This window comes from Netta rufina, assembly GCF_964035555.1.
Source record: "Netta rufina genome assembly, chromosome: 2".
Taxonomy (NCBI): Eukaryota; Metazoa; Chordata; class Aves; order Anseriformes; family Anatidae; genus Netta; species Netta rufina.
The window spans coordinates 140,470,146-140,542,234 of NC_140124.1; the positions used below are offsets into that span (position 1 = coordinate 140,470,146).

The 72,089-nt window shown below is 37.3% G+C and overlaps 1 protein-coding gene across 1 annotated transcript; it reads right to left on the bottom strand.

Moving 5' to 3' along the window:
- Positions 1-661: 661 nt before the first annotated feature.
- Positions 662-22,816, bottom strand: EIF3E (eukaryotic translation initiation factor 3 subunit E). The gene is made up of 13 exons (XM_084282225.1): positions 22,690-22,816; positions 21,017-21,131; positions 18,004-18,121; positions 14,994-15,036; positions 14,431-14,535; positions 12,657-12,782; positions 11,043-11,167; positions 10,277-10,403; positions 8,350-8,451; positions 7,270-7,379; positions 2,294-2,396; positions 1,939-2,073; positions 662-837 (listed from the first exon to the last, which is right to left on the bottom strand). The coding sequence occupies exons 1-13, from the start codon at positions 22,777-22,779 to the stop codon at positions 799-801; spliced, it is 1,338 nt and encodes a 445-aa protein (XP_084138351.1). The 5' UTR covers positions 22,780-22,816; the 3' UTR covers positions 662-798.
- Positions 22,817-72,089: the final 49,273 nt, after the last annotated feature.

The window sequence follows — 72,089 nt, forward strand, 5'->3', positions numbered from 1 at the left end:
TTACATCCCAGATGTAGGACTTCACGCTTTGCCTTGCTGAACTTCAGTGTGGCCACAAAGTTCTGGCATATGCAAGATGAGCATGTTATGATAGAGGAGCAGGAAGAGTAGAAACACCTCAAGTTGGAACTGCTACCAAACATCCTCTAAAAATTATGATCAGGCCATAAATGTAGAAAGGTCTTCCTTCTCTTTACAAAAGAAATTCTAAAAATCAGCTTTTGCCAGCTCTGGCATCACACTAGCTGTCAAGTAAGTCTTAAATGTAGCCAAAAATGCAAAATATTCTAGCCTGGAAAGTATTATAGGAGGAAGGTTGGGAAGTTGGAATAGCTTGCTACATGTAAATAGGTTCCAGAACTTTAAGAGGGAAGCAAGTATAGGATTAGCAGTAAGGTGAAAGAGTCAGTTTTTCCTTCAATCCTAAAAGCTGAACTGTGTGCACAGCCAGTATCTCTTCCTTTTGATATTTGCATTGACTTCACAGATCACTAAAAAGGGAGCTGGACTTTCTAGCTTGGAGGTACTATGCAGTACTCCACAGAACAAAGGTGCCAAGGAAATCTACTTCAGTGTAATCCAAAATGCTCCAGAATAAATGCTCCATACTGAAAAGCCCCTTTATAACAAGTACAAAACTTATCAAATTACAGATGACACAGACTGTTAAAAGTAGCCAATTTTATTCAAATAATTTTTAAGAACACACAATTAGCTTTTCTCAAAAAGGTTACATTTCATATTTATCATATGCTTTTTAGTCAAATGACAACTGATTTCTCCCCCTCTGCAGAATTCTCAGTAGAAGCCAGAGTCTTGAGTAGCCCAGTTAGGTGCCTAGAATAAAATAAGGATCAGAAGTTACTATCCTATCAGTAAGTTACTGAAATTTATGAGAAACGATTTAAGAAATTTCTAAGACTGTGAAATAAGCATTGTTATTTAGTAAAGGAACTCTAAGTTTCAAACAAGTGTTGATATATGCAACAAGAAGTATGCAACATAAGTCATACAGCCAGAGTCTCCCAACCTAGTAGCTTCAGAAAATGAAGTTCTAGAGCATTCCAAAATAAAAATGTAAAAATTTGGTAGCTATATTCACTAATAGTGAATTCACTAAATTATACAAAATTTCTAATTAACTAGTTCACAATTGTTTGTTCAACCTAACATTTTAGTCAAGTAGTGAGTAATCTCAATAAAATTTAAGTTATTAGCTTTTTTGAAAAATGTATCTTACTAGGTCCTTAGTGGACCTCAGTCATCCATGCTACATTTTTCTTTTTCCTTGCAAAATTTCCTATATTGTAAGTAAGACAGACAAAAAACAGATTTTGCCAACATTATTTTCACTAGTGGCCAACCCCGTTATATTCTCCAGCCCTTAATGAGATAGGTCAAAACATCAGGGTTTTGTGCAACTCCATGTCCCAGTCTCAAACATTGTTTATTCTTCCCCCAGTTGTACTTACCTACAAATACTTCAGTTACAAGTGGCACTGCAAAAGGAACACTTGCACAAAACTCAGTATTGTCAAGGAACACCAAAGTGAGGGAAAGGGCCATTTATCTCAATGTTCAACATTCAGAATGGTTTAAGTACAACACACTTGGGAAAAAAATAATGCAACTACTTTCATACATGTTCCCCTTTAATGAGTCTTTTAAGGTAGCAAGGAAAACTATTGCAAGGAAGTACAGAATCAATTTATGACAAAACTACTCCGGCATTCCTTTTTTTCTTTATTATCTCTTCACATTACAAAACAAGAATCACTATCTAATGCTCACTATAAGAAATGTCCTGTTTAGCTTCTAGAGCCAGAACTAGTTCGGTACTTCTGATAAACTTGAACTAAAGAACATTTTAGAATTATACTTTAGTATTACTCACAAAAAAAGATAGCAGGAAATCAGAAAAATACAACTTATACCAACCTCAGATCTACCACTCTGATTCAGTTTCTTCTCAATGTTCATAGCCAACATTTGACTACGAAAAGACAGGCTTTTGGTTTTTTCAATCACTTGTTGATAAGGTGACACTGCGTTGTTGCCCATAACTACATGGCCCTAGAACACAATAAAGATACAGGAAATTTAACAGCCACTCAGAACACACAAGCTTTTAATGCTCTGCTTTCAAAGCTTTCACAAGTCATCTCACACAAAATCAAAACACAGTAAGTGAAGTCCACTGCATTTTACAGACAAAGAAAAGTTAGAACTTGTTGCTTCTAAATAAAGAGAAATAAAACTTGATGAAAATTCAGAGTCACTTTGATTCACATACCAGCTTTGAATCCAACTTGGCATCTAATCGTGCATTTCGGATTAGATTGACAATCCATCTTTCTGCTTCCTCAGGAGTCATGTTTAGTTTATCTGCTAACATACTAAGAGATAATAGACTTATCAGAAACTGAAACACAATCCCTCTCACATTGGTAAATATATTCCAGGCCTACAGAACATGCACCAAAGCAACACACCAAATTTAGCACAGCACAAAGCTTGTCTTCAAGAGACATCATATACTTGGGAAGCATACTTTCTTTTGATTTAAATAACCCCAAAGCTTACATACATACACCCTTTCACATCTTCCCCTTCCCCTTTTATTTTTCTCCTTCATAAAAAGGAATTTAAAAAATTCCTATCACTGCTTGAGACCTGCTGAATAAGGAATTAACTTCTTGAAGTATACACCTACTTGTTGTGAACCTGTTATTTCACACTCACATCTTGGCCTGTACAGTTTTATATAATATCTGTTTCTATTAAACCTTGCCCACATGAAACAGCAACCATCACTGTAAAGCAGAACATTGAATTACTTAGTCTTATTTAAAATAACAGTAGTCAAGAAAGTTTAGAGAAATTACTCCAGGAAAGCATTTGACAATAACTCCATTAGCAACTCTGAAGTTCCAGGAACAAGTGCCATGAGACTACACAGCTTGGTATGGAAATGTGACAAATGCATTACGCATCTGAAGATGATACGCAACACTTAAACTTCTTGCAAATTCAAAGAGGAATGGGGAAGGACGGCAAAACTGAAAGGAAAATGCTTTCTGAAGCAGGCACTCTTGTCCAGAAATAAATCCCTCTGATGGTGTTTCCTGTGGCTTTCCAGCCAACTCCTCTAGCTCCCTACTGGCATTTGGCTACTGCAGGATATTCGTAATGCTCATTCTTCCATCAGCTTTCAGACTGACATGAGAAACAAGAGGTAAGGGCTGCAAACATCACCAAAAACCCAGCTGGCTATACTGGAGTTGCACAAGAGGTCAATTCCTCACCAGTTTACAGGATCTTGCTTACATATTTTCTGCACCTCAAAGTCATTTTTATTTTGATACTAATTACTGACAAGCTAATACTTGATAGCCTATCAATTATTAGCTAGTCTACCTAGCCAGGCTACGTACAGTCTTCTCTATACAATCTCTCCCACACACTTGTCTCATCCTTCTTCCAACTATAAATATAAACTCAATTCTCCTTCCCACACTCCCAACTGATGACTCTGAAGTGGCATAAACATGGAAAAAAAATCAAGTAACTTATATACTGAACTCACTTCAGAGAAATGACAGCAAACAGACAAGGTATGTGGAGCTTGACAAAGCAAGGGGAAGTTAAGACCCAACCACAGTTGCTCCTATTCCACCAGAACTTCAATCAGTGGTTCACTTTAAGGTTGTAGAGACATAATGCAGACAAAGCAAGAGAATAGAAAATATCAGGTGTAAAAATCATTGTGGAATTATCAGTATCTTGACAGTATGAGATAGATATTTCAATAGGAAGAAGCTGCAAGTTGCTTTAGCATCACTGATTTGAACACAGTAAACACTATGAAAAATTCCAGACTGAATGAACATGGGGCAGGAAGGTTAGGGTAGTTCTCATTTCTCTTTTGGAGGTAGCAGTTGGATTCTGATAAAGTAACAACTCTTCCAGATGACCCCAAAGGTGGCTTTTGCCACAACTTTGTACATTAAAGTTACCTATCTTGTGATTTAAATATTGACCCTCTGCTCTTGGAAACAATCAAGAATCAGCTTGCTCAGAGTTGTAATTGGGTGCACAGGATTGAACCAGATGGCTTCCAGAGGTTCTTTCCAACCCTCAGCACCTAGATTTTGCTTTTTCCTTATCTTACAGTCCCTCTGTACACGAGGAACTGAGGGGAGCACACAGGCTTTGACGGAACTTATTCCAAACTAGAAAATATGAAGTGCCTTACATCATTTAGTAGATAATAGCACCTTTTCCTATTATCAAGAGCCAATGAAGATGCACTTCATCAACTGGATAAGCTACAAACCTCTACATTAACATTTAAGTTTGGACAACAAATTCAAATCTGTCATCTTGATTTATTATACACTGAACTTGTATTCCAGTGCAATGAGAGCTATGATCAAAAACAGCCTGAAAACTAGATTCTTATGATTTCCAATAAACTAGAAAATACACTTCAGTATGGAGTACTCTGACAACTAAGAAGGGGTCAAACCTATGTTTAGTTAAATGAGAACATGGAAGAGCATGGATGCCAGGATCCTCAGCAACAACTGTTTCTCTGTAGATTCACTCCTCTCACAACCCACCACTTGTTAATGTAAACACAGTCCTAGAAAGTTTTCCCACCCTGAAGATGGCTTTTGAGAAGGAATACATTCTCTACACCTACATACTATCAGTCTTGAACAGGGGATAAGCACTATAAATTGCTTTATTCATGTCTATATTTTAGTAGCTCAGCTTCTTCAGAGGTAGGCTCCCCCGTTAGCTAGAAAGTTATACAGCACGCATGACAGAAGTCACACCTCTGTACAGCTTCTGGACAGTTTTCTTGCATATGCATTTAGCAAGTTTCCAGATTACAGAATGAAAGTGACAGATGGTAATGAGGGATATAAAAAAGTTTTCAGTTTTTAAACTTTGAAATGTACATGAATTTTAATATAAAATAGCTGAAGTTACCAAGTAACAAAACTTTTAGTGAAATATATACACACCAGTATTAAGAAACTTCTACAATTCTATCAAACCTTTAAAGCAAAAGATGATCTAATGTCACCATTTGCAGTTACCAGCTTCCACCTTAAAGTCCCCTTGCAGACATTAAGACAAGTACTTTCCTGGTAAAGCAACAGCCAAAAAGCACTCGATCTTTCAAAACTGATTACACTGAATACTCATCCTGATTATGATTATATTTCAACAGTATTCTCCTATTGCACTATTGATATATGTATCTAATACTCCTATCTCCCATTTCAGGCTACAGGTGGTTTGAAAAATAGTTTCAAAAGTAGTTCTCTTGATTATTTCCATCTGTTTGCATAGAATTACCAAATTCCACACATCTTCATATATAAACAAATCTATTGTGTACTGTGCACAGAAGGAAAAGAGAAGAGCTCTTCAACTGAATACAGACATATCTAACCACACTAACCAAATTACATCCTTAACTCATTTAATCTATTATTCCCTATTAAACAACACATTTCAAATAGTGAACTAATTGTAGGATGATACAGCACATAGGCCACTTATCAGTTGTGATCTTAAATTTGCGTCCTTCAGAAGAACACTACCTGCCTAACAGATGTAAGTAGTTAAAAAATTAAACTATTCCTCTAGTTTCTATTTAACATAAGGAATAAAAGATTTCTCCTAATCATTTTCAAATTTGTTCTGAACACTTAAACAGTACTTATCTATCAACAAGAACTGTGGTACAGCCAACTAGTTATCAACTCCAGGAACAGCAGTGGAAGTCACTTGTGGACTGAGAAATATAAGAACTATGCCTTAAACTTAACATTTTGACTGGCCAATTCCTTCAAAACAAGTCCAGAATGCACTAAGAAACTTACATACCCCACTTAAGCCCAAATATAATGGTTTCTACAACTTGTGCATGAATGTGTCTATCATTTAAAACACTGACCTAGTGAAAAATCTTTTTACTGATTGATTCCACATACAATTACCTGAAGTGGTATATGCGAGGAATATCTATGTCCAACTCAACTCAGTTTACCCTCTGCCTCAGAACATACCATAATGCTTATAAAAACACCACTACATGCATGCACTTATGATCACACAGAAGTACAGCAAGCCACAATATTTTCAGTCATACTGGAAACAAAAATACCATATATGGCACAAAGCAGTATGAACCACAAAACAAGTAACATACTAAAACAGCAACCATCTACCACAGACCTTGATTTGTTAAATAACGCTTTCTAATTTTGCCTAATGAATCATTTGTTATCCACAGTCTATCAGTATCTTCCAACAGACAGTTAAAGCACACTTAAGATGCATATACTATGTTCTCTACATATTGCTTCTATGATAAACACTATTTCTCATAGATATTTAGTCTTTAGTTAAATAAAACTTATACATCTATCTTTATAAAAACTTGTGCTTTCACAGAACAAAGATTTACAGCAAAACAGCGAGAAACTACGTAGTTTTATATTACATAGAACTCATCCTTAAGAGAGATTCATTTTATATTTTCTAAATACTTATCCAAAATCCTTTTATCCTCCTTTTATCCCCAAATGTGCAGTACTTTGCCTAAGGTAATTTAAGATAAAAATATTAGCCCATAAGTGAAAGGATACTCATAGAAGTATAGAAAAATTTGTTCAGAGCATTTAGTTCATATTACAAGTGTATATGCTTAAAACATACTTCTGTTAATTAAAATCCCCCCTAAATTGTTTTCTACCAACTGGAGTATTGAAGTCATTAATAACTTTTACTGTGATGCAAATAAAAAACCCTATCATTTTGCAGATGCATTTGAAGACAACTGTCACACGTGAACAGGAAGTAATAGATTCTTCTGCCTTTCTCCTATTATAAATATTCATGAAAAAATCATCCTTTCAGTAAGCTTCCAAAACTCTTGACAATTTTATGTCAAGTCTTTTTGTTTTGAAATCAAGTAGCATTAAAATGCTTTTTCTGAGGGCCACTCACATACATGTATTTGCTCTGGACACAAGCTAGTAACAAGATGCCATTGAATTTCATTGATTTACCAGCTTTGGTACCTGCTGTCTCAGATCTCTGCACTGTTCTCTAGAGATTTAAGTGATGTAGGACTATGGGGAACAGAAGTATAGTATAATTAAAATACATCACTTAGAAGTTTATGCTGTTTGTCAAACTCATCTGCAACTGATTTTTCTGAACCGCAGATCTAAAAAGTTACCTTACCCAATGCTGATACATTGATGGATGCGACAGAAAGTCTCAAATATAAAGAGACGGGCATTCTCAATGAAGTCTTCAAGGCATGCCACTAAGAAAAAATCATTCACAAGCACCTGCAAGTGTAAGAAGAAAAGCAACACTTAGAACAAACATGGAAAGAGAAGGTATGTACATGTACATAGCTTCAATACACATGATCGGGAAACAGTCCATCTAAGAACACTTCTTGGCATATTCCAAGATGTGGACAGAAACCTACAGATTTAACAGAAAATTTTATAGTTCTGTAGTCTGCTAAATTGAAGTCACACAATGTAACTGGGGTTGGACTCAAAAAAGAGAAAAGTCTACAGTTCTCGTAAGTCTACTGAAGACCTCCCTTAATAATGCATAAAATTTAAGTACTGCCCTCATAATCTAAGCATATTCTCATACTCTCATTGGGCACTTTTATCAGCATTCTCAGCATACAAACCAGCTTACTTAGTACTGCAAATGCACCTATTAAGTTTAGACTACAGGGCTTTTGGCCCTTCGCAGTGAACAGAACAAACCTGATTTACCCCATTAGGTGACCAATACCAATGAAAAGAGTCAAAACAAAAGCTGTAAGAATTGGTACCAGCTTTCAGCTATAAGTATTAACCTTTACACTAGTCAACCCAAGCATAACCCAACCCAAGATAACTATGTTAATTTGTTCCAAGAATATGCACTCAAATATCCTTGGTTATTTCATGTTGTTTTTCAACATCACAATTCAAAGGTGCAACATCTTTCAGAACAAGAGGTAAATGCAAGCTTTTCTTCAAACACTTCTCAAACAAATAGAAAAGCTGAAGCTCAGAGAGATAAACAATCACTTATTCCCTTTTTGTTCTAAAAACTGATTAAATACAACTTTTAAGTTATACCCTTAACAGTAAGTCTTGTTTAAGTGTTACAAAATGAGTTGTTAAAAATGCATGATTTAATGCTTATCAGGAGACACCTGCAATGAAATCAAGTACCACTTCAAACAAATTAGCTGACCACTGATTTTAGAGATCCATGCTTAAATGAGGAAAGTGTTGTAAAGCTTACTGTTTCACACTCTCTCAGCTTCTTCTGTGCACCATCAAAATCAAAATTAACATACAGGCATTCCACAAATTCTGTGATGGGGTCCCTGTACGTGTAGGACTCCTGTCAAAAATAAGTAAAAAATCAGGCAATATAGGAAACCAAGGCCACAAGATCACTTGATCACTGTATCACATGTAACAAAATTTAATACTTGAAAAAAGTCTATACAGTCTCATAAGAGCCATAAACACCTATTTTTAATACTCATTAAATAATCAGGAGTGCAGTTTCACTTTCAGCATTTAGCAAGTTAGAAGTACTGTTACTGAACAGAACTGATTTTGTGTCAAACATGCTATTTTCTTAAAGCATTAGAAGATTCTTCCTCAATTTGGATTAGTTTTTGCAATTGGAATAGTCACTTTCAATTGTATCAGCATTCAATAAGTCATGGTTAATACAAAATGCTACCACTTATACAAAATACTTAACTTTATTTTGACATTACAGAATAAACTCTTAACTAAGAGGCAAGAATAGATTTATACACGTGTAAATTAATAAATTTGGTATATTCCTAATGTACATTTTAAGGCAGCTTAATTCAATAGCTGTCATTATCAGCTTCAGTATCCAAAGAGGATGAGCAGATAAAGTCAGCAGATAAAGTCAGAGACTAAGGCAGCTCTTTTTGTCAAAGAAATTTGAGTCTGATTTCCTTGGAATCTCATTTATGTTTAATGTTCAGTTTTATGGGTCATTTTACAGACCAAAATTGCACTTATTAACCAAGAAATTAACACTCATTATGTGAAACAGTCTTGGATAACATTTTTAGTGTAATAGAGATGAACATACAACTGCTTACCTATTAGTTCAATACTTGCACAGGACATTAATGTCTTAGTGTTTAGAGAATGGACTGACTTGCCTCTTACCAAGAGTCTACCATGCAACACTGCAGAATTGCCATTTATCGTGTCTGAAACACTTTCAAATATATAAATACATATCCTCTACCATTCAACAATGATACAATGAACCATACAGAGAAGAGTACAAAAAATCTTTTAATGGGCATTTCAAAACCAACAGAATTGTTACTTTCAAAAGGAATATGCTACTGATCCTTTCTTCCCATATTGAATGGGAAAGAAAATTAAAACAAGAAACACTGTAGAAATGTTAATTGTATTACAATTCAATCCTAAAGTAAAGATTTTCCTCAAGACAGGTTTTGACGCTTGAACTTCTTTACAGTTGCTTATGCTACTACTGCTGTGAAGATTAACACTTAGAAAGATTAAGATGCTTAAAATTTGAATTTTGAACTGATTGGACTTAACACAGTGAGTTGTATCATTGCTTAAAGTGGACACAAATGCTAGCCTCTAATAAATGCACCATCACATATATACCAGTTTTATTCACCATGTATGGTATTATTACAAGTTGCATACCAATTTCAGATCACAATCTTTGTGATCAACTGCTTAACTGCTATTATCAAGCACCTTGATTCTTTTGTAACTCCTGTCAATGGCTACATCCTCTCATAACTGTGATAAAACATTTAAGAAACGCATATGAATTTGAACATAAAACAGGGTACACTGTTCAGTTGTCCTGAAATGCAAGCAAGATTTTACTTGTACAACAATTCCTTGTAGGGATGGCTGAAAAAGAATCAGATCAAGAACAATTCCAAGGATCTTGCTGAAGTTTTCTGCCTTGATGATACAGGGGGGAAAAAACAAAACTGACAGCAGTACTTCATTCATTATTTTGCCCTTCCAGCAAACAATATACATTTTACTTCACAATGAACAAAAACTTCAGTGACAGAGTTAGGACTGAAATATGTAAGAAGTCCCAGCACAGGCACATTAAAGTTACAGTCCCAATAAAAAAATTGGAACAGGAAACAGCAGATTTCAGTCCTTACCTGTTGAATAACCTTGACTAGATCTTTCAGCACTTGTCTACGTTTTCGAACATCCTTATTTGTTATGACTGCAGTAGTGAGGTATCGGAGGATATGTGGGCACATTGTCTGAATTGCATTGAGATACCTGAAAAGTCCAGACAGCTCAGGAAATCCATTTTTGCATCAAAACAATACTTATAATAGCTCATGTCTTCTATGCAATACTATAGCACATTTATTTAAATACAGAAGGATTTGTATTTGTTAATTTATATTTGCTAACAATGATGACCTCTGGTGAGGAAGGAGAAGAGGCAGCAGTGCACTAGTAGAGAAGGGAGTTTGCACTACAAGAAGAACAGTCCATGTAATACTGATAATTAATTTCTGGTGTTAAGCTGTTCCAGATATCATATAGCTCTACATCTCAATTCACATTTTTATTCTTCTCAGATTTTCCTCAAATTCTTCTCAAACAGATCTTGTAAAGTCAAACCAGATTTTACAAGAACCTTCCCCACCACCCTGAAAGATGTTGTAGGAATCAATACATGAAGTTATTCCATACCCTTCAACATGGGGGAAAAAAGGGCCAGTTCTTCCTGTTTTATCATCTGCCTCCTTGAAGGGGAATTATAGCCACAAAGAAAAACAGAATATAAACAAAAACCCAGAAAATGAAGTGCTAGTATCATTGGAACTCCTGAAACAGATCAAAAACACTGAACGAGCTTACGTATTTATTTTTCATTAACCCCCAAAAATACAGCACAAAACAACTTACTGTGGTTGATAGAGAAAGAGATCGATGATATTGTCTCTCCCTTTAGGATGATTAAAAAACACAAACAGAGACCAGTGGATGAGCCATGTTCTTTGTTGAAGAGACTGCAGCGGAGAGCTTACTGACTACAAGAAAACAACACTAGGTTACACCAAAGTAACAAGACAGTTCACATGAATACCAATACATGGAAAATTATAACTAATTTTCCATTGACTCCTTTTAGTTATCACTTTAATGCAGAGTTTAACCTCCAGCTTTTTAACTTAACTGGAAAGTACAGATGTGCTGAAAGCTATGACCAAGATAACATTTTTTCCAGCATTTTATTTCAAATTGTTTGCCAAAACTCATTCTGTTACCACAGGAGCATAGACCTCAGTTCTCAGAAGACCACCATACTAACAAAGTAATTACTTCCCTTTTTAATCCTGAATTTCAGCCCTTGTGTCTTCACATATGATCTGATGAACTTGCTTCTCTAGCTTTTCAGTTTCTCTTTTAAGCACCACAAATATTTTTTGTGATACTCTCAGACAGTGATGAAATGCCACAAACATTTCCAATGAAAAAAATGCAAACCTAACTTCACAGAATCTCTAGGTTGGAAGAGACCTCAAGATCATCGAGTCCAACCTCTCACCTAACACTAACAAGTCCTCCACTAAATAACTTTCTTCATTTAAACCAACCAATACAGCAGAAATAGGGATTCAGTTCTATGCTTACCTGGATTTGCTCCAAATTTAACAGCTCTTCAAAGAGGTTGCAAAGCAACATATTTAAAACCAATGGATATAGCAAGTAATAATCACTCACAGGATCAGGACAACTATTATGATTCAACCCCCTACTAAAAGACATGGAGTCTCATGACTAAACCAGATTTAATAGTCTATAAGAATATAGGTTCATAGAGATTAGTAAATTTGACAAGAAGAATTGTTAACATTTGTTATCTGCCATGTAAAATAAAGAACAATTGGGGAAAGAGGGGAGCGAAGTATTTCAAATACAGACACTAAAGTTCTACAGATAGTTAAGACTAAGACTCTGAGAGGTCCTTAATCACTTCAGCTGCTTTGAATTAATACTGCATCCCCATTCTTTCCCTTCATGTTCCTGGTAGTCATCTGAACTCACATGGTAAGGAAACTGAATTGACTGAGACTGGTTTCCACTAACAAGCCTTACATTTTCTGTTAAAAATATTTTCATGCAACAAGAATATAGATACATGCATTTAATTCTTTACAGAAAAGGAAAAGTACAGCTATCTGAAATTTAAGTAGCAAGCAGTTTCTCATATAGAAACCTTGCTTTCAAACTCATCCTTGAGCCAGGTGGTTTGTTTGTTTGTTTTGGAAATACCTTAGAAGTTCTCAGCTTCATTTCTAAGCATAAAGAAAAAGCAAATCATTTGAAAAAGACTGGTTAACTCTTCAACATTTCTTCTTGAGCATCCTTCTACTTTCCTGACACCACTTAGGAAATGCACATCCTTAGCAAAAGCATGATTAACTGCTCTTAATGACATAAGTAGTAATTAATAGCAGAACTTGAATACTAACAACTAACTTCTCACCTTACTAACATGACCAAGATTTCACTTACATTATTATCTATTGTCTCCTTCAGTCTTGTGAGATCTTCCATGGCTGCATCCCAATTCTGCATCAGAATTTCAGATGCAAGTTTCCCCCACAGAGAACTCAGAGCATTTCTGTCTGTAGCTGGAACCTAATTCAACAACAGTAATAAGTCATCTTATTCTTAAAAAGCAGATTTTAATTTCTAAAGATATTAAAAGGAAATTTCTATTTTTAAACTTACAGGATGTCAAACTAAATCCTATCTTTCTGAATTGTACATACATACATGTTAAATACTTAAAGCAATTTAGGTACAAAAGGTGAAAGAGCAGTAAAACTTCTAAAGTAGAAACTAGAAAATCCTGTAAGACAAAGCTCCCTGCTGCTGTTTTAACTTACACAACAGAAAACTAAAAAAATAACTATATGCCTGAGATGACACTAGTTCCAAATCTATACTATGTAAGAATGTTTCTGAGCTATTAGAACAAATGCCTCTTTCAAAGCAGGTGCCCCAAAAAATTGGGACAGCAGATAATCATATCACCAAATCTAAGACTCAGATTTTCTGCTAATGCTGTAGAGGAAACATACTTCTTACACAAGTGTTCAGTAAAACTACAGCTTTGCAGTAGTGAGTGTTTCCTACAAGGATAGTTCTAAGGTCAAGCCTTCTTAGTTTGATAAAAGAATGTGTTACACTAGGTCATTCAGTGTCAAGTTCTCTCAAATTAGTTATAATAGTTTTCATCTGTTTGGTTCATCACACAAACCTTAAATAAAAAATAAGATCTTCTCCTGGAGTTAGTAACAAACCCTACACCAAGCTATTACAAACACAAAAGCAATACTTCATGTTTTTAAATTCATTAACCTAAGAATATAATGTTAAGCCCAGAGTTAAAGTGCAATTAAGGACAGCTGCCCACAAACCTATGCAAGTTAGTTATTTCCTCTCTCAGAGCATTAAATTCTGAGTACTGAAGAGTCATATAGAAGAATTCCACCTTATCAATATTTGACTATGAATTCAACTCATTCTTACTCTCAACCCTATTCTCATTAGGGATTCATTTCACAAATTTGCTTTTTGAATTATAGCAGTACTTTTTGTAGTTGACTATTTAATCTAGCAGCATTTCAGAAAGTTTAGGGTCTTTCTAGATGGGACTAGAAAGTAGATATTCACTGAACAACAGTAAGTTGACTGTATTGAGAGTCTCACAAGACACTCTCTCAAAATTCATTCCTACACTTCACAAACGATATGAGTTACAATAACATGAGAAGAGTTGCTTAAGGAGCAATAGATCTCATTCTATAAATCTCATTTACTGCTTACATTTCCTGGGTACATGACTTAGTCTTAAATCTGCCATAAAATTCACAAAAAGATGGATTAAGAATCCAAATAAGAAGTTAGTTCACCATTACCAGTGATTACCTTCAACCTACCTGCAAGCTTTTTACCCATGCACAAAAGCAACTATTTTTCTGTTTTTAAGTTTTTCTCTAGGATTCAGTTACAGTCGGGAAACAAATATGAAACACGAAATACTGCAAAATTTAATCTTATCACAAGACCCACAAATATAAAGAACAAATTTGAAGAAGTTTCGCATGAAACCAATTGCTGGACAACAGTCATTAAGTATATTAATAATGAGTCTGACAAGTCTTTTCAATTTTTCCTTGGTGCATAGTAACTGTCTCAAAGAAGCTCACATTGTATTTTAACAATTAATACAGACAATAGAGGACTAAACATTTCACTAAAAAACACAACCAAAACTTACCAGAACCCTAAAGAAGTATAGATATTCTGCAGCTCCAGAGTAATTGCCACATTCATACTGGAATTTTGCATACCTGTAGAGTGTATCTAGGTACTCCTGCCTAAACTGTAAAGAAAAAGTTTTCACTAGTAAAACAAAATGTTATTAGAAGCCCATTTCAATAGTAACCCTTAACAGACCTTTTCAAAAAGTTGAATAACTTTTCCAAAGTTATTTGAAAGATATTGCGGACTCTATAGACAATGCAAAAGCTACTCTTAACTTACATCACTGAATTAGTGACTAAATTAACACTGTGGAAAAAACGTTCTGCATTGCAAAGTAAAGCACAACTTAGTTATAAGGACATTGCTAATATTAAGCTCCAGCTTCAGTTTTTGTTTGTATTATTGTATGAGCGCAAAGGCATTCAAATCAAATATTTCAGCACTAGGAGTTCCATCCATAAGCTACAGTCAAGTGAGCCAGGCCAAAACACTGGTTCAGAGCTGCTGGCTGTGGGAGAAGTGGGATGGAAATGTTTAGACCTGAGTTCCAACAGATAGAGCAATTAAAACACTTACACCATGCTTCTCAGCTAAGTAGTCAAACAGCATTCGACCATCCCTATAATGAAAAGATAAAAACCACTGTTTTTACAAAACAAACTGATTGTCACCATGCAACACACAACACAACACAATCTTTAGTTGTTAAAAGTACCCAAACAGTACATGAATTTAGAATGATACTTCTCCAGTTGTTGTGCAATAGTAACTACAGAAATAGCAAGCCAATTATTCCCTAAGTAAAATTAATGTAATTTAAAATAATGATTGCCACCTGCAACAACAGATACACTCAAGAAAAGGTGGGAAAATGTTTTAAATTTGACAGCATCCCCAGTGTTCAATATGAAAATTAAATTCTAATAGAATTCTCAGTTGTTCCAATTCCACAGCAATTACTCTAGCCAAGAAGTACAAATTTAATAGAAGATGAGAAAAAATTGCAATGACTCAAACCACTGGAAACGAAATTTATCACACTCAACACTGGGACACAGTGGTTAGCAAGGACACCTCTATGACAGAAGTACCTGAAAAGTACACAACTAGAATCAAAAATCACACTTAGTCGGTTGTAAATGCTCAATTTACATATGAACACATTAATGAAGCCTTTTGGATTCAACATGCATAATAGAAGAGCAGCCACCATTATCATGATCTAAGATAAGTTCAAGCCTCCAGGAGGCAGACACAGGATGACCTACCACCAGTGTCACACTATTGCCCATAAAATTTTATACACCTCTGGTATTTTGAACAATTTTTATTTTGTGCATGATTTTTTTATCCAGTATTTGCAATAAATTAGAAAACATTACTGAAAATAGTCACAATTTGAGACTTTGATCATATGAACCACCTTTCTACAATACTGAAAGAACATTACTTTTTTTCCTATTCTAATGCCTACCACTTCCTGTACCCTTGGGTACCCTCTACTTCCGAGAATTCAGATTTCTTTCAATAATGATGGACTGACATAAGGACTCAAATGTAGTTCTCCAGAAAAATCACTTCGTGTTTGATCAACTCTGTTCAACTGCATCCTATTTCACAGAACTTGCAGGCTAGCTGTTCCTCCTGAGATTGACTGCATTTTTGCTATTTGCTAGTTCAAAGAGAACGATGGCAAACAAGTTGAATTTTATATATTACATAAGTAAATCCATACATAAATCCACTTCCATACTCTATCATACCCAAGATTTCAATGCAGAAAAGAGCACCAAGCTATAAATTATTCTGTGGACAAAAATACAGTGAAGATGTGCACAGGAGGCAACTTCCTCAATCATTCTGAAATCAACTGACCACAAAGCTGTAAGACTGTAACTAGAACTTAGGGTATCTGAGTCAAGGTCATACAGGGAAATGTCACACTATCAAGGCCGGGAAGAATGACACACTTCAGTAATACCTGAAGTACTGAGAGTCTCATGTGTTTCTTCCACTGGAAGATACTGCAAGGTGGAGGCATACTGACTATTTCTCTATACTTTTTAAAACTTTAAGGCCTTTCTCCAACAGCTACATGGGGAAAAAAACAACCTAGATATTTTGGCTTACTCTTGGAAGAGCTGCCAGTTGCAAAGTCTCTTTCACACATCTTCCACTATTTCCCAGACTTGGACATTCTAAACAGCACTGCTATGGTTCAAAAGCTGTGATCTAGAGCCCTGATGATACATAGCTCTGAGTTTGATACAGGTTACAAGTCATCAGCAGAAATTCATAGAAGCCAAGGAAGCAAAAATTGTTATCTACTTATCTGAATACCACTACTCTGTTCTAGACTGATTTACATATTTCAGTCCAATTCATCCCATTACTGTAGGATCCCAACAATCCCAATCATGACTCCCACTGAGCCAATAACCAAAACCACTATTTCTGAGCAGCAGACTTTCAGAAATTTCAAAAATAAAGAAAAGCAGTTAATTACAATTGGGCTTTTTACTTTCAAAGCTGTATTTCCAAATGCTCTTGAATGGCTCCCTTCTTCCCATAACCACTCAAGCTATAGGCAACATAATTCCTTCTCTTATTAGAATGGACTTATATGCATATTCATGCAGAAATAAGATATAAAAGGTACTTTACTTACCCTGACAGTGCTTTTTACAGCAGAAGCTTAAGCACTTTCTGAACTGTAAATAAAAGCTTTTTCTGAACTGCTGGAAAGCTAACTAGTTTCAATATTCCTATTACATACATAGTGGTACACTATTTGTAATCTTAAAGCAAGCAAGGCTGAATAAGGGATCTAATTAATCTTCTAACAAAAGAAGAGACACTTTACATTAGCAACATTGTTAACATTGTTATTACAATTGTGAAAGACAACAAGCAATAACTTACACTAAGTGTCTACCCATCCCTCTCTGTTGAAGAGAGGCAGTTACTGCAACTACTACAGCTGAATCCTTTTAACTCATGCTTAATCATAAGAAAACTGTCTAAACACTGTATCTAAGATGCAACAGACCCATTCTACTTTACTTCAATTCAAGCAAAAAGTGGACACATCTTCAAAAAGATGATTGCTAGCACTACCTCATATCAACAACTTGGTCAGTCCATTGTGGGAAGCAGAGGGTGAAAGGACATTGTATGCCTGAAAGAAAGAATTGCTATGAGGCTGAGAGGATTTTTATCCACCAGGCCTCCCAGAATACGACAGACAACATTCCCTAATCCTCTGCAAAAGATACAGGGAGAGAAGGCAGACATCTACAGAAGAGGAATCCAAACGTTGTTTCAACTCCTATTTCCCATCCCCCAAAACATAATGTACTGAATAACAGGAATCACTTGTCTGCAGCTGAGCACTAAGGACAGAAATACCTTGTATACAACGGGTAAAATCACTTAAAAGAATAGATTGGGTATACCAATTGTAATAAACTGTCCACACAACTTAAATACTGGTTAGAAATACAAATGCCTTTCTTGCAGTTGCTACAGACAGCTATCATCAATGCTTAAGAGGTACCAACAAGCCTTTGAGAAAGTTAAAAATTACCTAGTGGACTGCATTTGCCTCGTAGTCTCTGGATCCTCAAACATCTTGACAATAGGTTCAGTTTCAGCCTGAAGTTGTTTCAACTGTGCAACAACAGTTGTTCTCTTCTCACGCAGAGCTAAACACAAGCAAATCCACGTAATGCTTTAATTTTTCGCAGAAATCAAGCTGTAATTACATGGTGCCAACAGCACATGTAAACACCTTCTTCCAATCCCTACCTAGCTTGTCCTCGCAGTCAAGCCACAAAAGCAGGGGTATCTAACAACTCATTACTTCTACACAAAAGGAAAGGAACCAAATAAAAAAACAGAGGCTTTTTATTAAGTTAATGTCTCAAACCACTTGAAGAGCAGCTAGCTCAAGCCAAGGCTGTATTAGCCAAGGTATCTCCAAGCTTCCACTGTGGAAGAAAAACTTTTAAGTAACTTCATGTATTCCAAACAAACTTGGAAGAAAGTAAACAATGCTATTATAGCAGTTACATTAATTTTCCTCTAACTGATCAGGTTCTAAAAGCACACTTTTAGCATATCTAGCTGAAAGTTCACAGAAAGACTTTAAAGCAGTTTGATCTGCAAGACTGCTATCTGAAACATTATGTATGTTTATTCAGAATATTAACTCTTTATGAAAAGTGTTAACAGGATGATGGTTCTACAGACCCAAGCCTTTCCACCCAGTGCTACCATGTGCAACAAAATCAACACAAAGTGGAGCCCTTGTGTTTTAAGAAAAAAGCTACAGAAAATAGCATTTTAAGACTAGGAATATGAACAAAAGAATTATGGGATCAGAGAACCCAAGAACAAATACCAGGAGAGAACAGAATCCAGAAAAACCATGACCAAGGACAACACACCAGGGCATTCAACAACACTACAATGAGTCTGTTAGACTTGTGTTTGTGATTTCTTTGGCAAAGGAGCTCCCAAGGGGAAAAACACCGTAATAGTGACCCAACCAAGGTCTACAAACAACTTGCCTGACAGGAAACACTCCAATAAGGAGCAACTATCTCCAACTTCAGATGAATCTTGAAGTTACAGAAGGGGAAACAGATGTAAGAAAAACTATTGTTAACTTGCTAGGAGTACAGATTTTTTTTTCCTGTGACATCTTCTGGCTATGGAATTGAAGTGATCACAGAGGACAAGAAACAGAACTACAAACAGTGCACAGGAATTTCTAAATATAACAGTTTAAGTGACAGTTACACTTTGATAACTTAAACCAGTACGGCCTTAATAAAAGTTAGTATAAAATTTAATGAAACGAGCAATTTTGCAAGCAAAAAGACCCCACCTGTACATACATTTTGGTAGTGTTGCTTCATGAAGATGAGACATCTTCATGTGTCATGAAAGCAGTAGAAGAAATCTGTACTCTTAGGTGAAAGTACTACCTATGCTAATTTCATATTGTTAAATGAAAGCCAGAGATCAAACAATAAGAAGTCATCATATTAAAAAAAGTTTCATACCTCCAAAATGATGATTTAAAAATTAATAGTTTTAAAAGTACGCAAAACAAAATTATAAGGGTGGAAGCTGCTGGACTGTATGAAAGCAGACCTCTCCCAGTGGCCAAGTTAATTCAACTTACACACAGCTAAGAGCTTTGAAATTTATGCAGTTTGGCAACCTAATTAAATAACTGGCTGTAATCAGATTTAAAACAGACTAGTTATTTTGTTAACATGTACAAGGATTGCTACTTCTTGTGCTGTCACTTTACTATTCTTTTATTACTGATACTGTAATATGCTTCAGTAGTTTAGAAACCCTGGAGCAAATAAAGAAAAAGAGGAAAAACATGCTCAGCTCTAAGATTTTTTTTTTATATATATATATTTTTTTTTACAGCCCTGAGACTAACTCTTGCAACCTACAGCACCAAAAGTAACTTCATGGTAAAGCTATCAATACAACTGTTTTAATGAGGAAAGTGAAAGCTTCGGGGGTCTCATGACTGGAATTATCAGTCCCATGCATCATTGCATATGCACCTGTAATCAGTATCTAATGATGAAACATAAGTTTTGACAAAAAGTTAAATCCAACATCCACAACTCAGTTCTTCTGCCCATATGCAGAAGTGTAACAACTGGATCTTGCACCTGATTAAGGAGTACATTGAGTCACTCCTAAGCTGCACAGGAGAAACAAACTGCAGTCCCACTACAGTTTAGGAAAAGGTAATTAATTCCATAGAATTAAATAAGATATGGGAATAAGGAGAAAGCAAATATTCAAAGATTAATGTCAACAAGGAAAAACAACACAAAGAAAGAAACAGCAAAAGGAAATAAAGCCACAAAGGATAGAAGTTACAGGAAGTATGATCTCCTATTTTTTTCCTCCCCCTCTCAAGACATTATGCAGGAAGATAGAAGTTGAAGAATAAGAAAGCTTCCAAAAACATGAAGACAATGAGACTAAATTTCAGTTCACAGTATTAATCATTGATTTTCATATATCTGTAATGATTTCATCTGGAGTTACTCCTTCTAAAGCAGCAGCAATTTATCCATTGACGCAATTGGTCAAAACATGCATTTCCAAAAATGGCTACCCCCCTCAAGATCTGAGGATCAATAGAATTACTTATTAGGAAGATCTAGCCTTAAATATAAGGTATGCTTTAAAGGAAGTTACACTAGCCCCAAATCATTTTGCAATAGTATCTAATATGACATGAAAAAGCTTTTAAGTGGTTCATTTGACATGAACCACTTTAAGGCTATACCACTGAAGTGTTTGGATTAACCAAATCAGCACTGAAATACGTGCCACATTGAAAGACTAGGTTCCTGATTGACCAGCAAACCCCAGTGTCCCAGGATTAGGGTACTCATTTCAGTATTGCACATCATTTCTTTAAGACAAAAACTGAACAGCTTTGTAGTTTGATTGCAATATGCAAATTCCTAACTGCTAATTATTATTTCAGATAGGTTGCAAAGCAATACATAAAATTTGTTTCAAAACTTTGTGTTAACTGAGCAGCTTACCATGTGGAATTTCATCAGAATACAGGTTTTTGTACACATCCATAGCAAAATCCACCATGTTGGTATCACTGAGGAGATCCAGCTTTCCTTGAAGGAGTTCTTTTTCATTGTATATCTGAAATAGGAATCAGATTTCTCTGAATATCCCTAAATAGTTTCCAATTAATATTACACAGTTAACTTCATGGTAAGGTTCAGTTTATGAATTTTATCCACTTACATTACTTCACACATCAAGACTAACACCTTTACAATGTATCACAGTTCTGCCACTTGGTGTGGTTACCATACAGCCTGCCTATTTCCAGTCCTAGCAAGATAGTTCCACTTCCCTACTATCCATGAACACTTGAACTTAAGAATAGTTACAGGACAAGTAACATTTTTAGATGATTATTTCTAATGAAGGTAAATTAGTTACTTAGTAAGCCAAAGTAAGTAACACTTCATGTGGTGAAAGGGGGTGTGGTATAAAACAGGAAATCTGACAAAGATTTAAAAAGTTTTGAACCCAGAACTTAGAGATGCAACACAGACAGGAAGCTCAGTGAATGGTTTCCACAAAATAGCATTCTGAACCATGCAGACATATCAAATACTTTAAAATGGATCTCTGAAGAGACACTCAAGATTAAACTTCACATGTAAGTGTAACACAGCTTAATCTGAGACACTTAAGTCTACAGCATAATAAGTAAATTTCGCTGAGCTTCTGTAATTAGTTCACTGTCTTTAGGCTTGTTTAATTATTTCTTAAAGGTCCTAATAATTTAGCTTTCAGTTACAAACTGCTGTTAGATCACCAAGATGCAGGTGGAGGGGTAACCTAGCACACATCTCAAAAATATGCCTGCATGAAGGGTGCATTACAGTTAACCACACCACATGCAGACCTTTCACATATAAAACCTTCAGAAGCTGAACTTAGCTCTGAACACTATGCTATTCAAAATAACACACTGCCAGAAGTAACCATTTAATTATCTTGAGCTGGTTTACAAACACCAAAATACAACTAACACACTCATGATGAGTGACATCAAACAAAATCTACATAGTAGATATGAAATTTCGTTACAATGTATGTTTGTTACAATGAAAGTTATTGCAACATACACACACTTCACTGTTTTGTTTCTGACAACTTCAAAATTCAAAGTCTATGAAACCTGGCATGTTTTGCTCAAGTTTTTAAACAGACCAGCTGAGTACCTTGGGTAACTCTGATTGACAAGAACTGAGCCTCAAGCACTTCTGACATCACTGGGCTTCCCCTAGTGACCTAGTTTTACATAAATACAGCAAACCAACGGGGATTTGGGGTACGCAGGACCTGCCCCTGCCCTACACACCAGAAAACAAACAGCGAAGAGGGCGGCTCGGAAGGCCAGCTGCGTGCTTACACCGCCCCTCCGAAGGGTGACAGCCCCGGGCCGGTAGGACAACCCGCAGCAACGAGGACTGGTTCCTTCCCAAAACGGCGAAGCCAACGCAGCCCCGAGCAGAGCCCCCTGCCCCTTCCACCCGCCTCCCCCCGGGCAGCCCCCGCCCGCCGCTCCCCACATGGCGCCGCGCACCCCCCCCCGCCGCGCTGGGAGCGGGCCCCGGGCCGCCCGACCGAGGCGCCGGCGGCCCCCCGGTGCCGGCCCCTCCCCGCCGCACCGGGCACTCACCTCCTTGACGGAGAGGAACTCGAGCAGCGGGAAGACGAGGTGCCGGTCCAAGAAGTGCGCGATGCGGGTGGTCAGGTCGTACTCCGCCATCTTGGTGCGGGAGGCGGGGAAGAGGAAGGGCCGCGGCTTTTATCGGCCTGAGCGCCTGCGCGGGGCCGGCGCATGCGCAGATTCTCCCGCCCAATATGGCCGGGGCGCATGCGCAGAGGGGGAGATGTGGTGCTTGAGTGCTGGGTGTTCGTAGTCGTTAAGATTGGAAGAGACCTCCAAGATCATCCAACCATCCCCTGCCACCAATGTCACCCACAAACCATGTCCCCAAGCACCACGTCCAACCTTTCCTTGAACATCCCCAGGGCCGGTGACTCCACCACCTCCCTGGGCAACCCATCCCAGTGCCTGGCTCTTTCTGAGAAGAAATGTCTCCTCATTTCCAACCTGAACCTCCCCTGGCACAACTTGAGGCCATTCCCTCTGGTCCTATCACTAGTTACCTGTGAGAAGAGGCCGACCCCCAGCTCCCCACACCTTCCTTTCAGGTAGTTCTAGAGAACAAAAAGGTCTCCTGAGTCTCCTCCAGATCAATCAGCCCCAGTTCCCTCAGCCACTCCTCATAGGACTTAAAAATGAAGAATTTTCCTCTGAAGTGTAGTTTTTTTTGAACTGTCTCTCACTCTAAAAGCATTGTGTGACATGCCTCTTGTCATAACTTTTTATGATGAGAAAAATCCACGTGGATTTGTAACATATTTTTTAAAATGTCATAGCTGGAGAGACCATGTTTTATCACTCCTGTTCTCTGCAATGTAGGCTTTATTGAAGCATCAGGTACAATGATAGTGAATTCTTTTTACAGTAATAAAATGAAGAAATGCAGTTAAAGGAAAGAAATAAATGTAATGAATAAAGCACCTCTGTGGGGAATGTCATTGGAAAATAAATAAATCAATCAATAAACAAATAAATAAGGTCATATTTCCCAATGGCCAGAGATTCAAGCTGTTGGAGTTCTGCACTCAAATTACCCAATAAATCGGACAGAGGGTATCTGAAGTATGGCGCATAACTGTATCTTTGTGGCTAGGCCACTCACCTGAGTCAGGGATTGTAAATTCTGTTTTGTTTTGTTTGTTTTGTTTTGTTTTGTTTTGTTTTTTTCCCAACATTCAATTTTGAGAATTGATGTGATCTTATTCAGAGCAGGGGCTGTATTTTGAATTTGTTTATAAAGGTCTATGCATTGTGTTTTGAAAGGAAAACTTTTTTTTTTTTTTTTTTTTTTTTTTTTTTTTTTTCTGAAACAGGTTTTGGGACAATGCTGGAAAGATATCGCCCATCTAACACTATCTTGTCATGCTGGATGGATCTCATTAGCACTTTTCCTAGAGTCCACTATGAAGTTGGGGTGGACAGTACACATTTGGGATCCAAAATTCTTCATCTTCACTAGCATCTTTGGAACAGAATTTGGTATTCAGAGTGTCAATAGTGCCTTTCCAATATAGTGTAATGGATTTTTTGGTAGCCAAACAACCTCAGAAAGAATTTTTAACATTCACAAGACAAACTTCCTAGTTTGTTTTTAAGACAGGAAAGTACTTTACTGAGTCATACCCAATTCAGCTTTTAGGGATTGGGAAGATGGCTTTGAAAAACAAGATGGATATCTTGAGAAGATCATCTGATTTTCAGATCTTTCAATTTTTTTACTTTTGGTTGGTGACTTACATGAACCCCCATTTTTTAGTTTTCTGATTTTAAAAGAAGTTGGTGGAAGTATCACCCACCAGTAAGCAGCATACAATGTCTAATAGTCTACTAGTAGTCTAATAGGTCTTTCTCAAACTGAAAAGAATTGCCTTGTAACATCTTGACGGATTATATTTTTATTTGAATGCTCGAAATGTGTCCCTAATTTCTTAGTTATGGTAGATTAATAATACATTTAATTTCAGCTGTGCGAAATGTTACGGCTTTTCCTTTTGTATAGAATTGCTTTCTGTTTTTCTTTAAAAACATCAGTCATGTTTTCCATGTATTGTCAGAAACAATCTGTGGTTGCTCTCTGGAGGTTGAGCAAAGAAAAGGACATCTAACTATTAAGATTGAACAAGAATGTGTTAATAGGATTCATCTTTAAAGCTCAGTCTCATTCTGAACTTGTGAACGAGCTGCATGAATTAACGTTTCTAAATTGTGCATAACAAATGCATGAAGTTGCTACATGAGAACACTCCACTGATTTTTATCAGGACACAGTTGAGCTCATTCAAGCTCATTCTTCACGTAAAGCATGACTCCAGTGTTTGTCACAAGGATACAAGACCTTTTCCTTCCTTGAGAAGAGGCACAAATCATTTGCTTAGTGAATCATGTAACTACAGATTATGTCTGTGGCGGCTACAGTTGCTGTTTATGTTGGAACAGTGAGTTAATATAGTTGTATTACAGGCTAGTTTTACAGCTTGGTTTGTTTTAAAAGTCACAGAGAAATAAGAAATAAGGAGGTAGTGCATTTAGTAAGTCATTCTTCAGACTGTTAGTGGTGTACTCCCTGTCTTGGTAGAGAAATATAAAGGCAGCACAATTAAGGTTACGACACGCTGGTTTTTAGAGGTCAGTCTTTGGAGCAGCTCAAAGATTACAAGAGTAGAAGGTGTCCTGTAAGATAAGAGTGTTTATGCAGGATGAATGAAGTCAGTTCTTTACAGGATCCTGTTTTGACACTTTTATATAAATCTATGGTATGGGTAGTTTTGCGTACGGTAACACTCTTCCCAGTACATCAGCCATGGAAATGGCTTTTTATCTGCAAGACAAGCCTATATTTTTCATAGTAACTGTAGAAACCATTTCCTGTAAATTATATCTAGATGATATCACTGATGGCATGCATCAATGCTAGTGATGAAAGCTGTCCCCCTGTAATATTTTTCATGTGGTGATCATCAGGACCTGATCAAACTCTGTGATGGCTGTTCCTGCTTATGCGACTAGTAAGTGATGGTTGGAGCATGCTTTGAGGCAAGTGCTGTGGGCTCATAGGTTGCTAAGTGTTGTTCAGGCCTATGCTCTAACGCAAACCAAAAGGGGCAGCCAGTGGTTAGGACGATGGGGAATAGGAAGGGTTGTGACACTGGTGGCAGTCTCCTGCTGTGAGAGCCTGCCCAGCCAGCAGAATCTGGGTTTGCAGGGAAAAGGCTGTTACAATAGCAGCAGTAACGAGAATAACAGAAAACAACAACATTAGAACAATTAGGGGAAAATACTGGCACGGCAGCTGAGGAAATAGGCTGCAAAGCTGCCGGTGGAAAACAGGCCGTGGAGGTACGGATGAAAGGCCTGTAGCCATGCAGAAGCATCTGCATTCAAGGCACTGTGCAGCACTGGCACCTTGTTTATCAATGATTTTCTGCCAGAAATAAGTACAGTAATGAATGAAAAGGTGTAAAGAGCAGGCTGAGGAGGGCATTTCAGCAGGCAGTTGGGACAATGCTGTGCAGGAGGAGCTGTTGGGACAACTGTTGTAAATCCACCAAGTGAAACACACTATGGTGAGGACTGTTGCTCTAAAAAAAGTCTGACTTCTTAAGATGTATCACCTAGTGAAATAACTAAATCCCCCTTGGTGAAAAGCTGAGGGAGCTGGGCTTGTTCAGCCTGGAGAAAAGGAGGCTCAGGGGTGACCTTATTGCTCTCTACAGATACCTTAAAGGAGGCTGTAGCAAGGTGGGGGTTGGTCTATTCTCCCACGTGCCTGGAGACAGGACGAGGGGGAACGGGCTTAAGTTGTGCCAGGGGAGTTTTAGGCTGGATGTTAGGAAGAACTTCTTTATCGAAAGGGTTGTTAGACATTGGAGCAGGCTGCCCAGGGAAGTGGTGGAGTCACCATCCCTGGAAGTCTTTAAAAGACGTTTAGATGTAGAGCTTAGGGATATGGTTTAGTGGGGACTGTTAGCGTTAGGTCAGAGGTTGGACTCGATGATCTTGAGGTCTCTTCCAACCTAGAAATTCTGTGATTCTGTGAAAATTATTCTAAAATACAATTTCATGGCAAAGCAGTTTTAGCTAGTTTTAACTGTAGAACTGGAAATCTGGATTTGTTTTCAATTCTTGTACAAACACCTGACTGAGGAATACCATGAGGCATGGTAACAGCTAGGCAAGCTTTCATATTTGGTGTAGACCAGACTTGAAGCCAGAGTGCTTTGACCTAGTGGACCATTTCTCTTCTGGAAATTCATCTCAATGTACTTAAGATACTTAATGTACCAGTGTGCTTAAAATCTCTGTTTTTCTTGATGAAATAAAAGCCATTTGGCTAGAAGTACCTAGAAGAATATCTTAAGAAAATTAACCAGGGTGTATCTTGTTCAGGCTGTCTATTTTTATTCCTTAAATCTTAGTGAGCAATTTTTGTCTTAAAGATTCCAATTTTGTAATTGGTTGTCATTTAACTTATTGTTATCACAACAGTGAAATCCAACATTCTTTGAATTGCTAGAATTAAGTAATCATAGAAAAATATTTTTCCTCTTTTATTATCAAGAGGATATTGAACCTATTAACTTCATGCACATCTTTTGACAGCAGAGAAAGAGCATATTATTAAAATCTTATATAACTTGTCTATTATACTGCTTTCCATAACTATTTAGTTTGTTAAAATGAAAATATTCCTGAAGTCAAGAATGTGACATAAGAATTCTCTATTGTCAACTATTTCTGAACAGATCATAATTCTGTGGAGTCATCCACATTCATGAAACAGAAGATGAATATGTTGACTTGCTATTGAAAGTATTTGGAAATAAAACAACTAAGGAAACACAAGAGACCAAAATAGAATACTGTGTGAAAATTTTGTCATTATGATATACTTTTTCCGGTGCAAGAATGTTAGTAAGGAAGATGACTGAAGATGCAGACCAAGACAGGAATGATAACTTACTCAGTGGAGTTACTCTGCGTTTATACTGGTGGAACTGGTACTGCAGGGTTTGTTCTCTTTGTAGGGAGTCTGCCTTAAAAAGCTGAGGGCAGCAATGCTCACCTAATTTGGCTTTACTAATGGGCGGTGGTAGGTTCTGTCCAAAACTTTTAAGTAATGTTTTCTATATGTTTGAAGTATTTCTCTTATTTAAAAAAATAAAAAATAAATAAGTAAATGAATTATGGAACTCTGTTGTGCTGCAAAATTCACGTAGTAATGTGAATCAAGTGAATATTTGAATAGAAGCCAGTCAGTTCTAAGACATTTTCTCTCTGGGTTATAGCTGGACTTGAGTTTTTCTGAAACAGGCAGATGGAATGCTTATTCTGTTGGGTTTTCTTCTTCCACAAAGGTGATGAAGAACAGAGAAAGCAGGAGGATATTTATATGTACATTCCACTTGCAGGGAAACATGTTCCTTTTCTCCCATGCTTGCCTGTCAGGGAAAAAGGCTCATGGGTTGAAACTCTAATATATGTAGATGTCTCTAGCAACTGACATCCTGTTAAAGGATATGTTAAAGGATACACCATGTATCATAATATACTGGCAGATGATAGGGTTACAATTATAATTGCGAGGAAACTTGTATGACTTGTAGCATTGAGCCTCTTCATAGTCTGTTGTTTTGCTTTGTTTAGGGAATGTAATAAGTCACAGGAATGGTGGGGTGGGAAGAACCATTTGCACAAAGGAGTCCCTATCTTTTCCACCCTTTTGCCACAATTTTGATTTTGCTTGTGAAGCTAACAAGAAAATAATAAATTCATCTTCAGTGTTTCTGGTTTGTCCAATCCTCTGCCTTCAAGAGAGATTTGGAAGGCCTGTTAGAAGGCAGAACTAGAACTGGGATTTACAGAAGACTTCAGTGAGCTTAGTTGGATTGCTTAGGAATAAATGAATTTGGCTCTGTAAGTATGACATAGTATACTTTAAATATACAAAACAAGGCAAAGGAAATTGTAAGTAAAGCTTTTTATCCCAGAGTATTGGAATCAGTGCGGAAGGGCATAATTCAATCTCAAATCTTTATTATTGGTGATGACGGATGAGCATGAAAGAAACCAGCTTTGCTTTGCAATCCCAAACTGTTAGCAGGCAAGAGATCTGGAGAAAGACCTTAGTTCAAGAAAACTTCTACTCAGGATCAGTGGAACAAATGAGCTTTTTCAGAATATGCATATCCTAAAGTTATTTTTCAAAATAGCATTGCAAGATTGTAAGTTAATATTATAATTAAATATAAATTGTAAATAAATATTGTGAAAGTAACTTGAAATTCATTAGGAAGACTCTTTTTTATTGGGGGGGGGGCAGGGAGGGAAGAGGGAGGTTGGGGAGAAAAAAAAATCCCAGTGAGAAATTATTTTTGACATGTTTTATCTTCTGGAAGTATTGGGGAAAGCATAATAGGTTATTATGGGAAAAGTTCTAATGTAATGATTGTACAAAATCTTGTAGTAAATACTCTTTTATAAGTTTATATATGGGAAGAAGGCCTAACTCTTCATGACAGAAGACAGCTCTTATTTTACCTTCTTTCCACCCTTGGCTGTTTTTTGAGTTTTAGATTGAGTTATAAAAAAAAAAAAGATTTTTAAATATCCGAACAGAAGTGGTACTGAGATCTAAATGCTGTGCTTGCCCTGCTTGCTCTCCATGTTCACTAGAACCCAGTAAGCTCTGATCCAGATGACTAAAGCTCCATGTGAACACTGCACTACCTCCTTAAAAGTCCTGCTAACTGGAGCACAAGTAGACAGATCAACCCCACAATAAATTAATGGTCAAGTAATCTGCCCTGTGAGTTTAAGGGGAAGAGTTGGGGAAAGATGCATAATGCTTGATACATGTTCCATTGTTTTATGTTTAAAATTCATAGCTTTCTAATCAGTGATTCAAACACATCAGAAGAACACTTCAGGTTCAGTAGTGGGTGGAAGGGAGCTGTGGCTCTTCCACTTCTCACTTTCTCACATCCACTTTTTTCATAAACCAGCCCACTCTGTTACCTCTGGGAAGGATAGGATAGCATTCCCTAGCATCAAGACAAAATTCAAGAACAGGGACTTGGGGTGGTGTCCACCTGCTGGGCAGATGGAGAAGGCAGGCATGGTAGATAAGGGGAGAAGGTTCCTCTATCCAAACCATAAATGTTACAGTAAGCAGATGGTCTGGACATTGATTTGGGGCATTTCAGGAAGAGTTTTGGGGCATTAAAAACAGGGGCACTCCTTCAAGAGCTGGTTTGCTGGTAGCTGCATATTTACCTGCTCTTTTCTAAAGAAATAATCTGTCATTCCCCAGGATTGGTTGTTAACCACCCCTCTGTCAACTTGCCTTATTATCTGGGGCTTAGGCTGGCCCCAGTAAGTTAGAGGATGGGGTGTCTCAGATGCCAGCCCCATACTTGTGCTCCTTCCCTGTGCTCTTATGGGACAGGACTTGGGCAAACCTTGCCCTGCCTGATTGCAGGAGGTTCTCAGGAGTGAGTAGCGCAGGAGGGGGTGGTGGTGAACGCTTGCAGGTTGTGCTAGGTGCCTTTGCTGTGGGAGCAGGCTGGGGACCTGCTGTGAGTGACCTGTATAAATGCAGGATGCTTCAGCTTTGGGTGCCTTTATTTTACCTACCCTTGGGGGTAGCAGAGATACAGCTGTAGAGTGATCCATGACCACAGTCACCACAGCAGATCCTACCAGAGAGCTGTGTTCGGGTTGGTCTGTACATCCGTGGCCTTGTGCATCGGTGAACAGACGGCGTTTGCTCAGAAAGGCTGATGGATGTGAGCATGTAACTTGCATGGGTGAGGCAGAGTAACCAACAGCCCATAGTGTAGGTCTGGGCTTCCCTTCCCAGCAGGGAGGTCACTGCTGGCCTGGGAGCTCTGGAGATGAAGTTGTGCTGGGTTGTGCTTGGCTGCCGCAGGCAGTGACCAGCCTCAGGTGTTACAGGGCAAGGTCCCTGAGTGCCCTGGCAACTGTTTCCACACATCACCCCTGACCCCCAGGATTATTTCCCACTTCCAGAATCTTTACTCCAACTGAGATTTTCACCACCATGTTTCCAGGCCCCTTTCTTCTTTCCAATACCATGTCTTCTTTTTGGGGAATGCTGCTGTGAAGTGCCGAACCTCTCGTTTTCCCAATCTAAGCAAGCAGTGTGCAGAAACACAATGAGTGATCAGGCTCCTAATAAAGAGAGCCTTTAGCATCTTTATTAATTGGAGGATTTGGTAGGTGCAACACTGTAGGCCCAGTTTTATGGAAATGTACAGCCAGGCCATGGCAATAGCAGCTCAGAAGGAGCAGTTTTCTGAGAGTTCAGAAGTTCAGTTCTGAACGTTCACCCCCACACAGGTGTAGACCCAATTATCAGCTGCCTGCTAGCAGTTAAACTTTTTTTTTTTTTTTTTTTTTTTTTTTTTTTTTTTTTGTATACAATGGTAATGCATCAAAGATGCCAGAAAATGCAAAGTGAAACTGGCTGCTCTGGGGCTTTGTCCCTGAGAAGTGGGCTGAGTCACTGTGTTGACTGTGACAAAAACAGCCCAGCCTTAAAGTTCTCCCCGTGCTCATCTCAAATCAGCTTCTCCAGGAGGGATGGCATTGTAGGCACAGTTGATGAGGAGGAAAATTTGAAGCAGAGGGATGATAAAGACTTACTCAGAGCTAACACAATAGATTGGTGGCAGAAGCAAGGAAAGAGGGAAAGATCTGACCTCAGTTTGGTCTCTTCTAGCAGTACTTAATTGTTGTGGGGGCCTCCAGTCGGTAATGAGTCTAAGACAGTGGAAAGGCAAAGTTTCTCACGGGGCGGGGGGTTGTGGTGAAGATGTTCATTCCTTTTCTTTTGTTCAAGAGCTGTCTTTGAAGGCATTGTTCTTCCACAGCTGCAGTAGCCTACATTCATTGTGATAATTATGGGACAATATGTAGGATGGGTGATTGATACATGAGATAAAGTTGTGTAAGACTATTACTAGAAAATCATATGGAGATAATAAATTATGCAAAGGCAGCTCAAATGCTAAGGACAATTTTAGTGGGGTGCAATAAGGGAAAAGGTACAGCAGATCCACACAGAGCTAAAAATGGGTCAGAGAAAGAAAGTACAACAGTCCCTGTAACTAATGATGTAACAGGACATGAGTTGAAGTATTACAGACAGGTAAGGCAGAAGAAATACAGTAACTACCTCACGGACAGAAAACAGTCTTGACTGAAATGCTGCTGCACTCCCTGTGCACCTTACCTCTTTTTCCATATCAGAACAAGGACTGAGTGTGCTGTCTTCCTTTGGTAGGGAATCCAGGCATGCGGGCAGGGTCTGGCTCTCTGGGAGGCTGGCACCACAAGGCACACGGCAGGGCTTGCAGAGCAGCCTGCATGCAGCTGAAGAGGCAGCAAGATGCAAAGGTGGAGGGACTACCGGCTTCTCAAATGTGAGATGGACTCAGAGCATTTGAAGCAGAGGACAGGTAGGTAGGAGGTCATTCATACTCCTGAAGGGTGTGGGATGCAGGCAGTAGCAAGCAGGAAAAGACTTCTTTTTTTTTAAAGCCTTTGTAAATTAGTTACCAGCTCTGTGCTAAGATGTTTTGGGAGCCAGGTATTCTCACATTTCCCAACTCTTCTATTCTCACTGTTAAACAGTTGTGCAGTTGTTCTGGGCAGTTTGAACTCTCAGTGAATTTAGCTTTAAGAACATTTTGAAGGATTTTATAACAAAATTAAAGAAGTGGATAGAAAGGTGAAGATGCAACCTGCAGTGAGGACAAATTGTTGTTATTATTAACAGAATATATGAGGTCAAGATACTTGCTGTTAACAACCGTCTACCAAGTCCACCAATTTACACTGTCTTTTTAGCAGATGCTGTAAGAAATGAAGACCCAGTTGGCTGCCTTGGGGTAGGAGCAAGCAGTGGAAGGAGGAATGGTATGAGCAGTCCTGTCAGGTTAATCTTCTTCACCCCGTGGTAGTGGGCTTCTCTCCCTTGGATGATAATGGGAGAGTAGCTGCTGACTGAGAGGCTGTGATTGCCTCCTCTGCTACAAACTTGCTCAGAATCCCTGCTCTAAATGCAGCCTCAGAAAGGATGGAGAAGGGAGAGCTGCCTTGCCTTTCTCACTGTTGCATGCATAGTACAGTACTGATCTGCACAACTTGTATTAGCATTTCAGTCAATGGTAGGTGATGTCTTTGCAATAGTTCTACACTGTCCTAATAAGGCTTCTATATCTAAATTTGTGGAAATGTAGAAAAGCCTCATGTGGCATGATATAATCTTCGGGAATTTGATGCAAAGCCTGTTGAAGGTGGTGGAACGAATCTATTGATTTCAGTGGATTTTAGAGGATTGGAAACAGATATGTGATTTGGACCAGAGCATTAGCCTAACTGATATTATTGTCTGCAGCAGCACAGCACTTCCCATGCTGTGCTAGATCACCTTAAGATGTTTAGGGAAATATAAGATGTCCGATTTTCCTTTTACCTCCCAAAATACTTTAAACATTTCAGTTGCTTAAGTTAATCTTTTACAATATTGCATTTGAGAAATACAGGCAGCACAATATACACACAGGCACAGGATGTTTATGAAACTGTGAAAATCTTGTTTTAAGTTGTAGAAACAACCTTTATTCATGATGTTACACATTATGTTTCAGCCCACAGGGAAGGTGATTTTTAATTATTATTATTTTTATTATTTTTTTCTAGTCTGAGTTGTTAGCTCCTGAAAAATGGAAGTGCTGATATAATCTGAAATAGTATTTCCTGAAGGGCCATGTTGGAGCAATATTCTAGGAATTTAATAAGTCCCATTGTGAGAGTCATTTGTCATTTTAACCCTAGAGGGAAATTTGTAAAGGTTAGTGAAGGCTATTTGTCAAAGTTAAATCAGCAGCTTAAAATGTTTTTTCTAAAATGAGTAGCTTGAAAATAATACTAGTTGTTGTTTTGAGATTATTTTGTTTTATAAAACAAGGTTTTGGATAGGGCAGATGGAAAAAAGTATCTAAACCAAAATTGTTTATACATTTGCTTAATTATGAAATCATTTTCTATGTAAATACAGAAAACAAACAGCACAGCTGAGGCTGCATTGTTTTTGAAAATTAGGATGGTCCCTCTGTAAAAACCCCCTATGTCAATGGCCGGTACTCAATGCAGATATTTTGAGTGGGAGTGGTCTAAGAGGGGAACCTAATGTATGGTTATATTGTATGAATTGTTTATCCTGATATTTTGTCCTTCTCTAAATGCAAATGACTTGTAATTCCAAAATGTCCTTCTCAGTATGCAATTCAAATGGTTATACTTGTTAGATGCAAATTAAGTTTCCAGTCTAGCAAGTTCTCTCTACTTAAAGTCTATTAAACCATACAAACCATATATAAACCAGTTATATAAAATATTTGGAATACCAGGAAAAAAGGCTAATATATAAACTTTGCCTTTGCAGTGGCAAAAGGATTTGTAGTTATTGCTTTTTAACATTTATTTTAAAGCATAATTATATGAAAATGCTTATTATTGAAATGCATATTCCACTTAGTTACAGCATTACAGCTCTGCAGGTAGTTGTGTAAGACCCTTTCTTCTTTTAAGTTAGGGGAATTTAGGGTTTTCTTTGTATTTTTCATCAAGTTACTTTTTATTATTTTCTGGCAATGCATAAACAGAGAGTTTAGGTAGCTGAGTTCACAGTAAGCTTGTTGTAGGCTTACAGGGCTTGATTTAATTAAAATAGCCTTTAGTTAGGCAATAGCTCTTCCACATAGCTTTATAGTCAGTTACCCCAATTAGTAAAACAAATACTGAAACAAAATGGGGAGTGCTTGTTTTACTAAACTTTTTAATCAGGAAACTCTTCCCAAAAGATGGATCAAATTCTCTTTTTTAATTTGTTCAGCATAAATGAATTAAATTGAAAACTGATTAGCTCACAGTTGGGAGAATCTTCCTGCAATGACTTGGAACGCTTGCTAGGGATTAACCCTAAATCCCAGGCCCTGTATTCTTCTGCACTGCTTTTTCTAGTTGCATCATTTGTTCATGGACCTTACAGCCTCTCTTTTGGAGGTTGCTGAAAGACTTATGTGCCTTTCACCTGTGTTTTAAAGTGCTTATATGTTAATATTGTACTCAAGAATTCTTCAGTAAGAATTTCCCGAGAATCAATCAATGAATAAGTGTTTATGAAGTTCTTAGCTACACGGAGGTATTGTTATATTATTTGAAGCAGTCGAGGAACTGCCATGACTCTAAAGTAGTAATTCCATTAGTTTGATGTCAAAACTATGCCTGCTTCTTTTCTGTTAAAGACAAAAGCTCTTGTGAAAGTGCTTGCTCATTATCGAGAAATAATAGGATAATACTGTGCAGTTAGAATAAAACTTTTCATGCTTACATCAACAATATGCTAATGATGAGCATAGCATTAGCCTATTGACATACTGAATGCTTTAGAATAATCGTTATGTCAAATGTTTTTAAGTTTTACAAAGAAGTCATATTTTTAAGTCCAGATCATAGCCAAAAGGTGGCAGTATTCTATTCAATATTCATTTACAAAACAGTAAAAAATGCATGTATTTATTGATGCTTCATCTCCTTCTCATATCAGATTGAACAGGATGATTGTGTCTTGCAAATAACATTAGTTTATTAAAAGGACTTGTTTAGAATAAAATAATGAATGAAATTTCTTGTTTACACCTGAAATGTTGCAAAAAAAAATAACCTGTATTGCATATTTTTTATATATTAGGTGTGTAGTGTTTCATGTGATAAATACATTTTCACTAAAAGATATGTTTTATGGAGTTCTCAAGAGGATCAGAAATTTATCTTAAAGTGTTAACAGAGTTAACTCCTTTTACCTTCAAAACCAGAAATTAATCTCCACATGCTTTTAATATGAGCCTAAACTGCTGCATTAAAGGCAATTTATTTATTATACCCTAGAGACTTTGTAGTGTTTTTCATAAAGTGAGTATGAGCTTTTTTTGTGCTGAGATGGCAATAAGTTGAAGAATTGTTGAAATACCACTTCTTCTGACTGCCAGGTTGCTTAGCCATACATCAGTGGTTTGTCTTAGCATGCTTGGAAATAAAAGCCTAAATGTTAATGGGGGAGAATGTGTGCAAGTGCAGTTATATTCAAGCGAATGTTTCCATATAAATTTTGATCCATAGTTGTATCGGCTGTAAATATAAAATTATTGTACTTACAGAAGAAGTCCCATGCAGGAATTAAGTACTTCTTTTTTTACATAAAGTTCTTATAAAAATCACTTTGTGTTACAGCCTTTTAGAAATATTAAAAATCAAGCTGTTTCCCTAGTCTCTTTCCAAGTGAATGTATTTCATCCTTTTCAGTGTCAAAAAGTTTTGATAAATATTGAATGTGGGATAGAAGAAAAGATGATTCAAAGGGCAGGACCTGGGAAATCTGGTTGCAGTGGTACTGTTCTTTTAATATATTTCTATATTCAGCTCCAACAGAGTACAAAAGACAAATAGGTGTGAATTATCATGTCAAGCAAAACACAATTGATACAGTTCCCAAGGGAATTGGAATCTCTCTTTTGCCACCATAGTTTCCGTAATAGCCCACTCACTCATCACATCGCTAATGGTTGTTCCTTCAAAAAAGACCAGGAGAGTTATTAAAGTATATTGTTGTTCGTGCATCAACAAGAAGGTGTTAGGAAAACTAGTTAATTATTTGATCAAGTAAGACAGACTATTGAATCACTTGCATACACTTGGGAAAAGTCATGAATATAAGCAGGATGAAGATATCGGACAAATATAGTTAGATACAAGAGAATTAACTGAGACTATTCAGAAGACCAAAATGGGTGATGTTAGTTTTTCACCAATAACTCTTCACTTCCTAACAAAAAGAAAAGTCCTAAGGAAGTATAAGTGTGTGTTTAATTGCTGACTTTGCTAACAATTTATTTCCTGCTGGGGTCTGGTGTTTGTGATCTATCTGCTTCTGGAGTCTATTTCCACAGGGTATTTTAGAAATGATAATTATTCAGAAAGGCCTAGAAATTTCCTGAAATTATTCTGGGAACAAATCCAGCAGATAGTGGAAACTCTGGAACATGTTCCTGCATATGGATATTGAAAAGAACTGTTGCTTGGGGCAATGTATTCCCAAGATATTTCATATATCTCCAGGGCTGGTGAGGGGAAGTCTTTTCACTGTATGCATCACATTTTAAGGAAATTTGGTCAGCAAGCAAAGCATGACTGTGGCAATAATACTTACACCATATTTCAAATGCTGTGATCACATCTAAATTGAAAACCAATGGCATACACTTCAAATAAAATGTAACTGTCATAGCTGTATGTAAGGCTAAGGGCCTTCTTATGCATAAGCATAAAAAGAGGGCAAATTGTGCTCAGTTTTCTTGTGATTAATCTGTTGTTGTTGTTGTTGTTGTTTTTTGTTGTTGTTGTTGTTTTTTGTTTGTTTGTTTGCATTTTTCCCCCGTATTCAAGTATTGTGCTTAACAATAAACTTGACCACATGAAATCAGAGCTTTGGGTTGAAGTTTATTTGCTAAGAGAAAGACGAGCTCCCTGAACAAAACTGAACAAGTGGCGGAAGCATTAGGAAGATTTCTGTAAGCCACATTCATGTGTGGGAGGAGGTTTTCATCTGCTGGATGCATGTGTGCTATATGCTGTGTATTTACTGCTCTGCCTGCCCTGTGCCTATGCACTTGTTTCTTGGGGCTGCTATCTCCGCTCTTGAGAGAGGTTGTGGTTTCCTCTTGAACTTTTCTGCTTCTGCCAACACCCTCTGTTTTGTCTTGCTGCCAAATGCAGCAGTAGGCGGAATGGGGGAGGCCGTGCGAATGTACGGCCGCTCCTGATGTGCATGTGCTGCATCACGTTGTGCTGGTCGGGAAAGGCTGCGCTCCTGGGACCCTATGTCGTGCTGACGCTGCTCTTACAACATAACCAGCACACAAATTTTGTCCTCTGGTCTTCCAAGAAAAGTTTGCAGTCTGCAATAAATCAACACATTATTTTTTATGCTATAGCAACTGGTTTGACCTGTCCATGTTAATTGTGGATATTAATGTGTTAATGTACTATTTGCTCTTTCCCGCTTGATTCCTTTTTTTTTTTTTTTTTTTTTTTTGTGGTGTTTCAATAGTAGACCTTTTATTAGGCAGCTTCCAAGCTCTTTTTCCAAGCTTCAGTTTTCATTGAGCATATTTGCTGTACTTTTATTATCTTCAATAAATAAATAAATAAATAAATGTTTAACCAATGGGTAAAATTTGCCAAAAGCTCACTCATTAGATTTGCTTGCCTCTACTCAGGATTGCTTTTCAGCAATAAACTCCGAGCAAGAAGTAAGTTCTAGCAAGTTTTGTATCTATTAGGGGTTTTGGTATTTAACTCAGGCACAAAATGCAAGTCAGTCTACAAGATAAATATAATTCACATAAAACTATGTCCAGCTTTCTTGGAAGTCGTAAGGAGACATTTCAGGAATTGAAATGAAGTTGGTATCTCCTTTGAAGATACTGTTAATGAGAGCATTGCTAAAGAAGATGAAGACGGGGGACTAAAGTTACTGTGAAATAATAGAAACTACAGGTTTGTAATTTTCCTGACGTTTATTTGAAGACACTCATGGGTACTCTGTGCATTTCTTACATGGTGTGCAAGCAAATATTGCTTTCTCAAGTAACTGCTGCTTCCATTGAACACTTTGGGGAGATTATTTTCTAGATTCTGTAGCACTAGTATCCTGTATTTAAATTAGTTTATTTATTTTAATTAATTATTGATTTTGGTGAATATCATCATGCATTTAAGCAATATACTTTTCTCTCTAGGGACTTTGTTATAAGGGCTGCTTATTGTTTGGAATGCATTATTGCATTATTTTTTTTTATTTACTACTTTTCTACATAAAATTTAGAACATTTTTAGTATGCAATTTCCTATTTTAGGAGAAATTTCTAACTTGCATATTTCCATCATGTTACATAAAGGATAAACATCCTGATCGATCCATTCCATTCTTCCTTCAAATATGGACTGGGAGCACTTGTAGGATGACTTTCGAATACATAAGGCTATTCTTTGTCAGAGTTTTGAAGTGACATACCATTGTGGAACCATTTGCATCAGGCTTGGTGGTTTTAGAGGATTTGAAACAGTGGAAACTGGTAGGTAGCAAGACAGTAGGCAAAAGGGAGCATTAACAATTTGCCCATGAGCATGATCTTGCTTTAGTTTAACTGCTCCCATGAATAGTTGGTTATTCTTGCACTTAAGAGCCACTGCTTCACATATAGTTATTCCATAGGTCAGGTGTGAGTTGTTTTTCAGCCTAGTTTGCTGAGGAAGTGAAGCTCTGCAGTCCTGCTGCAGGTACCTGTGTTAGTCCCTCTGCAGCAGTTCAACCTGCAGGATGGTTCAGTCAAGCTTAAAAGTAGGGTAGAGAGCTCAGAAGACAAAACCTTCCATAGTAGTCCCAGGGACAAAATACAGCCCCTGAACCTATTTGTTTATCTACCAGAAGATGAGAGACTTGGCTGCCAGGAAAGCCAACTGAAAATCAGCATTTACAGGTATGTGTTTAGCAGGAAACAAATACAAGCAAATAGGGAGAACTTGACAATACAACTGCAAAAAATGTGTGTGTTGAGGGTCAGGTGGTTGGTGTTACAGTTCAGCCATGAAACATGAAGACAAAGAAACGCAGCTGTAACAAGAGATGTTTGATTACATTGTGCAACAAACCTTAAACTCTATTAACAAATTGTTACTTAGTGTGTCTGCAGTTGAAAATATAATCATGCAAGTTAAAGAAATTTAACGGCAAAGCTATTCTGGGTTGTTGCCGTAAGTTTTGTGACTGAGTCAGTCATCCTTATTTTATCCGAAATTATTATAAATTTTACTTAATATAGTAGAACTTTAAAATGCTGGAAATCATCAGGGAAAAATACATCCTCTAAAAAAGAAAAGGCCCATCCATATGGTTGATGAAGCTTAAAATCTTATTTGATCTTTTTGGCAACCAGCCTACATGCAGTCTCTAACAAGACCTTCCTATGTATCAGACTTGAAGAACTGCTGAAATACTGAGAAACACAAAAGCAGAAATGAACTTGCTCATATTTCTTTTCCCACAGTGATGAAGTAAAGATATAATACTCATGCTTTAAAAATGATGTTGACTAAATGATGTGAGTGAAGGGAAAGGTGTGTGCAGCACTGTCTGAAATCATGACCCTGAGGGCCTTGCCCTTCTGGGCTCAGGTCGAGATCGCAGCAGAAATGACATTCTCTCCCCCCTCAAAAGGATGCATGTCTTGCTAACCTAGCCCCTTGGGGGTATGATTAGTTACTTGGAGGAAAATGCTTGTCCTCCCATTGGCAAAATACGTGTAGGAATCACAGCTGTTACTACAAATCCTGAAAATGTCTTCAATAGCTGTATGCTCTGAGCTCAAATGAAAACTGACTGGCACTAGCTATTGTTACAAAATCTGAAATTTCTTTTCATCTATATATTGCTTGGCCCTGCCTAAGGATAATTGTATGTAGATTTTAAAAACATTCAAACATATATGTAAGTACAAAGTTTAATGATATCCTTTAATGAAAATGTTCAAGGTAATTTAAACAATGTTGACATAAATAAAGACACTATCTGTTTTTCGTAGAAAAGCCAATAAGATGACTGCTGACTGCTTATCTTGATACCAGGAGCTCATATGAAATAGCCCAAAGCAGAACTTCTTGCAGATGCTAGCTCTCTAGAGTTCACAGTACAACTCAGTTTGCAAAGACTTCAAAGCAACAATAGGCTGTCTTAAAGGGTATTTTCATATTTGCATGCATATTAGCAGCTATTTCATTGAATTTACATATATTGAATTAACAGAAATTGTAATTAAAAGCGTGCTTGGGCCACTCCTGAAACTGAAGGCTTGGCAGCAAGGGATGATTCAACATGCTGCCTTATAAGCATACATGCCACTTCAGCTCACTTTTCCAGTTTTTAGTCATATAGAGTCCGAATTAACTTGGAATGCAGTTCAGTTTATGTCTATTTCAGATTTCACTGCTCAGAGCACAGTATGTTTTCTTATTTATGTTAGTTATACCGAGATTAAAAGAGATACAGTTGCAGGCTCTGGATCAAGTCATAGCTAGAACGTTATCTTTTTTCATCTATTTTAATGGAGCTACACCCTGAATGACTAGTAAGTGTGAACAAGACTGGTTAATGTGAATTTAAAAGAAATCCATGAGCTTATTAAGTGTGACAACTTTCATTGACAGAAGGAAAATCATTACGTTTCTGCAGATCTTTACAGCAGTGTTATAAATGGGGAAAGCAGGGTGTGTGATAGGATGAGGGGTAATGGTTTTAAACTAAACAAGGATAGATTTAGATGAGATATAAGGAGGAAATTCTTCATTCAGAGGATGGTGAGGCACTGGAACAGGTTGCCTAGTGAAGCTGTGGATGCCCCATCCCTGGAGGTGTTCAAGGACAGGTTGGATGGTCCTTCAGTTCACAAATATAAAGTTCACAAATGTAAAGTTAAACAAGCTTAAGTAGAGGCTAGCTCAAGCCTTAATTTGGTAGTGAGTGAACAACAACAGTGTTCTTTTTGTTTGTTTTGTTTTAATTTTTGCAGAAAATATTTAGACATTAGAAAGAAGTTTAGACATTAGAAAGAAATTCTTCACTCAGAGGCTGGTGAGGCACTGGAGCAGGTTTCCCAGAGAAGTTGTGAATGCCCCATCTCTGTAGGGATTCAAGGCCCATCCAAACAGGTCTTTGGGCAACCTGGGCTGGTGGCAGGTATCCCTGGCCATGGCAAGGGGGTTGGAACAAGGTGATCTTTAAGGCTCCTTCCAACCCAAGCTAATTTCAGGGTATATAATTCAAGATTAAAAAAAAATAATAATAAAAATCCATATGTATTTCAAATTATGTAAAGGGAATTGTCGCATAGGTTGAGAAGAGAGCACAATCATTTTTTCCTCCAATAAGTACTTTTTGTACAATATTTTGAAAAAAATTTGAACAATAAGTTCTCTTTTTAGAAAAGCAGAAATATTTGTCTAGAAAGCACTTGCCGGTATTTCACTGAGCCTCACAGAGCTAAGAAATAATGCAGCAGATTTGATGCTCTGTAAAATATTACATATTATCAACATTGTGGTGATGAGCATCTAATCTCTGAGAGAATACCAGCCTGTTAGAACAGTGATTAGGGAAGTTATCTATACAATCTGCCCAAAGTGGAATAGTAGAAAGAAGCATCCTGCAGGTCCTGCTTCTCTCTAGTTCTGGAAGCTCTGTCTGTGCTTCCCACATGTCTTTAGAGGTGGCTTAATTCTTATCTACAGGCCAGTGTGTATCCCAGCATAGGCTAACCTTTTTAAAAGCAGTGATAATACCTGCGCTCTCCTCAGTGACTGTGGGAATGTGATTTTGAACTTTGGACATGCTCCAAAATAGCTCTTGCATGCTTTAAGTACAAAAATGCAGCTTACTCTTGGAAATATGGGAGAGCAATCCTGGGTCAGGTTTCATCTTCTACATTGGTTTTGAATTTTAAGTGCTCTGATCACCATAGTTGTTTTCAATATTGTTGGCACTACCACCATTGTGGTTTTTAGCAGTAATAGAGCAGCAAATTTATGAATTCCAACAAGGCCTGTCAACCTGAACCTAAGTGGTCATGTCCAGCTCTGAAGCCCAGTTTAACATGCCACTGCATGTCATGAGTTTGACACCTGAAGTTTATGTGACAGATTTTTTGGGCATACTTCTGGTATTACCATTGAGCCAGAAAGAGAATCATAGAATCATAGAATATCCCGAGTTGAAAGGGACCCATAAGGATCATTGAGTCCAACTCCTGGCACCACACAGGTCTACCCAAAAATTCAGACCATGAAGACTAATTTCAGGAGTACTTGTGGTAAAACAACTTTCAATGTAGCATTGATCATTTTTTTTTTTTGAAAGACAAAATATCAAGTGACTCTGGTCAGCTGCCCTTGTTCCCCAGTCCTGTAAATCTTTTTGGATCTAAGCATCATCAACAACAACAAATTGCCTTTAAACTGAAGAAGGTAATTCTTGTTAGCTTGCACTTAGAGAGAATTGGTCATCACAGAGAATGATAAAGCTCCTGTAAATAGCAGCTTGAATAATTTAAGTCACTGAAAATTCACTGAGGTGCAGAGAATGCAAGTAAAAATTGTTTTAACCATTACTCATTAACTAAAGACAAATGACAGATGTGAAAGATAGCTGGCTGAAGTAGCAGCTCTTGGTTTGCTTTGCAAGTAAAATTATCTTGTTTTCCCCTTTGTTTTAAACTACATTTCATTTTACATTGTATTGTTCCAAAGAGGCATCATTAATTTTTTTCTGTTATTCTGCTATCATCCCCATGTCCCCTGTGGCTTTGGGTTGCAGTTCGTGATTATTTATTGGGAAAGCTCCTGGTGTCAGTGCATCTGTGCAGGACTGCGATTGGAAAGAAAAAAAAAAATCTGTGGTGGTGCTGTGAGATGTCCAGAAGTTCTCTGGATGTTCAGGCTGCAAATTCCATAAAGCAGCTTGCCAAACATACACAGCAAAACTGGAAACTTTGGTGAATTTCCATCAGTTGCACTGAAACGAAAAAAAATATATTAAAAAAAAATTAATGGTCCTGTAGGCATCACGGGCTGGAAGGTACATTGCAATATACAGCAACTAACTCTGTGTCCTCTAAACTCTTTCTTTCCTTTGCATGGGTAGTTAAACACTGTTGTCAGAAGTCTGGCACAGTTCATGAGCAGGATTCCTTCTGTCGTCCACTCATCAGTTGCTGGCTCTTATGAGGTGCTGCCAGGAGAGAAGGAAATTACTTGCAGTCGGTACAAAAGCACTCTGACCCTGGCACCCAGCCTGCCGAGCAGACGTGGGAGAGGTGTGCCTGCACAGGGGAGCGCGGCTGCTTGGGCACAGCAGTGACGGTCCCAGTCCTGTGTATTTGTACAGCTTTCCATCAGTCTTTGAAATTCAAGGGACACTTGAAGTCGAGAGCTGGCTCATCCCTTAACAGCACAGCTCCAGTAGCTTGTGCAACCTCTCTTAAAATCTCCTGGTAAAATCTCGACTGTGTCGCAATTGATGGGAAGGTTTGAAGGCATTGCTGGAGACTTGAGCAGGATTAATTTTGTCTTGTGGGCCTATACTTGGCGTATAATAAAAAATTTCCAAATTGCTTTAAATATGCTGAAAATGCATTGTGCCTGTTGACTTCTGTGGGACATTGATTGGATGTTCACATTTCTTTTTATTTGCTAACTTAGATGAGAATTTAAGAGCAATTTTAGACTCTCAATCTTGAGCTTTCATCTACCTCATTAATGTAAGGAAAGCAGTAGCACCTGCCCTAGAAATACGTAGCTATTCTTTAGGTGAGCACATAGAAATCCAAGAACATTGTATAGCCATCTAAAACTCTCCTAGAAGTGCATGTTTTCTGTTGCTTACCAGTGCCAGTGGGCAGTCAGCTGTGACTTTCTTTTGTGTGCCATATTATTCCCTGCTTGCTTTCTTTGCCCTTGGTGTTTATAAAAAGCTGAATACAAAAATAGAACTTAGTGGAAATCATAATTCATGCATGAATGTGGCATTCATAAGGGTTTTTTTCTTTGTTTTAAGGCAATACTTCTTTGATGTAACCCATATTGTTTTGGCTTTGTGACTGTACATACCAGTGAATGTTTTTGAGTCCTTTTGCAATGAACTAGAGGATCATATGTTTAGCTTTTGTGATCCCAGAATCTTAACACCACCTCCCAGCCAGTGACCCTGTAATGCATGTTCCATGTACATAACCAAATCTCATAGCTGTGTGTCTGTGTATGCTGTGGGGTTCAGAGCAGTGAAGACTGCTGTAGTTAGGTGTGTGAGATGAGATGAAATGAAACACAACTCCAAGTGTTAGACAAGGAATTTCTGCAAAAATGATGTTTAAGGATACAGTTCCTGAGGAGAAACTAATATGAACTGTGAAATTAGCTTGCTTTATAAGACTGAGCAAAAGATATTTCCTTTTTTTTTTTTTTTTTTATTGTACACACTTAGTGAACATTAGCAGCTAGTAGCTGTACAAGCAGAGATTTTTATTAATTGATATGGTGCATTCTTTTAAATAAAGCTTTGTAGGTGTTTTATATGAGTGCTTTGAGGAGGTAGTTATTTTTTTCTTTTTGTTTGTTTGTTTCCTTCAGAATGATTACTGACAAAGGATATTTAGACAGACAGGTTGACTTTAAGGATGAGTCATTCATATACAAATGGTAAGTAAAACCAGTTATTTGCACAGTGCTTTTTTGAAATTTTTGCTTAATATACAATGTAACATGGACAAATTTTTGGTCTAACATATACAGTTTCCTTTTTTAAGCCTTACAGGTTACCATTCTGACAGTGACATTTTTTTCGTCTCCTAAAAACACTTACTGAAGAAGATTTCCATTTAGAATTTATTTCATGCCTTTAAAGACTTTTTTATATATGCATGTATATACACTCTGTCATGTGAGAAAGATGGCAAGGAACTGCCTCTGTACAAAGTTGACTGATTCTACTGAAAGTGCTTAATTATTCAGTACAAGAACACTTTGACTGCAGGGTAATTTATTATAATATATTCACAGATGGAAGGTTGAAATGTTTCAAGGGATAACACCACTTTCTTCAGAAGACTCTTGATAATCAAATAGGAACAACAGAAAGAACTTTCACTGATTCATGGCCTACTTTCTATCAGCCCATTTTCTTTTAAACTGTTTTTATAAGGAAAGACAAATTATTTGATTCTACTGCTCTTCTGTTCCTCCATCCATCCATCTGCTTGTCTAACAGTCCTATAGTAATTTCTGAACCTGGTAGTCAATTTTAACTAAATTTGACTGAGGATTAGAGGTCTCAGAACTATTAAAGTCTTGCATATTTCATGAAAATTGATACTAAAGAAGAGAGACTTAAATCAGTGCCCCTGCTGAGTGAAGTTCAGTTGCTGCTTGCCACGGGGAATCTGCTTAACTGATTGCAAGTTCAGAAATGTAAAGTTAAACAAACTTAAGTACAGACTAGCTCAAGCCTTAATTTGGTAGTGAGTGTATAACACTGTGGTTGGTGTTCTTTTTGTTTGTTTTGTTTTAATTTTGCAGAAAATATTTAGACATTAGAAAGAAATTTAGACATTAGAAAGAAATTCTTCACTTGAGGCATTAGTACAGGTTGCCCAGAGAAGTTGTGAATGCCCCATCCCTGGAGGTGCTCAAGGCCAGGCTGGATGGGGCTTTGAGCAACCTGATCTAGTTGGAGGTGTCTCTGCCCATGGCAGGGGAGTTGGAACAAGGTGATCTTTAAGGTCGCTTCCAACCCAAACTATTCTGTGATTCTGTAAGTTTCTCTTTGAATTTGACCCTCCCTTGGCTTTTCATCATGGCAATGGAGTTTCTTGCTTTTTCAGCAAGAAACTGGAAAGGGGGTTTTAATAATGTGCTGGAATAGATGTCTGCTGAGTTTCAGACACTGTTGAGGTAGTAGCCTATATGGTAAGCTTGCAGTTCAGAGATAACTAACATCATATTCTGTGACTAGTTATGAGAAATCTGCAGAAGTTATGCTTTGGTTCACTTTCATTTTAGATTCTCATAAATTTTTTTATTGGATAACTGAAATGATTTGTTTCAGAGGGAGTTAATGAAATCCCTCCTGGTAATGTGATAGGATAATTAAGGTTTTCTACTATTGCAATTTATATTGCTTTAAATATTTTCAACATGGCTTAATTTCATTTCTTGCCAAAGAACACTCTTGTTTTCACAGCAGCTGCTGGTTTTATCTGTAAAAGTGCATGGTAGTGTAGTTTGGAGTCCATCTTTACTCAGGCAAAAGTCCCATTCTTTTCAGGATTAAGCTTTTATTTTTGTTAATAATAATGAGTTTTAATCTCAGTTAGTCCTCAGTGGGAATACAGATATAAATATTTGAACAAATCTCTTTATTAAGTCATTTTTTCTGCTGGAATTGAAACATCTGACAGTCACCCAAATGATGCCAATGAACCTGACTGATGTGCGCTTCCAATTTGCAGAAGGAAACTGGTATTCATAATCCTGTATTCACAGGCTTTCAGCCTGGTACTCTGCTGCCAGAGAAAACAACTTATAGCTACCTGGCACCAGACTTACTGCCCTGCCTTGAATCTTAGCTTCCTAGAACTTGGCACATCACCCTGTGGCTGATGCTCCTCTCTACGTGCGGTCTGCAGCTATCTGTGTTGTCTGGCATGGGCAGTGCAGGTAAACGTGCAATAAGGGTTATGGGGGCAGTGGCGTGGTGGAAGGAGTAGCTGTTTAAACTCTGCTTTCCCCTCCTGATGTTCAATCTGTGTCTCGAGACACTATGCTCTTCTAAGGTTTGCAAGTTTGTGCTGAATATGTAGCTCAAATTCAATGGTCGACATATGCCGTCCATTGGACACTCAGCTATTGCATCTTTGAGAAGCTGTGCAAACTCTTCCAGAGTTGGCTCAGAGGTGTCTTCTTTACAGTGGTGTGCCTGGTGATGCAATCATACAATTTCTTTTCACTTTCCTCAATTGAAATTACAGATCCAAGGAGGGGCTTAGTCCTTCTATCTCTCCTTTGATAACTTCTTAAATATCAGGAGTTTCCTATAAAGAAACTAAGATGCACTTAGTACATTTATGCTGTTAGATGTATCTACTGTACACACTAGTGCCTGGTCCATAAACTGTCTGATACAGAAGTTTTTCAGAGCTACTGCACCCTGAAACAGACTGGTCATGTCCATAGTGTTTGATTCTTCTGAGCCTCATATGGTGATCTGGTAGCCAACAAGTAACTATTTTTTGTATGTTTTTCTGATCAAGTGTAGTGCATAGGTTGAACTGAGCCCTGCAGAGTGGTTGTTTCATTATGGGAATGTCAAGGTATGGGTTGCAGGCTCTGGGGTATGACATAGAGCAGTGTGGTGTTATTTGGAATAGGGGTGGAGGACTACATGAAGCAGGACCCAAGGAGTGCTGGCTAGCCCGTGCTGTCCTCTGGGACAGTTCCTAGTGAACTATCCACACAGGTGCTCTTGTGTTTTGATTTGAAGGGAGCTAACTGATCTTTTCCAAACAAAAGCTAGAGAGTAAGTTATCATTTATTCAGTGCGGGTTGTCAGTTTACCTCTACCTGGGAGTTTATCAAGGAGCTAAACATAGCATAGACAGGTCCCCATGTGATGTATTTTGTCTACTGGAAGGTATGATTTCATACTGCGGTATTGCATGATACAAAGCAGAATACCTAGCTCCAGGGGCAGTTTCTAGAGTGGTTAGTGCTTCGACTATAAATCACCAGATTTCAACAGGTCTGGAACTTGCAGCCTTTGCTATTTTCATAGCCTCGATCATGATCCTAACCATAAGGAAAATACTGCAAGGCTTAAGGCAGCACAAGAAAGTTAGAGAACATTTTCCTTAGCTTGAAAAAACTCTTCTCTTTTTTTTTTTTTTTTTTTTTTTTGTAACATCTCTTTGCTTATGATCATCATTTTACGTCATTTTCACGTCATTCTCTTTTGTGATTTTGTAGTATCATACAGAATTGCCTGCAGTATTTTCATATATATATATATATATTAAAACAAAACAAAAACATCAGTTCTTTCACCATTGTTGAATGTAGCTGTTGTTTCAGATAATGGAAAATAAGATCCACTGGGTATTTGGATGCTTCTGGATACTAAAATGTTTTCTGTCATCACCTGAAGCACAGAACTATTGACTAAGCATCATACTGGGTTCTGAGTCACAGAGGACTATACTAATGTCTGAATTCATATGTGCTTCCCTGGAAGTATCTACACAGTAATTTTGTGAAGCTTTCCCAATTGTAGGTTCATTAATCTGTCCACACATGGAAGAAGTGAGAATTAGGTGCTTTTTCTAAGTTTTATTCTTTTTCCTTGAGAAAAATTTAGAAGGCATAGTTCATCAGCTTAAGTAATTTTTCTGCTCCTTCACAGTATATGCATATGTTAACACTGTAATGCAAATTAGGAGTGCACTTTTGAAACAAAACTTCTAGTTGTCCCCTCTGACTGTGCTCTGCTTTTCATTGTAGGGTAGTCTTGGAGCATATGGAGTAGATTCCTTTGCATGAAACTAAATGGGAGAATACACTCCCAGAGCACACTTAATGCATGCTAGCCATAAGTAGGGCATTTAGTCTATGGGGCCAGCATAGAGCTCATCCATCCAGAAGTCTTTGCTTAAAATAAATAAATAAATAAATAAAGGCACCAAAACCCTCAGTGTGAGTACTTTCTATGTCAGGTCTTGCACACCATATTCTGCTCTACTGCTTCTGTCCTCTTGGTCTTCTGTTGATCTAGAAGCCACAGTGTACAATACAATACTTTTGAGGATAAGAATAACATGACAACAGAAGAACCACTTGTCTTTGTTTCTTTATCTCTTTGGAAACTGATTTAGCTTCATTATCTCCTTATAGAGAAAGGATGTGTGGGCACCATGCCATCTTGTGTTAGATATCTAGCTAACCACTAAGGCACTAAACTTTGTCAAAATTCATACTTGGACATCTCAAAGAATTAAAATCAGTAGCTTTTTGTGCAGAGGGAGGATGGGGAAAGCAGAGAGTATTTCAGATGTCTATCACTTGTTCTTAGAATGACTTTATATTTGTTTCAGTAGAGTTACTCGAGAGTTACTCTATTTTAAACAATGAGAAAGATAAGGCCAGTGGCTTGCTGTCCCTATTTTCTCTGTGCACCCCAAAACACCTTGGATGTAATTCAAATAAGTGCACTCCATTCTATTTACTTGACTGTCTGATGGCTTAATCATGCAAATAAATGTGTGGATGATATTTATTTGAGTGTCCGTCATGTGGTCTCTTTGTATGGTAAAACATACTTTCTTTTTCCCTGAAGAAATAAATTAAATTAAATGAAAAAAAAAATATGTAATGCTACAGTTGAGATTTTAAACACACTAATGTCAGGACATTCAGAATTATGACTCCCTAGGCCTGTAGCTCAGCCGTGTTTACATGTGGTGTATATTAAAGCAGGGATTTCCTCTCCTTTCTGTACTCTCCTGTGTATTTTTCTTTTTTTTCTTTTAGCTCTTTCATATTGTCTGTGCTGGAGCTGCTCCATGGGATTGGTGATCCTGTATGGGCCCAGGCTGACAGACCATAAGGGAACAGTTCCCATGCACATGGGACTCCCATACCACTCACAATGACAGAGGACCATAGTGAGGAAAAAGAAGAGCCTGGGGACAGCTTCTGGGACACATAGCAACCTCTCCTTATAGGACATGCCTTCCAGTCCTTTTACCTGCTTTGTTGCCATCCTCTGGTACATTCAAGTACCTTCTTACATCCTTTTTAGGTTGTTGAGACCGGAACTATACACAATATTCAAAGGATAAATAAGTCCTCACTGACAGGTAGAATACCTGTGCTTATCACAGATATCTCTATGAACGAGGTGACCATACAATAAGATCATTTCTCAAGAGTCAGAAGTAGACAAAGCTGAATGACGAAGTCTAGATGCGTCCCAGCATTCATGGTGGTAAGAATTATCCAATGAGAGAATGTGAGTACCTACAACAAGTTTACTTTCTGGATCCAGATACCCTTTTTTTTCTTTGCTACTTTTGATATTCTGTATTCCTACATAACCTGAATAAAGTACTACATACTCTTTTATATGGTTAGCATTTTTCTTTTTTTTTGCTGGTCTTGTAAATAACTTCCAGTGTTTTCTGAGTTGGCACAGTAAAACTCCCCAAAATTACTTAACAGTACAAATTTCTGAAGGCTGATAGGTGTAAATTGCCCTGAAGAGAATGTTAGTTTGCTTATAGTCCTCCAGGCCAAATTCTGTAATGGAAGAGCTTCTCTGCCCAACTGTTTTCTTTTTTTACAAGTGCAAGTCATTATACCGGTCTCCGGATCTTTCAAAAAAATGCAAGTATGTGAGACTGTCATTATTAGTAGCTAAAAGTTCCTGCTTTTTCAATTCTATAAACACTGAGATAATTAAAATATTACTCTAAATCCTTTTGAAATAATAGTTTTGGTTTAGTTATTGCTTGTTAAGCACTTACTGCAGTAAAAATAAACACCTTTCTATTTCAAGTTATACAGGCAGGATATTATTTCCAAGCACCTCAGGGCAAGGATTGTACTTGTCTTTGTATCTGCAAATTACTTATTGGAAGAGGGGTCCTATTCTACATAGAGCTTCAGTATTAATATTAAGTGATGATCTTCATAGTGAAAATAGTGAACCTGAATACATGGAATTTTGTAAATGCCAGCAGCCTGTTGTAAAATTATGACAGCACTTTCAACTATTCAAATTTTTCTCCTTAGTTCTTCTACATCTCCTTGTTTAATTGACTAGATGAACAAAAAGCAGAACAGTGAGACTCTAAAGTTAATAACTGAAGAGTAGTTGCTCTGAAAAATATTTTGTGTTTTTGTTATTGTTTGTTTGTTTTTGGTTTTGTTTTTCCTATAAGATAAAGAATATGTTGAGATGTGTCAGGAGTGATGAGTATATGCATTAAGGAGGCTTAGGGAGGAATTCTATCTCAGATCTAAATCTACCCACTACTTCATGGAGTAATCTTCACTGTGTGCAAACCATGGTCACCCATCTCTTAGGAATGACAATTCTGGTGTAATGAGTCTGTTGTGCTTGTGACAAACTCAGACCTAGTCAGGTTCAATTTACTTTCTCCCAGGTACCATAGAATCACAGAATAGTTCAGGTTGGAAGGGACCTCTGCAGATCATCTAGTCCCTCCTCCCTGCTCAGGCAGGGACCCCTACAGCACAGCACCCAGGATTGTGTCCAGGTGGCTTTAGAATATCTTTAGGAAAGGAGAGTCCACAACCTCTCTAGACAACCTATACCACTGCTCCATCACCCACACAGTAATCAAGTTTTTGCTCTTGTTCAGGCAGAACTTCATGTGTTTCAGTTTGTGCCTCTCATCCTGTTCCCGGGCGCCACTGAGGGGAGTCTGGCTCAACCTTTTTGACACTCTCTTTTCAGAAAATTTCACACATTGATCATATCCACTTTGAGCCGCTCTTCTCCAGGCTGAACAGGCCTAGCTCCCTCAGCTTTTCCTTAAATGTGAGCTGCTCTAGTCCCCTAATCATCTTCGTGGCCCTCTGGTGGACTCACTCCAGGCCTCTCATGTACTGGGGAGCCCAGAACTGGACATAGCACTCCAGGTGAGATTTCATCAGGTCAGGGTAGGGGGTAGGATAACCTACCTCAGCCTGCTAATGCACCCCAGGATACCATTGGCCTTCTTGGCCACAGGGGCACATTTCTGGCTCATGGTTAACCTGCTGTTCACCAGGACTCCCAGGTCTTTCTCTACAGAACTGTACTCCAGCAAGTGAACCCCCAGCCTGTACAGGTGGTTGGAGTTATTACTCCCTAGGTGCAGGGCCCTGTACTTGTCTTTGCTGAACTTTATGAAGTTCCTTTCTGCCCAACTCTACATCCTGTTGTAATCCTTCTGAATGTCAGCTCAGCTCTCTGCTGTATCAACCACTCCCCTCAGTCTTGTGTCATCAGCAAACCTGCTGAGGTTGCACAATATCCCTTCATCCAAGTCACGGATGAATAAATTAAACAATACTGGACCTAGTATTGACCCCTTTGGGACAGCAGTAGCTACAGGCTTCCAACTACATGTAGACTGCGCCACTAATGGCAACCTTCTGAGCTCTGCCGTTCAGCCAGTTCTCAATTTGCCTCACCATCCACTCCTCCAGCCTACGTTTCCTGAGCTTGTCTATTAGGATATCATGGGAGGCAGTGTCAAAAGCCTGTGATATTGTGACTTATTAGTAATACACTAGCTACTAGGTTAGCAGTACTAGTGAATAACAACAGTGAAAGTAATCAGTCTGTAATTATTTTTCTGTAATTGCCTCCACACAGTGGCTTCATGTATATGCCCACTAGTAGTGCTTTGCATGCTAGCATGCTCAGGTAGAGTCTCATAGCATCCATGTTGACCCCTTAGGATCTTTGGGACCTTCCTTATGAGTTCTGCCTTTTCCTGCAGGTTGATAGTTTTATCCCTTGCGAAGTTCTTGCTTACTTGGTACATGGAGCTGAAATCTGAGCAAGGTTAAAGAAGTCCAAAAAATAAAAGCAGATGTAAAAGAACTGGTTTGCATATGTGGTTTTACTCAGTGTTGCCAGTTCAGTTTCTATTTTATAACAGGCTTTGACGATGGATAAATGTTGTATTTTTAGAAAAAGAAAATACTTGCTAGTACAAAGGAAAGGGTATTCCAAGTTTTAGTGGAAATTATACTACCTTTTCTTTCTTGGTCTGAAGAAAGAAATTAAATGAACTTATTCAGGCCTGTTTTTAATAAAATGAGAAACTGAGAGCAATAACAAAATTGGAGAAAATAACAGACATTATGAGAAAATATTGGATGGAGCAGCAATTGCCAGCATGACATTGTAATTGAATGTACTAGATCTTTGTTTTTGTTTTTTAATGAAATGCTGTATATAAACCTGTAAAAAGGAGTACCTTTTCTTCCTGCTTAAATATTTACAGATGATATTTGGAAGCTGTTATCAGAGTTAAATTAAAAGAGAGTACTATTTTGTATCTTGTATGTTTGCTTAAACCCTATCAGTTCACATTTAGTAAGATTTGCTATAAAGAGAACCACAAACTGTTTAACTTCATAACATCTGCAGCTTTTTGAGATTTTTTGTTTGTTTGTTTGTTTGTTTTTTGTTTGTTTGTTTGTTTAGGGGTTACATATCTGAGTGGATTTATTTAACTCAAATAAGGAATTATGGAAACAATTAAATTTCTTCCATATTTTCATGTCATTGAAAGGCTTCCAGTTCAGCTTTGCAATATGGCAGTGCTTTGCATACAGCTAAAATGAGACATTCCACAGAAACAAATATTTGCCATTTTTGTCATCAACACAAGCATGTGATACCTGCCACCAGCAGTTGGGTAAGAAAGAAATATTAGAGAAGTATTAAAAACACTTTTAAATTAAGTCCCAGTAGGTGTATATTGCAAGAGCACCAGTTCTACTCAGAATTATATTGATTTCATTTTTGTCTTTCACTGTGGTAAGTCTTCCTTAGATCATTTCTTTAAATATGTTGACAAATTTATAAGAGAACTGTTCTGGTTATGTACAGCATGCCTGCCACTAAAAGCTACAGTTTGGATTTGTACTTGCTTATGAAGGATAGCACAGAAAGCAACACGTTTCAACCCACAACGTGTTATCGAAGATGCATTTTGCAAAGGGCTCCCCATTGACTCATTCTTTGTGTACTGTTATTATAAATATGAGGCTCTTCTGTCCCACAACAAAGATCTGTCTGGCAAGCAAGGTTGTTTTCACATAAATGAAAGATATGAATAATAAGAAAAATGATTTGATAGTTCACTGTGTCTTTCCTGCTCCTAATGAAAGATTGTTCAATACAATATATTATGCATTACTTTACTCAGGCCAGTTTTCAATAACTCATGGGATATGATTCTCTACACTTCCCTGATAAAGTCCACTCTTGTATATACCTAGGTATTATAGTCTCTTGTGTGTGTTTTTATTTATTTATTTATTTTTGTTATTATTTTTGCTTAAGAGCATTCCTTTAGTACCTGTTATATTTTTTGTATTGCCCTGCACAACTTCTCCCAGTGGTGGGGGCTTAGAGTGCTTGTCAACTGTCATGACATGAGAAGAATTTACGTTTCTCTAATCTGCCTAAGAGGAACTAGGTCTTTATAGGCTCTCTAGGATCCAGCTGGAACCAGTTAGACTTTTCAGAGCCTCATTTTTGTACCAAGCTCAGATCAACTGGAGAGTGGGGAAAAGAGGAAGCTTGTCCCCTTTTTCCTTCTCATTAGCACAGGACAGCAAGTTTGACATGTAACAGACAAAGAAAGAATGTTCAAGATTTATGCATGAATCCTTAGATAGATAAAAATAAATCCTCAGTTTATTCTTAACAGTTATAAAACACATGCTTTCCTTTCTTTTACACCATGTGGCTAGCTAGTAACACAAGGATTCTGAAGGTGACCTAAAACAGAAGCTGTGACTGGGATTTGTACCTAAATTTGATACTTCAGATCTTTCTGAACATCTCAGTCCAGGACTTAGAACATAAGGATGTGGATTACGCTGCACCTGGACAGATATTCTGTCTGCAGCAGTGCTGCAAAATGTTTTCCAGAAGGACTATGAACAACCACAGTGCTGCTAACTTTTCCTTTTTTACATTTTTTCTTCATATGGTTTCTTATATGTTGATGGTGGGAACTGTGAGATGATCAGACATATCTGGAAGAATCAGTAGTCTTTATCGATATTAAATATCAAAGAATGGGTGAAAGAGAAGAACTCATGTCTATTATAGTTTTATGCTAGTCATCATTGCCTCTATCTTTCAGCCTCTCTGGAAAAATCTACGTTATCCATTGTCTCAGTCCATCTGGGAGAAGTACGTGTACGCTGTCTCAGATACGGCTAAGAGAGAAAGGGAAGAAAGCTAATTTTGATTTTATGTGAGTTATCAATATTTGTAATTCTGGAATGTGATCTTTATATTCTAAATGTGCACTGACATCATTGAACTCTTGGAGATGGGCATTACAACAGGAAGGTATGCAATAGCAGAAATGTATTCCTACGTACATACATATATGTAATGTACATTGCATGCCTAACTTGGACATCCATGGTGGGATGTCCTTCCAGAACATTTCTCCTTGTCCTGTTTCTTATGCTATGGCAGATCGACTGGACTAAATACAATTTAGAGGTGGTAAGTAATTTCAAGAACATCACAGGGACCACCATAGTTGGTAAGACTTGAAACCTGTCCAATCTACTTACTCATTGCTATCAACCCTCCTAACTTAGAATTAATGTGAATGTTCGTTGTCCAACATCATAGACCTTAGGGCGTCATGAAAATTTAGGAACTACAGAAATACAGAGATTGCTGTCTGTATTCTTTTTCACTGGCTTGAAAACTGCTTATAATCCTAAAATAACTAAATATATAACTAAAGGCCTGGGACAGTATGATGTGGCTCTTCTGTATGTCTGAAAATGTGCAAATTTGAGCATTTTTTTGAAAGCTGGAGAAACTCACAAGGTTTGCACCCTCACCCTGACTTTTCAACTCAAGAAGCAAGTGCTCTAACAGACAGCTTGAAACCAGTGGAGGACTGCCTGGGTGCTCCAGTCCTTCAGTATGGAAACATATAGAGGAACATTCTGCCTCATACTGTTAATTGAATGCATTGCCCTGGAGGGAAAAATCTCATAATTAAAACATATTTGTTCCAACCTATAAAAATAAATAAATAAATGCATACATAAATAAACAAATCTCTTTTTTCCTTTTTTTTTTTTTTTATTTTTTCTTTTATTTCTTTTTTCTTTCTTCTTTTTTTTTTTTTTTTTTTTTTTTTTAATGGAGGTTTTAAAACCCCTGTGTAATCCTTATGTTGTTTCGTCTTCTGTGTGAAGGGGAAGGTAGAGATAGAAGATGGTCTGTTGTAGGCAGAGGTGAAGAAAATTGCCTGCGTAGCTGAAATTTTTAGCTCTTTTTTAGCTCTGGAGACCCTGGCTCACCCTTGAGATCAAGATGGTGACTATCACATTCTTGCCTGAGAAGGAATTTGCTGTTAGCAGAGGCTGAGGAGGAGCTGCCACAGATGGTGGGGAGGGACAGGACAGGATCTCCTGCTGCAATGTGAGCAGTACAAGGACTGCACACTGTTTGGGTATGACAGCCGTGGGAACTGAGACTTTTTTGGAGCCTTAGAAGTAAGTGAGATCATGTTAATAAAGCTTTATTCTGTTTTCTTACTTTTTTTTTTCTCAGTTTCTACTGAGAACCTACAGTTTTCAATATCCCTGAAATGTCACCTGCCAACCAACCATGGTTTCATGATTAGAGCTGTACTTTAGACACGTCTGTCTGCTAAAGCAATTGAGAGCTATCATTTTGCTTTAGCATCATTATAGAATGGAGTTTCACAATTAAACCAATTCTGAAGGTTGATAGGAACATTTGGCACAGATTCTCTGACTTTTCTACCTCTTCTGTCCACAGTTAAATTGTGATCAGAATCAAAGCTAATTTAGTAATGTTTAAAACAAGATGTTCCAGAGCCAATTGAAATTAATGGGAATCTTCCATTGCTTTTGACAATTCTTACTGATGATGAGTGCATTGCCAGCATCTCAGATCAAAGCTGCAGATAGGAGAAAATAAATTTGCTATTTTTTTTCTGAGGAGTCTTGCAGAAGGAGGAGGCCTCTGCAGAATATTTGAACTTGCAGCATACAGATCCTTCCTGTCTTTTCAAATTAACTTGGTTTCAGTCAGTCTTGCTTTAGGTTTTTAGGTACAAGTGAGTTTGGAACTCAAAGCAAAGGTAGAAAGGCCAAACCTCAGCATGATAGATATTTATCTTGAAAACAGAGAGTGGGCTTTGTATCTTATTTTAATACCCTACATCAGTCTGTGTACTCCCTTGAAGCATAAATTGATGTTTCTATCAATGTGCATCGTTACTAATTAGGAAGAATATTTTATAAAATATAGTTCAACTATGGTTCTTAAGCAGGTGACCCTTTGTTTATGTCTGTAGTACATACATACATAACGTGTTATCCCCAAACAGATAGCATATTTCCCAGATTCATTACCTGGTGTCAGAAAGGGTATTTTGCTCTTTACATGCAAATTTACCTGGTGAAAATTTCATGGAGATAAGAGGAGAAAGATGCAGAAAAGCAGAGAGTTTCTGCTCTCATATAGGTATAAAGGGAGATACCACTATAATGGTAAGAGTGTGAGTAATTTGAAGTCATTTTTAAACTATTGAACTTTGGGAGAAATGAAAGTTTCTAGAAAATGTCTTTTTCTGCAGAACAAATTTTTGCGTGACAAGTATTTTCATTAGTTGCTTAGATATCAAAAAGGAGTTTTATATTATGAAATAATGAGAAGCAAATGGTCTATAATTTTGTTTAGCACACAAGATGTACTGATATAGTTATGAAATATAAAATATAAAATATATCTGTAAGATACATTTCTTTTTTCCAACTGTTATAGCTGACTTCCCTTGGTTATGTTTCAAACATTCTTCTCCTCCATCTCTGTTCCTGGCTCATACAGTTTCTTGCACATAGAAGTTCCATTTATTGTCAAGGTTCCACATATATCAGTAGTATTAAAAACAAATCAATATCACAATGGCAACATTTTTCTAATTTTTCAGAAGACCTACACTGTCAAAGGATAAGCATAAAGAAATTAGGAAAAAAAAAAAACAAAAACAAAAACAAAAAAAAAAAAAACATGAAAACTGCTGTTCTTATTGCTGTTTAACTGACAAATATCTGAAGAAAAAGAAAAGATGTATTTCTACAAATTATAATTTTGTAATTTCAAATATGATAGACTTCCAAATGAGGGAAAAGTATTAGCTTGTCAACTACTTTGACTTATTACTGTTGATCTACATTTCTAGACCACTAAAATATTTTCCTTTAATTTAAAAGACTGGAAATTAGATTTAATTTACTGTGACCAGCCACTACTCATTAGAAAAGAAATGGTCTTGAATGAAAACCTTGTCTTGGTATATAGTGTTCCACCATCCAGATCACCTCTGTTCAGGGGGAATTCAGAATGGTCTTCTTGATTTTCCTCACGATATAACAGTGAACTCAGGACTCAAGCCTGCCATGACCTGGTAGTTCAGGCCAGGATTCTAGCACACTTGAACAATGGTCTTGTTTCGACTATTTGTTGTCACAGGTTAACTGAGAGATGGCAGCACACAGTGTGTATGTATGTAAATTTTGTACTGTAATAGTGTCAGAAGCTGAGAAGCTTATAGAATGTTTCCTGACTCTGAAAATGTTAACTACTACTCTCTTTCTTCTTTTCTATTAGGTATTATTTATCTTTCTTCTTTTCTATTAGTGCTATTTTTTTCTAAAAATAACTTTCATTCTACCTCTTTCTTTCTTTCTTTCTTTCTTTCTTTCTTTCTTTCTTTCTTTCTTTCTTTCTTTCTTTCTTTCTTTCTTTCTTTCTTTCTTTCTTTCTCTCTCTCTCTCTCTCTCTCTCTCTCTCTCTCTCTTTCTCTCTTTCTCTCTTTCTCTCTTTCTCTCTTTCTCTCCTTCTCTCCTTCTCTCTCTCTCTCTCTCTCTCTCTCTCTCTCTCTCTCTTTCTCTCTTTCTCTCTTTCTCTCTCTCTTGGATCCCCCCCCCCCAGGTATCTGGAGAAAAAGCGATGATTACAATAAGAGAAATTGCAAGAGGTTTTCCAGATCTAGGGTCGGTGGTGACATCCCCATAAATCATGGGTAACCCTAACATAGACAGTCTTAAAGAAACTTAGTTGTCATAAACATATATACATAGGTAAGACTGTTCCCATCATATTTATCTTTCACTCCACAGCTTATAGAAACCAAATTTCTGTCATCGACAATTATTAATCATCCATTTTCCCTGCTGAGACATCTAATAAAGCATCAAGTACAGAGTTTGAACATGAGAGAAAAGGAGAGAAAATGTAATCCAAATTTTTAAATGTAAAGGGAAGAAAAATCTCACGTAACATCTGTTCACCACATGTTCATAAATTACAGTGGGATTTTGAACTTTACTTCTCTCGTCTACATGTCACGCAGATTTAATAGTTCATAATTTTATGGAAAACAAGATAATTATGAACCATGCTTATAAGGACATGATCAGTTCTCCAGCAGCACTATTACAAGCTGCTCTCCACTGATGGCAAGCCTGTGATAGTTCAGCATGTTGTGGTGTCTCAGTCTTTGCATGCAAAGCTTGTTCTTCATGGCAAGACCAAGGAAAGCACCACTGAATTGCACCTTGTGAGCCTGGACCTGAGTGTGATAACCTTTAACTCTCAAGGGAAATTAAAATTTAATGCTTAGACCACAAAAAATGTTGCCTGCATGTAAGGTCTCACTGAGAAATGCCATTTCTCATTGAGAATACAGCCTTTCCATCATCAGTGTGTTATAAAAGTGTTTTTTGTTTGTTTGTTTGTTTGTTTGTTTTTAGCATGAATGAAGAAAAAGGACAAAGCAAGTGTTACACAGTGGGTACATTTTAGAAAATTTTTAATGTGTCTTAATCTAAATATGTGTTTTTCCATCTGCTTAACTGAGACAAGCCAGTGGTGTACATATAAATATAGAGGTAATCAGGTTTGCTCTTCCCATTTACTTCTTGTGAAATCTATCCATCTCGGCATCAAATCTACACATGGCATTAAATTCCAGGTCTTGGGCTGACTTTGCATGCCCATAAGGAAAATCCAAACATTGACTTGCAAACATTTATTCCAAGATGTGAAAGGAAAGAGTTAAATTAGATTTGGAACAAGAAGCAAAAGAAAGAGAGATGAGTCTGATGAAAGGAAATTGTGCTTTCAAATTATCTTCATTCTCCCATTCTTAAAATAACCCTCTTCCCCATCAAAATAATGACATCTTACAGAACAGAGAGAGCTAATAAACATACAAGCATTAAAAAAAAAAAAAAAAGACATGGATACAATATGTAAGAAGCAAAATCAAAATCTCCAGGAAACACACTTGCAATAAACTTGCAAAAAAATTAGAGATTATAAACATTCCAGAATTAGCATGTTAAACCCAATGGCAACATTTAGAGTCCTTACAGCCTGAAACATATAAACTTAACTGTAATTGTAATATACAACTTTAGAGCATTGTTCAAGAAATATATGGGTTGGAAGCAGCTGCCAGCATGAGAAATTTCCATGGTTTTTCTTTTTCTGCAGATAATCATTCTGATTTAGGGAGCAGTATAAAAGATGGAAGGGTCTGCAAACACAGTTTGAGACATTTCATACTGTTGTTCTAATGAAGAACCCACGGACACTATCTTCCTCTGCTGAAGTCTTCATTTAACAAAGTGCTTGAGCACAAGCTTAAAGATTAAGTAGTGGTCTTATAAAATTTGCTAGGAAATCTTGTTGCAGTTAGAAAATGCTAGCAAGAGATTGACTTTAAGTAATCAAATTACTTTGTTCAACTAAATCCTCATATTTCTCTTCCAAACTCTTGAGACAGCTACTGCATTTTATAAAGGGCCATTAAATGCAATGCACAGCAGGCAGTGCCCTGCTGACAGGAAAGATGACTTTCCCCAGCTGAGTTCTCAAAAGGAGGTCCAAAACTGCCAAGGAATGTAACAGGGCTCTGCGTGCCACAAAATACCAACGCAAACACAAACAAGGCATAGGAGCAGGGGCCAACAGCCAACAGACTGCCTCCCCCAAGCCAGGTAAAAATAAAAACAGGAGGTTTGAACCAACTTCTTGAAAATTGCCTTTCTCTGCAGCTGCACAGTGAAATAATTCCAGTTATTCCAAACCAACATGCAAAATTTATTTTTGCACAGGAATAAAGAAAAATCATGAAGTCAGTAAGCCTGTCCAGCCCAAATTTCAGGTTTAGAAAGTGTTATAACTGTGGGAACAAAATGTAACATTTTGGTTCATCTTTTAATTATTCAAAGATAAAAAGAAGACTAGCATTGTTTCAATAATGAACAAAATAAGTTTATAGCAAGTATTTCTGTTTTTGTCATTGGAGAAGAGCTTTTTAGCATTGAAGAGCAAAGAGCCTTTTGCCTGCACTGTTGTAAGGTGCACTACAGTCCTGTTATCTTGCAGACTCCTCACACTCAGAAGACTCAATTCCAGTAGATGTCCTATGAGTCGGCAAAGATAAACCAATTCCATCATTTTTCATCCTATGAAAAAGGAGAGTAGAAATCAGCTTTGCAACGAGCATGAAGAACTTCTGACTCATACCTAATTTGATCTAATCTAAAGCTTATTAAGCTTAGAAGAATCCTATTTGGTTCCTTTTAGCTTTGTTTCAGGACAATGGTTCCTGAAGCATGTTGCATCCCTGAGCACTTCACATCTTCTCAGTTTTCATCCATTTTTTAATCCTTTGTTTATCAACATGGAGTAATATGTTGATAGTAAACCACTTATTTTCTTTTAAATTGCTCTTTTTGGTATGAAGTGTCGTACATTTCAGGAAATTTACTTTAAATTGTCATTATTGCTAAGTAAATTATTACCCAAGAGGAAGAAAAGAATCTGAGAACTGTGCAAGATTTTAATTAAAATTGAATCGTGGTATGAATGGACAGCTAGAAAATACAGTCTCTAAAATTCAATGCTGCCGTTTTCAGGTTAGTCCTTTTTGTTATTTAATTCCAGAAAATGCTTGGATGTATCACACCGGAGATGGCATGCTTCTTGTGATGAAAATGTTTGCTGGGTAATGTCAGAGACCACATGAGAACAGTTGCAAAGGAGACTCAGAGAATATGGAAACATCTGATAGGGATAAATTATTTTCTCAGGAGGGAAAGTACACCATACAGGAGATCCATGGGATAGGAGCTGTGTGTTCAGGGAACTGATTTCAAGGACGAAAAACAAAGCTCATTGACACAAGCACATTCGAAATGAAACAAGTTGGGAAGATGTATCTTTGTTTCAGCTTTACCTCCCAGTACAAGAAGGATTTGCTTTTTGCTTGATTTTTGCAGTCTGGGACTGACCATAGACCAGATGCTGTATGTCTGCTGGACAACCTAGCCCTTTCTGACCGCAGCCTGAGCAACATGTGATTTATCATCGAGGAGGTGGTAGATATCAGAAACAGAGCAGCAGCTGAACTGATGTTTTAGTTTTGTTGCTGGGAAACTGTGACAATGCACTTTGCATGGATAATATGGCTCAATACTGTGGGAAATCTTGAGCAGTGCCTGCAAGAAGCACATATTCACTACAATTGTGTGAGTCGTCTGTAAAATGGAATTCAGAATGCCATCTAAAATACTGCCCACGTAACCCCAGATAAATTCAGACTGACTGATGTTCATGTCTTACAAATTTGCTTTTGTTCAAAAGCATTTGGAAGTGTTTTGTGCACCGCAGCCGTGTGGTCCAACCACGAGAACATGACATCTCCTGGGTCACGCTGTACTGGAAAGACTGTGCAGGAGATTAAAAGATGACAGATGTATTCAGAAGTGGCTACATAAGAAAAATAGGATGAGAGGAGAATTAGGGCACTCCTTTAAAATGACAACATGTTTCTCTGCTACCAGTGAAATAAGAATGAGAGAATGAGAAGATTAAAACCTGAATGCTAGCTTAAGGGAAAAAAAAAAAAAAAAAAAAAAAAAAAAAAAGAACAAAGAAATCAATGTTTCATTGCACCTCTGTAAAATTAGAAAGGGAGATGAGTGATTTGCACTGAGGCCACAGTTCCTCAGGGGGGTGGAAACCAAAGATCCATAGAATAGAAGTTAGAGCCTTATTTTTACAACAGTGAAAACCAGCATTTTGGCATCCTGATGGAATGTGGAGTATCTCATTGTACCCCAAACAGGTAACAGGTTACCCAGAAGAAATATAATAAAAATTATTCATGTTTCTGTATCTTTCACAAAACAGAGAAACTCAAGAGTGTGCGGTATAAAAAATAATAATAATAATAATCAAAAAAATGTATTATTTCCTTCAATTTTATTTTTTTATTTCCTTTGTTTTATTCTGATTAGAAGTTTATTTAAAGAATTTTAAAATTTAATGTAAAGCTGTAAAGTTTTAAAATATTTTTTCATTATGTTACCTTAATTTTTATTTTTTGTATAGTAATGGTAGTATGTATTATGCACATACTAGTTCAGTATACATTATACAAATACATATATATATAAGTATATATACATTATGCAAATTAGTAGTGACCAGTTGTTTCATTGTCATACGCTAAAACACAAGTAGTTTTAGCTTAGGAAAGAAACAAAAGATGTTTCAATTAAGATGTCATCATAGACTTAATGATGACATCTTAAAGGATTCCGAATATACAAAGGAACTCTTTTACTATTAAGAAGACATAATAAAATAATATAAAATGAAATATCAAATATAACATCATAAAATACTATATGGGAACCCTCTAGATGACAGCTTTCTAGAATGAAAGCAATTGGGTTTGCAATACTGCTTTTGTGGATTTTTTGTCCAATTGAATTTTTTACAGATATGCTCATTTCAACAAAACAAGTTAGTTCCATTGGAGTTTTAATAGCTGAGCTTATTTCTGAAATTTAAAATAGGATTTGAAAAATTCCCTTTTTCCTCTGTCTTTTTATGTAGTTTAGAAATTGTTAATTTATCTCTACCTCTTGTGAAATAACTGATGGGTCTTCCTATCAAAGCAACTGCAATACTACTGAATTTGACAGTCCTGCAGATCCAACAAGGGTTTGGGTTTTATTAGAATTGTGCCTGGGGGCTGGCATATGTTGGCCTCACAGGATTCAGCACACAGCACTAGAGTGAATGCATTTTCCCCTGAACACAACATTTCTGGAAGAATTTTCGTTTGGGGCTTCATCTTCACTTTTCATTGTCCTGCATCATTTTGTGTTTTTGTTGTTGTTGGTTGGTTGGTTAGTTTTGTTTGTTTGTTTGTTTGTTGGTTGGTTGGTTAGTTGGTTGTTTTTTGTTTGTTTATTTGTTTGTTTTGGATCTTCTATTGATTTTAACAAAATTCAGTTTGTAGTATAGAAACATATCTATACATTGATTGTAGCATTCTCCCAATAAATGTAATTAAATGTTTCCAAGGGCCTGTATGTGACTTCAGAGTCACAGAATGGCTGAGCCTGGCAGGGTCCCCGGATGCCACCTGGTCCAAGCCCTGCTCCAGCAGGGACACCCAGAGCAGAGCACCCAGGGCCATCTCACATTTTTATGTGAAGAGCACTAGGAGGGAATGATAGAGTTGCCTGGAGTGTTGAGTTCTGCAATTTAATGAACACATGTTAAAGTAATGGAAGGAATCCATCTGATTCATGCACTTCAGTTTTGAACATTTCTGTCAGCACTTCTAGCATGATGCTTTGGATGCAGTGCTGGGTAAGTGGCACAGTAATGGCAGGCATGGGTCAAAGACTGCAGCAGTTGGGTTTTTGCCTGGGACATCTTGCTGGTGACACTTCCTGTGCATGGTTGGTTGCCTTCCGTCCTAGGGCACACTCTGGTGCTCACCAGAGGAGATGAGTTTCCTCATCCACATGTTACGTGCAAGCATATGCTGAAAGTGGGAGGAGTGTAGGTGTGTGAAGAGGGTTTTGCTGAGGGAATAGGCATGTGTACGCATCAAGGAACAAAGACATAAATGTAATTAAAATGATAAAATGTTGGTGCTAGGAGTCAGTAAAAACATGCTTGTACAGAAAGCAATCTGGAAGTTTGTTGTGACTTTCTGCTTATGTTTTAGATTTGTACTGAGGATTAGTAAACCAGTTGATAGAAAATAGGTATAACAGAAGGAAAAACAAGGAAAGGCCACACCTAATGTTGCAAAGTAAGACATTTTTTCTAATTGATATTTAAAGTTCGGTCCTCAAATACCTGTTCCATGTTTGGGCTCTATGACAAGTAACCATATCAAGAGCAAAAAGATATATATGAGTACAGTGCACAGGCAAAGCTGTGCATATCCAATGCATAAAAAGGATTCAGGATTTTGAGTTCTACTAAATCAGTTGGGCTTTATTGCAATACATTTCTCTGGTTCATTTGGTCAGGAAGAGAGCGTGCATTAAATATATATATATATGACCATATATATAGGCAAATAATGATTTTATTTTTATTTTTTTTTTAGTTAAGAAAGTAAAAAAAAATATATAATCTAACAGTATTCTTTTAATCTGGTTATTACCAGTGCTAGTATAATACACATGCCTTCTTTACCCATACTTCTCTAAATGAATGAAAATCACAGTGAATTTACAAGGCCCTTTTGCCCACTCTATAGAAGTTAAGTCCATTCAGCAAAGACTAAAAATAATGATAGTTGACTCAGGTGAACAATTAAATTCCAAACTTAAATTAATAAATGAATAGTCTCGTTCACATAAATTGTACCATAAATCGACTTTTTAATCTTATGACAAAAATTAGTTCAAAACAGATGTATAGCACTTTCTACTTTCTGTAGAAAACTCGTAGTCAGTGAGAGGACTGAGTTTATTGAATAAATAATATGCCCATGTGCCTTAATATGCAATACATTAGTTCAAGATACCTTTGTATTGATCCTGACTTATTTTTGAGTAAAAAATAAGATTTTAAAATATCAACTAAAATTAATTTTATTTGTTGAATAGTTCAGTGGGACTTCGCTCACTGTAGGGACATTAAATATTCATTTTAAACACACTGAAGAGAGTTGTAAGAGCTTTCCAGATTTTCGAACTTTCAAAATTCTCATCTTTCATTACTGATGTGTGATGGTATATCTTTAGTAAATAGCCCCAGAGGATTATTATTTTTTTTTTAAATCAAGATTTTCATAGAAAAATTAATTAGTAGAAACCTTGTACAAAAGTTTCAGTAATTTCTTCTTTTTATATTTAATTTTTAACCTGAACTGTTGAATAGCAGTTCTACACCATACTGCCTGCATGCTCTTTCAGTTGCACTTTGCTTCAAATTATTTTAGTGAAGCTGCAAGATGCCAAACCACGGAGCTGTCTGACTCTGTGTGATCTCTTCAGAAGAGCTCTGCTGGTTCCCGTAGCTCCACAAATTCCTCAAAAAGACCTTTGAAGAAGCTTTCAGGCACTGCCACAAATGGGGGCAGGCTTCCCTAGCTCTCTGTCATAGCTAGAGGAATGATGAGGAGATTTTCTGATGCAGGAATTCATTGGCATGGGGAGAGATGCAAGAGCTTTGTGGGAAGGAATTGCCAGCCTGGCTGCTGCACTCAGGGCTTCTGCAGGTGGCAAGCATGAAAGCTCGTCGCTGCCATCTCCCCCTGTTCACGTGTGTTGCCATCAAGGCAGACCAGCAGGATCTGCTGCTGCTGCTCAGAGCAGGGCGTGGAGGAAAACCAGGGAAGGAAACACCTGCTCATCCTCCTGAGCTCTATTCAGTGCCAAGCCACGTGGAGTTGGTGGTGGCTTTGCAATGCATTTGGTGATGCTGTGTGTTCATGCTCATTTCACAGATATTGCTGCTGTCTGTGCTGGGTTTAATACTGGGGGGATTGAAGGAAAGTACCTTGGGAAGGATTATATGAGGAGAAGACACATAAACCTTTCTTCCTGACTGAACTTTGTTATTTTCACAAATGTGAAACACATTTGGTCTGGCATCCCATTTGATTTGTTTACTGCTTTTGTGTCCCACATTTGCAGAGGCTTTCCAAATACAGATATTTCTCTCATCTGGCCTGGCTCTGTCTTCTGCACAGAAAGCCCAGTGTAGGTGGGTGGAGTACATGTCCGGGGTGTTTGGGTGGGCTGTGAAGGGGAACATGCTGAACTTTTGGAATAGCCTGGGCTGTGCTTTCAGCCTTGCCCACAGTTCAGAGTAGAAATTCTGAGATTTGTTTGGAAAAAGATGGTAGGCAGCTTCAGCTATCAACCCAGACCTTAATTCCAAAAAGCACCGTCTTTATGTGGTCAGCCCATGTGTGTGCATTGTTACAGAACTGTTGAAAGTGGTTCTGTCTGTGTGCTTTGATAAATCGGTAGTATGGCTCATTTTCAAACATCATTCTTGTTATAAAAGCCAGTGGCTTCTTCAGTAACCAAAAATTCACCAGGTAGGATTTAAACTAGCAAAGAATTTCATAGATGGCTAATTTGTCACTTCATTGTGGTGTACATAAACAGTTCTTTGTTTAAAAAAAAAAAAAAAAGAATTAAAAAAAATCCCATTTCCTGCATGCAATGTAGATAAGACATTTAGTTTGGTTTGACTAATCAGTCAAACCAAACTAAAAGAAAGAACAAAAACATTCTCCCAGCCAGAGCACTCTCACTAGCATCTTCTTTCTATCATCTCAGCTGGCCTTTGCCTATTCAAATATGCTGGGGAATTAAGGACTAGCTCCACAGCCCTTGCCACCTGGCGTATCTGCAAGAAGGATTGGGAGATCTAAAAAGGGTAATTTTTTCTGCATATACTCTGAGAGTCAGTGCAAGTGGCCAAGAAGAAGACACTTTTCCCCAGAAGCAGTTGCCTAGCATGCATCATTCTTGGCAGTGTCTGCAAATAAACTTCTTGTAATTGATTTAATAATTTTCAAATAAAAAAATTATGATAGCTGTGGACAGCTATAAATAACAGAAATGAAACACATTATTTGCACGGTGCCTTCACATGCACTTGTTTAGCTCTTTCTGCTGCTAAGTTAAAACATCTGTTTCTATGGAAGTGGAGCGTTCCATGCAACAAACACGGCACTGGAAGTGACCCACATATTAAATGACAACATTTGACAAATTCTAGCAGTTGATTACTGGGGAGGAGTAGACTGTGGTTATAATCAGAGTAAACCAAAAAAATGTGTACCTTTATAAACCTAGAGTTTAAATGAAACATCTGTACCAAATCATGTTTGTAGAACAGCACTGTAGCCAACTACCAGACCATATGATAATGGAGTGTTTTTAACAATCCCTATTTCCATCTCCATCCTCCAAATCAGATCCAGACTGTGCCCACTGGCATGAATTCTGTTGGAAACCAATTGGGATAGTGTCAGGCTACAGTGGATGCTGTCAGCTGAGATACGGATACCCATAAAAAGTTAGCGATTCCAATACCTCATGGAAATCATAAGCACAGGCAGAAACTCAGGTGCATTGTATGCTACAGTCTTTTCCAGGTGTATTTTAACAATGGCTTGCACCCTGAAAAGGGGTATGCTGCAGTGACTGTGATTCTTTGGGAGGTACAAGCATATAGCAAGGGTGTGGGTATTAGAACAGCAGCAGCAGGTAAGCTGGTGATAGACCGAGAGTGCTCAGGCTGGCTGAGCAACCCGCATTTGGCAGCTCAGACATAATTCTATGGGTCTGTGAAACTGGTATGAAAAATGTCAAGTAAGTACAGGGTTTTTTGAGTGATCCTTGTTGCTGTTAAGTGCATACAAATCAGGTGAGACCTAGTTCAGTCTATTTCATTATGTACATTCTTAAACTAATATTCATTAGTATTATCTGGTTTTTATTATCATATTTTCTGAATTAATTATAAAAATGAAACAAATACCCATTTTTTAAATAGATTTTCATAATCATTACAATTTTTCAAAACAAGAAAAAAGACCATAATCCATCCTGCATTCTGCTTTATGGGGTGGCCCTGCTTAAGCCAGGGTTTGGACCAGCTGACCTCTTCAAATCTCAACCATTGTGTGTAATTCAGTGTTAGTTTTGGATGGCCTACAATAAAAAAATTGTCAAATAGGAAAGCATGTCCAGAATTCTTTGAACAGCATGACTGATGTGCCAGAAAAATTCACATACTGCAATATTTCTCGAGTGACACTCACAAAAAGTAAAAAGTAGTAGTTAGCACATGGGGAGATCTCACTCTGAACAACTATATGAACAAGGAACAAATGAAAGGATGAGTTGTGGTCTCTACATTTACATTTATTTGTTTGTAGGACATACCTAAAATGCTGTAATAATCAAATTATGTCATTACTTAGATGTAACCTGGCAGGTAACCTTGGAGGTAACCTGCATTGTAGCAATGAAGAGTTACAACTGACTGGGATTCTCATATAAGAACAAAGGACAAGTTTTTAAGATAAATTGCAAATTGTCCAATGAGGAGGTAGGAAAAAAAAAATACAGTATTAATTTCAAAACTGATTTTGATAGATTTTTGGGACCAAATACTTTGTTTTAAACATTCTATTCAAATTTGCAAATAATGAATAAGAAGCTTAAATATTTAGATAAAAAAATGGAAATTGTGACTAGCAGGTTACCAAATTCAAGAATAACTAGAGGAAAGTGAACAACCAGTGTGCTTAAATATACTAAAAAATCTGAAATAAAAAGCTGTATTGCTTTGAGATAAACACAAAAGGAAAAAAAAAATAAAAAAGCAAAAGCTCAAAGGACTTAGCAATACAAGCTCATCTTTGGTCTTACGTTTTATTAAACTTTTTCATAGATTTATAAATGTTATTGTCACGAGGGACTATTAGATCATCTGGACTGACTTGATCTTATATAAAAGTAATGTCTAGAGAGTCCTCTGAGAGAGCTCTTCCTCGATTTATTTGATACTATATAACTAATAAAATACAATGCTATTACACAAAATGAAACACTTTGTCATATCAATTTTTAATTAAATAATTCTCACAATATACTTCTTGAATTGCCTTTTTTGATGATGTTTATTTGAAAATCCAATGAAAAACGTAATTCCTAGTATTTATCTGAGTTTCATTTCAAACTGTTTGCTTCTGGTGTTACAGCATCTGGCACAATACAAATAAAACCACTTGGTTGGGACCATCTAAATTTTCTTTATTTTTTGGCATTTTTCAGTGTCAGGCCATCAGTATATATTTCAGTATATTACTTTCTGAGTCATTTATAATGGCACAGATGTACTGTTGTATAAAGCTGAAAAAGTATCTTGGAACCTGCCAACATCGGTGTCTAGTTTCTTAAGACAAACCTTTTGGTTTGGAAGATTTTTAGAATGTTTGATTAATGAAAGTTGTCAGCTAAATCTGCCTCGTCAAATATGCTACTAACTAAAACTCTACTTATATTTAGGAAGAGTGTTGGTAATTGGTGAAGTCATTCCAAATTATATAGAGAGACAGTTTCAGAGGTGTTTTTTTACACCACAATGTGAAAGCTGTGAATTATATGCTGTGCCTCATCGCTTCTGAACAGAAGAGCTTTATATGCTGTAAATCGATTAAATGGAATGGGTATTTTAGACAATTTAACAGTCCAGAGAAATTCTGGGACACCTTTCTTGAAGTACATCACATAGAGTTATTCTTCTCTCAACAAATGTTGGTACATCTTAGAATCATGATATTTAGATCTGTCTGGTATTAAACTCACTCCAACAAAGAAATTCTGAATTTTGTAAAACCAGTGAGCGTGACCACTACCATTTTATAAATCTATTGCATTTTTCTTCTCATATCATCTACTGTTATTTAACTGTATTTTGTCATCTGTATGTTGTGTGGGATCCTGTTTGTATGGCATGACAGTTGAAAGTCTGGCGCACATTCTTGACAGCTGTTTTGAAGTGAAGACTGTGATGCGTGCTACATATGGAGGTGCTGAGGTTTGAGTGCAGACAGTGGAAAAGTCCAATTTCTCTTTAGGGATGACTGGGATAGATTTACAATATCTAAGCTCTCATTCAGGAAGGGGACTCCATAAGGATCTACTCAGGCAGATGCCTTTGCAAAATCAAAGCCAAAGATTCTAAGGCACATTTTGTGATACTACAGATTAAGTTAAGTAAAAACAAGTTAAATATTCAGGGCACTCATGGACATTGCTTATACTGTTCTGAATTGGGAGCTGAATGGTACATGTTTCCTGATTGATATTTTTTTTCTTCTGATTTTTAAGATAAGTTTTTGTTTAATTTCTGTATGTCATTGTAAAGTCAGATCTCAGATTTATAACAGACTTTATGGATGACTTGAGAATTGTTAAATTTTAATAATATCAATCTCAATGAATTCAGATCTCCTTAATTAAGATGAAATATGTCTTAAAGAAGGAGAGTGGAAGGTAAGAGGGTTGGCTAGTAATTTTTTTAATCTCGATCTACTGAGAATTTTCTTCTGGGATAACAATGATCCCTTATTAATGATTTTGTGTCTTGTCCCATCAAAAACTCTTAATTCACACATCTGTATCACATAAAACCAGTACATCCTTATAGTTACAAGAATTTTTCAAATTTTAGGAACTCAGTAATTCTTTATAAAGAAGTGCCATATAAAAATATAGTTGTTTTTGCTTTAAGAGTGGAATAGAAATTCACGTTATACACTTGTATATTTAAAAATAAAGCTGGTCGTATTCTGCTACGCAATGTGGTATTCAAGCATATTGGAACTGTAGGCCTGTAACACTTACTTCTGAGAGTAGTACTTTCCAAATATTTCAGGTTTTTATCAATCCAGAATGTTTATCCTGAAATAAAATTATCCTGGGTGTTTTACAATACATACAGAGGTGACAGGATTGGCTGGGAAGGTCACTGGTTTGGT

Coding starts and splice junctions, on each gene's coding strand:
- EIF3E (XM_084282225.1), bottom strand. CDS start 22,779: ATGGCGGAGTACGACCTGACCACCCGCATCGCGCACTTCTTGGACCGG. Junction 21,132..22,689: donor AGTTCCTCTCCGTCAAGGAG/GTGAGTGCCCGG, acceptor TTCCTATTTCAG/ATATACAATGAAAAAGAACT. Junction 18,122..21,016: donor TTCTGATGAAATTCCACATG/GTAAGCTGCTCA, acceptor GCTTGTGTTTAG/CTCTGCGTGAGAAGAGAACA.